The sequence below is a fragment of the Neolamprologus brichardi genome, chromosome 15 (genome assembly GCF_056152115.1).
Source record: "Neolamprologus brichardi isolate AB-2024 chromosome 15, ASM5615211v1, whole genome shotgun sequence".
NCBI lineage: Eukaryota > Metazoa > Chordata > Actinopteri > Cichliformes > Cichlidae > Neolamprologus > Neolamprologus brichardi.
The window spans coordinates 13,899,251-13,950,213 of NC_142118.1; the positions used below are offsets into that span (position 1 = coordinate 13,899,251).

General features: G+C 40.0%; 3 protein-coding genes and 1 long non-coding RNA gene across 5 annotated transcripts; 3 read left to right on the plus strand and 1 right to left on the minus strand.

Moving 5' to 3' along the window:
* Positions 1–502: 502 nt before the first annotated feature.
* Positions 503–6,248, plus strand: rsph3 (radial spoke head 3). The gene is made up of 8 exons (XM_006792569.2): positions 503–704; positions 2,212–2,293; positions 2,370–2,511; positions 2,609–2,754; positions 3,555–3,758; positions 5,012–5,174; positions 5,315–5,401; positions 6,119–6,248. Exons 1-8 carry the CDS (start codon positions 595–597, stop codon positions 6,196–6,198), a joined length of 1,014 nt encoding a protein of 337 aa, XP_006792632.2. The 5' UTR covers positions 503–594; the 3' UTR covers positions 6,199–6,248.
* Positions 6,249–8,347: 2,099 nt separating this feature from the next.
* ezrb (ezrin b) lies at positions 8,348–38,834 on the plus strand. Of its 2 annotated transcripts, XM_035908462.2 has the most exons (14): positions 8,348–8,425; positions 9,941–10,045; positions 15,336–15,419; positions 21,225–21,320; positions 23,204–23,478; positions 24,354–24,437; positions 24,545–24,691; positions 29,614–29,710; positions 30,177–30,340; positions 32,426–32,556; positions 33,253–33,413; positions 34,980–35,072; positions 35,232–35,468; positions 37,358–38,834. In XM_035908462.2, the coding sequence occupies exons 2-14, from the start codon at positions 10,034–10,036 to the stop codon at positions 37,520–37,522; spliced, it is 1,746 nt and encodes a 581-aa protein (XP_035764355.1). In that variant the 5' UTR covers positions 8,348–8,425; positions 9,941–10,033; the 3' UTR covers positions 37,523–38,834. The 2 variants fall into 2 exon arrangements, with proteins under 2 accessions (XP_035764355.1, XP_006792634.1); XM_006792571.3 differs by lacking the exon at positions 8,348–8,425 and having other exon boundaries at positions 9,848–10,045.
* A 701-nt stretch (positions 38,835–39,535) lies between these two features.
* Positions 39,536–48,210, minus strand: sytl3 (synaptotagmin-like 3). Its single transcript, XM_006792570.3, has 13 exons — positions 48,077–48,210; positions 47,252–47,461; positions 45,862–45,929; positions 44,854–44,905; positions 44,687–44,753; positions 44,521–44,593; positions 43,953–44,080; positions 43,505–43,627; positions 43,141–43,307; positions 42,931–43,027; positions 42,041–42,211; positions 41,875–41,931; positions 39,536–40,872 (listed from the first exon to the last, which is right to left on the minus strand). The coding sequence occupies exons 1-12, from the start codon at positions 48,172–48,174 to the stop codon at positions 41,899–41,901; spliced, it is 1,287 nt and encodes a 428-aa protein (XP_006792633.2). The 5' UTR covers positions 48,175–48,210; the 3' UTR covers positions 39,536–40,872; positions 41,875–41,898.
* LOC148098426 (uncharacterized) lies at positions 39,800–43,813 on the plus strand. The gene is made up of 3 exons (XR_015720684.1): positions 39,800–39,863; positions 43,174–43,326; positions 43,519–43,813. It is a non-coding gene; the product is annotated as an uncharacterized LOC148098426 (long non-coding RNA).
* Positions 48,211–50,963: the final 2,753 nt, after the last annotated feature.

The following is a 50,963-nucleotide window of genomic DNA, read 5'->3' on the forward strand; positions in this document are numbered from 1 at the left end:
ACCACATGACCATGTGACATGAAACTGAGCTTGAAGCTGGCAAAAAAGGTTAAAGTTCAAACACATCCCATCACATGTCTTGAAGACATGAAAAAAAAAAAACTTACATCATGGCTACAGTTTAATCCAAAAAAAGCTTTTGGGGGTTGACCTCTATGACTATATTAATTTATAAATTCAGCTGGGGTTGGTGAATGATAACAATAATAATACGTCATTTTCTTTTTCATCTAAATTATTCTTTTAGAGCAATAAAATAAATACATTAATAAATAAATAAATCATGCACGTGCACATAGAATAAGTAAATATTTCAAATTTATTTTATGTCTAATTCTGAACAGAATTTGTCGTTTATGTCAGAGGGCTAATTTTAAAAGCCGACTCTTTGGTTTTATTACATTTACGTCTGTATTATTAGAAAGCGAAAATCCAAAAAAAGAAAAGAAGTGAGTCAATGGGCCTTATATGGTACACTTCCTGGAGACGGTTGCTACAACAGTTTGTATCCTCTTGGTTACCGTTTGTTGTCAGGCCTAAACACTGACATTAACAAGCTAACTGTTAGCTGGAGTATCTGGGGGTTTCTGAAAGATGGCTTTTGCTTCACACAGTCACAGAGATCCAAGCGGAACATACACCTTCTCCAGCCGCCCCAGAGCTGTCGAGAACCGCTCAAAGTACAGCGAGACGTCGACTGAAGAGTACGGTGCCGTTGTTCATGGTGTCTTAAATGCGAGCTTATAAGTGGTTAACTGTACCTGTAATATAGCATATTGACTGTGGAAATAAAATCCACTACAGCGGCTTTACTGACTGTAAGAAAAAGTAGCTGAAGTTTATATTTCATTTACAAGTAATAAAAATCCGAGAGCTAAAGCAGCCTGTTACTTGAAAAATTGAGTAAATCAGATAGTTGTGGTCAGAAGTTTAAATACACTCGTCATGGGCACGAATGGCACTGTAATTTTGGGATTTTAATGATTTCTTTGAACTGTTCTTTTTTCTGTGTTGAAATGATTATATAGCATACTTCTTTACGCCAATAATTAGGTGCAAAAGTATAAACACAGGCTCAAATCATACATGTATCTTTTGAGATTTAAATGTAGGTGCTGAAGGTACTACATTTTTAATAGGCCAAGACCTAATGAACAGTCATGATTATGCACAACTGGTAGTTTCTTTTAACCAGCATAAAAATGATTGGAGCCATTTCTATACAACTCCAGATTTCTGGATCATCAGTTCAGACAACTGTATATAAGTAAAATCTATTAGAATGTGTTACTTTTCCAGACCTAAACGGTTACCCTCAGATGAGAAGAAATTGGTTAGGATGTTCACGAACAATCCAGGAACCACCAAGGTTCAAACCTAAAAACGCTGTGCCAGCTGTCTAGTATGGTGGTGGTCACATCAAGCTCTGGGGGTGTTTTGCTGCCAGTTGCACACTTTGTGCAGCGTACAAGTAAAAATAATGAAGAAGGATTACCTCCAAATTTTTCAACTTCACTTCAAATCAAAAGCCACATGGTTGAAACTTGGTCATAGTGGGGTGTTCCAACAGGACAATAATGCTGAACACAAATCAAACTGGTTTTGGATTAATGAAGCAGGCTAACATTGAGCTTCTCAAATGACCTTTCCAAAGCCCCGAACTCAACCCTATTGAAAATATGGCGACTGGAAATCAAGGGATTTAAATGAATTCTACCAATTCTGACAAGAACTGGTTGAAGGACATTTAACCAATTATAAAGGGAGGTATGTGCAAATATTTCAGCCTGTATGTATAATTTAGACTCTATGTGGATTAGACAAAATCCAAAAATAAATTTAAATGTATGCAGCCAGTTCTTGTTTTTTAAAGTGATTAAAGATGTATACTGAACATTCATTTAATGAAATCTTTTGAATTCTGAAACTACCATGACATTCGTACTCACGATGAGTGGATGCAAACTTCAGACCACAACTGTATCTCAAATGTCGCATGCTTCAGCTGTCAAACTCCAGAACAACATGGATCAGCATTTTCCCTTTGAGGTTAAAAAATGCAAGCGGGAAAAAAAAAGATTTTCAGCCTTTGAATTCCCGCAGACCTAATAGATTCAAAGCAGTTGATGGCTGTTTACAGGTGGTGAACATTTATAGGAAATAGTTGGAAACTTATCGCATGCATTAAAATGAATTGTCGTCTTCCTGCAGGACAAAGCGTCATTATGGAAACATTATGTATGATCGTCGTGTTGTCAGAGGAAATACGTACGCCAAGCATATCCTACCAACTGTAAGTGTGAAACATTCATTTTCTGTTTTTTGTGCAGCGTAGGTTGTAGTTCTTTCCTTCTTTTCCCCACTGATAGACAGCTCAGCCAGACCCTGCAGAGATACGAAGACAACAGGCCAACAGGAGACGAGCCATCGCTCGAAAGCAGGCCAGGGAGCAATTTAGACCCAACACTCCTGAAGCGCTGGAGGGGAGAAAACACACTGATGTACAAACTGGTAAAATAATTCCCTAGACAACTTCGTAAACAGGTAAAATAATTATTTCTGACTCCAAAAACATGGAGTTTTTATAATGAGCTTGCTTAATTTTCAGAGCTCTACCTTGAAGAACTGAGCAATATTATTGCAACTACGGACATTGAGTGTCAGACTGACCCCTTCCTGGACAGACCAGCAACTCCACTCTTCATACCTGCCAAATCTGGCAAAGATGTCGAAACACAGATAGAAGAGGGAGAGGTAAGTAGTCCCAGTGGAAGGTTTGTTTAATAGCATTAACAAAAAAAGGTTAGACCTGTTTGTTGCCTTCTATTGTTCTGGAGGAGCCAATAACCCAGACTGAGACTTCTCTTTATAAGGTTGCCAATCACTTTGGCTCGGAGGCTAAAGTACAGAATTTACTATGCATTCAGGCATGTTTTGAGGCAAAACCTTTTTTCAAATTTAGTTGGCAGGGGACAAACATGCAGAAATGAGCTTGATTTATAGGCGTTACTTCTTTTGGTTATTTTCGCTTTCTGTGTTTTAACAACTCTCTAGTTATTCTATATATTGTTTTGGCTTTTTAACCATTTTAACCATATTAATTTGTAATTTGGGTTTCATTATTTTATTTTATTTACTGGTTGGAGGTCATTTAATATTATTTTTTTCTATTATATGAGTATTTATATTTGGCGTATTTGATTTATTTTTTTAATTTATATTTTTTTAGTTTATTTTTTCATTTTTTGAGTAATTTGCTATTTGATTATTCTTGCAATACTTAGACTATTTAAATACATTTTGATTTCTCAGATTTTCTGGTTTATTTATTTTGAAGTTAATTTTTCTTTCTTATTCCATGTTGCTCTGTTTTATTATCAGCTTGTCAGTCGTCAAGACTCAAGTGTTGGTCTTTGCCTTTAATTCTGTTGCCTGTGAATTGCCCAACTTTGTGGAACTGAAAAAGAAAAGTGCTGCTAATTTATTTTGACTTTGTAAGATAGTAATGAAAACAAGTTTTTAAAACACCACTTTTTTATACTTGCCCTATGCAGCTGTTTGACTTTGACATTGAGGTGCAGCCAGTATTGGAGGTCTTGGTGGGTAAGACAATCGAACAGTCTCTGCTGGAGGTGATGGAGGAGGAGGAGCTTGCCTGTCTGAAGGCCCAGCAGAGAGCCTTCGAGGAGCTTCGAAATAATGACCTGGCAGAGGTGCAGCGGCTCCAGGAGATGGAGAGACGACACAACGAGGAGAAAGTATTCAAGTTCTAGAAACTGTCTTTTTATCCAAACATGTCTGTCTGCAGCCAGCCTGTGAGCCCTAAACATGCAACTGGACAGGTTTTAAGTTTTGAACACTTAAAGTACCATTTTGCTATCTATTATAATTACACTCACTGTAATAGGTACCCCTGTTGCACTTCCCATTAATGCAAATATTAGCCAGTCACAGGCCAGCAACTCAATCCATCATCAGCCTGGGTTCTCTTTAAGTGCTCCAGCTTCCTTTCCACAGCCCAAAGACAAGCATTTAGTAGGGTTGGGTTAATTGGTGATTCTAAATTGACAATGAGTGTGAATGGTTGTCTGTCTCTTTGTGTTAGCCCTGTGACAAACTGGCAACCTGTCCAGGGTCTGCTTTCGCTACGACTACTGGACAGACCCCAGCTCCCTCATAACCCTGAATTAGATAAGCTGAAGGAAATGCATCGTTGTTGGCAAAATTAACTGTCGGAACTGCCAGACTGCTCTGAGGTGATATGAAGGCAATCAAAAGAATCACTTGTTATGAATCTTAAAGCAGATGGACTACAGCAGCAGAAGAAAAGCACACCAGGTGCCACTCCTGTCAGCTAAGACCTACAATTGCTTGATCTGATCAATCTTGATTTCTGCTGTGAAATTTGGATGGTAGGGTCCAAATTTGGTGCAACATAGAAATTTCAATAGGGTCCATGTCAAGCTGGACCCAAATCTCTGAGGAGTGTTTCCATCGCCTTGCTTAATCCATACAATGAAGAATCAAAACAGTTCTCAAGGCAAAAGTGGGTCCTGCCCCTTATTAGCGTGGTGTACCAATAAAGTGTGAACAGTTTAGACATGTATTTCCTGCCAAGATTAGCTGTTGTAGATATGTGTGGTGATTCATCATCTTTTTTTAAAAAAGAAGTCACACATGGGGCACAAATAATTTCTGTTGGCTAATGTTGCCAGAGAAACAGTGTCATCAAACCAAGTCTGATATGGTAGTAATGTCACAGTGCTGATGAAGCAGATTAACTGTGTTTGAGTTCTAAAATGCATATTTATGAGTCACTATGCATACTCCTGTAGTGAAGCTACATGAGTATGATCTCACTGACAATTTTTAGAAATAATAGAGGTCATAGTGTTTGTGCGCTGCTTACACCTGCTAGGTATGGTGGAGAATTTCAGGATTTCAGACATCATGAGTGTGAGTTTTTTGGTGCCAGATTAAACAGATTAATCTGGGTTCCTTCCTCCCTCAGGAGCGTAGAATTGCACAGCAGAGGGAGGTGCTGAGGAAAGAAAAGGAGATTGCAGAGAAGATCGCCGCCCGGGCGTACACCCAGCAGTACTTGGCCGGTCTTCTACCTGCTGTCTTTACCTCGCTGAGAAGGCACGGCTACTTTTACAACCCCGTGGAGAAAGGTCGGCCTACTTGACACACGAGGGTGTCGCTGCCCTCTGTTGCTAAAGCGTAATTTCCTTACATCTGTGTCTATTAATAGATGAAAAGGTAATTTTCTCAAACTTTGCGGATGAATCATATTTGTGGTTTTGATTTACAGATATCGAGACTAATTTCTTCCCATGGCTGATGGACAAGGTGAACAACAGGGTGGAAAGGAGATACACGGCAAGAGAAATTCTTGACAGTAAGAGACATTGGTTATTTTATTTAATGACATCCCTTTTTTGAGATTTTTTGGGTTGATGTATGCAAACCTAAATTTGCTATATTTAACAAAAACTTTTGCATAGCTATGTTTAAGGTTTTTTTTTTCAGCTTATCATTTTCTGTAGTCCACTCATCATTGCTGTAGATTTTCTATAATTATGCTTTTATTTAGCATTAGTTTTTTTTTTTATCACTTCAAAGTGCTTTATAAGTTCAAACCGACTCAAATAGAAAGCAGAGAAATGAAAAGAATGGGACGTGCCACTCAAATTGAAATCTATTTGAGGATTCTGTAACAGCACTGAGGGTGGAGGAAGTACACCTTGCAGGTGAAAAAAGGCTTTTTAAAAACTTTATTTTAGACCCAGGTTTTAAAGCCTTTAAACATTAGATTTGATTGATGACAATGTGTGCAGTTTTTAATGTTCTGGTGACTGATGAAATTAGTCATTTATAATAATTGGACAAATAATTGCCCGGAGGAAATAGAAGTTGAACAAAAAAATTCTAAAAAACTTGGTTCAGGAGGGTAGAGGTCTGCATTTACTTCTTGTAAACTTTTCCCCAGCATGCATTGTGTGACTACCATCTAGTGGTGCGTGATAAACATTACAGCTGTCACTGAAGTCAAACAGGACAGGGATGGGGATGCACCTGTGTGACTGAAACATTTCCATGTTTTTGTCTGTTTCAGCTATGATCTACGATGTAACCCAGAAGAGACTTGAGCGCTTCAACGAGGAAGAGACACAGCCAGAAAAGTCTGATTCATAGGGAGATTTATACACAAGTATTTACCACAAATAAAAGTTTCTTTTCATCAACTGGTTTTTGTTTACGGCTCCAAACCTAGGTTACCAACAGGGAAGGTAATAACTGCCCTCAGGTGGACAAACTATGCCATGTCAACATTCATACTTTGGTTGAAGGGTGGCTCTTCTTAACTTTTTAAGTTAAGTGTCTTTCATTGGCTGTTCACAAATGACTGATATGATAGATTGGTAAATAGCTAATATCAAATGATATTAGACAGGAGGCCAAGGTGAAGGTGGCAGAGCTGGAATTGAAGATGTTAAGATTTACATGAATAAGAGTTACATGAATGGGCAAGATTAGAAATCAGCATATCAAAGAGACAACTCATGTTGAGTGGTTTGGAGTCAAAGTAGAAAAGTGAGGCTGAGATGTTTTGGCCATATAGTAGTGGAGGAGGAACAGAGAAAGACCTCAGAGAAGATTCATGGATGTAGTGAAGGAGTACATGCAGAGGGTTGGTGTGACAGGATATGAGGAATAGGATGAGATAAAGGCAGATGAGCCTCTGTGGAGACCTCTAAAGGGAGCAGCACAAAAAAGCAAAGATGATGACATTGGCCTGTTTGATATATCAGTTGGGCTCCAATGATTAATAGTTCTGTGGGTCTTTTTTGCACTTATGAATTCGATGCAATAGTTGTCAATTATAGACCTATAAATAGAAACAACATGTTAAAACCTCAAGATAATAAAATTATTTAAAAAATGAAGTTCAGGTTTCCTCATTTTTCCCCCTTGAAGGCAAGCTTTTTCTTTCAGTTCTGCGGTACAATTGTTCATTTACTGCTTATCTGAAGAAAGTTCCTGTGTGCTACTGAGCTGTCAACATACCAATGAAAGAAAATCAGCCAAAATCTAATGTTCAAAGAGCAATCTTAAAAAGATTATCATCGGCAGAGCAGGCAGTGAAACAGGTTTTAAGGAACTCCAGATATTCAAGAGGAGCATTCAAAGTGCCTCCCTGTGTATTTATCCATTTGCATCTGGCATCCGACTGCAAACAGTTTATTCAGGTGCACTAACAGGCAAATTCAAGAATGCTTTGCATTACTGTGACTGTTCGGCTCCATTATCCCAGCACCCAGAAAATGTATTTAAAGCAGCTGATAATTTCTCCTGCTTTAAAAACCAGCAAGGATTAACATGTTGGTACCAGCTTTGTTTCATGAGTTTCAGGCTAACCTCCAGGTGTTAGAGACACACCCATTTTCAGTAGACTTTGCTTAGAAAGCGGTTGTGATGATGATGATGGTGCTGGTGAAGCTAGGTAACCGCAGATGCAGGGGCAGGCGGGACTGTCACCTCGCTCTTTGGTTTCGTATTATGGCGAGAAGTAGGTCTAACCTCCTATATATACGGTCTATTTTAATCCCGTCCTCTCATTGGCCGATTCACCTCTGACGCCAGCTCTCGATACAGCACGCGCAGGGCGGATGACACGCGCTATTTCCCGTGTTAAAGTTTCAGCAGTGATGCAACTCCGCGCTCAGGACAGGTGACACCTGAGTCTTTGCGCACTAAATTGAGGAAGTATTAAAAAAAACCAATATTAAATGACAGTTGCCAAAGTGACAGCGCTCTTAACACGACAACTTACTGGAAAAATAAAAGTTTATGTTGCTTGTTGTGGTTATTGAATGTTATCACACGATTTTCGTATAATGCACTGAAAATTTGGGCTAGGAAATAACTAACTATCTTAAAAGTAGAAATACCTTAACATGTCTAACCGGGGGCTGTTATTTTAAGGTCATAAAAGAGAAGCACAGTTTAAAAATAAACCTTCAAATTACATAATAATTAAATAACAAAAAGATTAAATAGCATAATTTCATCACACTAACTTTAAATAAGAGTCATTGCACACCATACTTAAATTTATTTATTGTTATTATCACACTTAAAGTTGCAGCTGAGGGCCCTGTGACAAACCACCAAGATTCCCCACTATAGCAGGGAAAACACCCAAAATGCTCATCAAACATCAATGAAACTATTAATGGTTTTGTTGGGAAGTCCCTCAGAGTTCCCTTAGGGTCCCAGTGGCCCCGAGTGGTGACCCTGCTGCCCTGCAGCCTGCAAGGGCGGCACACAGGGATGTATGAGCGCCATATTGCGCCTGGCTGGAGCAGCAGCGGGAGAGGGAGTGTGCGGACCCGCCGTGCAAACCACCGTCTCATCTCCGGTAAGACTTTATTCTTATTTCAACACCTTCGTCCTGCTGACCGACCCCAGCAGCAAAGCGAGATGGAAGAGCTGCAAAATAAGACTTTGTTTGGTTTTATTTATTTATTTTTGCGCTCTTTTTTGTGCTGCACAGCAGGCAAATCTCACAACAGGTGTCTTTGGGATTATAATGGGAATGTGGCTGAGGGCGGCGCAGATGAAGATCTGCACAAAGGGGAGCATTAAGACAGCGTGGGTTTAGGAGCCCACGGTTTAGTCTTCTAAATCTTTTACCGTGTATTTTTATTAGGAAATCTTTTTAGTGGAAAAAGTGGAACGTGTCATAAACTAGGCTTGAGTCGTTTCCCCGTCGGTGTGGGTGTGTACCCAGAGCAGACATTACAGTCCCGGTGAAATATTCCCTGTCTGCCGTCACTTTGTCCCGTTTAGTCACACTGTAGCTGAGCACTCCTTGCGCTAAATGCACTGTAAAACAGCATTGTTTCTGTTGTCTACTTCTTTCTTTTTAATCGACTTTGTGACGCGATGCAGGCAAATATTGAGCATGAAAAGCTTCCATTAATATAAAGTGGGGTGTGGATTTTTGAGATAATGACGTCTTCAAAATAAAAGACCAAAACCACAGACGGGTGGGGACCATTACGTTTATTAAAGGTAGTAGTTGAGGTGTGTTTCTGTACTAAAGCTAAGCTGCATGGTGTCTGTGTGACTCAGTGTTAAGGTAAAGCAAGATTTCAGTATATCCGGTGTTACATTTCAAAATAAAGTCTTTCAAGCGCGACATTTTTGGTATTCGTTGTTAAAAGACAAGAAATGGCTGTAAGAGAATTTAAAAAGCCAAACAACCAACATCACCATTTTACCTTGTTAATGTGTATAGGTGTATAGGTCAATGTGTATCAGTCTGTTGCTGGCTAACACAGATGGATAACCATCCAGATACACATTCACACTACCAGTTTAGAGTCACCACTTAACCTAACCCCAGGTACGTGACAGCGCGTCAGTGATCCACTGATAAGCAGTATGGTAGTGCCCATCAATTGATCACTGTACATTAAATAAATACATCCATTTGAAGATGCAAACATGGGTTTTTATTTTGTTATTCCAAATGAAAATATTTAGGTTTAGAAGTTCCTCATAGACTGAAGATTTCTCTATTTTGTTTTGTGGAAGGATATTGATAATTCGTATTATTATAGTACTAAGAAGGGTAATAATAATTATAATAATTGTAATAAATATGAAAAATAATCGACGGATTAATGTTTTTTTAATCAGTGTCTCAGGGGATTACTAGAAAACAATGACCAGTAAGACCAACTGCTCTTAATTTGAAGGTTAAAAAGCCCACTTCCTATGTTATTGTATCCGGCTGCCGTTGGCTTGTTGGTTTCCAGGGTGATTCATCCTGATGACTGTAGTCCGCAGGAGTGTCGCGCTATCCTCAGTCGGGTTTAAGTAGCACAGAAGTGGCCGAAACTCGTTTCTCTTCTTTCTCTCTTTTCAGGAAGGCGCAGTGAAAGCCGCAGTCGCTCGGAGTACAGGTCTCTCCTTTTTTATTTGACAGTTCCTCGCTCGAAGCCGGGAAAAGGACAGAAAAATGCCCAAAGCGGTAAGCAGCACCTTTGATTTTTCTGTATAATTTCACTCTTTAGTTCTGTGACAGGTAGATTGTATTAACTGAATCACAGCAGGTAACGATTACCACACTCTCAAATCTGTCTAATCCTATTCGGAAAAAAATATAAAGAAATGGTTTTATTATTTTTGTATTATGCGAATCTCATAAAAATGTGGTTATAGCGACACTATTATTATGACAGTAGAGCTTTATGAGATTATTAGCTCATGTAAAAATACGGTAATCATGTTAAAGGAGAATGCCACTGAAAAATTCAATGTCTTACATCTTTATTATTGTTCTTCATTTATTTTTACTTGAAAGATAAGTGTGAACAGTGTTTAATTTTAAATGTGGTTGCTGTTTAAATAGGTAGATCTATATTTTTAATAGCTATATGCTTTTACTGGATAAGGGTGGAAAGTCTTTGAATGCAGATGTTGGGTGGAAAACTGGCAAAAAAAGTGACTTGCTGTCTATATAAACTGTATTTTATGTAGTTACCATGTATATGTGAACAGGTTTTTAGCCTTCAATTACTCCTGACTCACTTTGCCCCACCCGAGCTCTTACATACTGTACAGTGGCACATGGCTCGTCCTGTATCTATCCCTCTTTGTTATGGAAATGTGTTAGATTAAAGCCTATGTCAATATTTTTCACCGTATAGAAAGTGTCAGAAAGATAAATTAAGCCAAGTTGTTTGCATGAGTAACTCATGCAAGTCAAACTCACAGTTTTAAAGTATCTCAATGGGAAAAAGGCAAACAGTATCAGAAATAGGTGCAGTTGTGCATTTTGTGTTATTATGGTGACAGGTTGCTGTTAAACAGATTCATATAGGCATGACAATGGGAGCCCAGATGAGCATCACTAAACATTTGTCGGTTTGTTTAGAAATGCCTCAGGGTTGTCATGAGCGTCACTGTGGAAATGACATCATTGCTGTCTTGTTAGCAGCAGCACACGGAGTCCAGTTGACACAAAACAGCCTTTTTAGAAAATCACGTCAGAGTATTTTTTTCCACGATACCAAGAAAAAGTCACAAGGCCTTTTTTTTCTTCCTAAAAAGTTTATCCTAAAGACTAATTCAGTGTGTGGCCTCATGATTGGCCCAGTCTTTCAGACATGGCATGAGTAAATGTCAGCAGGACACTGTTTTTTTTAGTAAATCTAAAATTCTTTCGATGCTGTGGGTGGGGAAAGCTGGGAAACAAAACCCACAGCGAGAGTCAGATGAGCCTTATGTTACATTCAGCCTGTTTAATTTCATCATCTATTAGTCAGTTGAAGATTTTCTTACTTAATCATCAGTCTGTGCAGTTTCAAAAATCCCTTTTTCTTCCCCTAGACACACATTTTTGTTTGAGAAATGACAGTTAAAGCTGGTAGTTTTCGTCTCTTCTGCGTAAAAATGCACCTTTTGTGTCAATTTAACACATTTTTTTATTTCAAAGACACAAAATTAAGTCTAAAAACATTTAGGAAAGCCCTAATGAACAAATGCGAAGGTATATTTCATTTTAGCTAATGATCCTGAGAAACCAGAAAGGGACACAAACCAAGCCTCAGGGGTGTCATAAGCTCCTACTAATGGTCCCAACCCCATGATAAATGGGTGTAAAAAAATCTGTGTCAAAACCATAGACATAGATCCATAGATTCAGCTCTTATGTGTAATAATTCACAAAAACTCACCAAAATCATCTAACCATCCATCTGCTGTGATACAGTCAGGAAATGTAAATGTGAAGTCACAGTCAAGCAGCAAAGGATCAAAAATGCAGACTTGCCTTAAATGTGAATTAAACTGAGAGAGAAACCTACAGGCACTCTGCAACTGTTAGAGTTCCGTTAATGGGTGTGATACCAATAATTCCTGCATTGTGTTTTATCACTGTGGGGCAGGACTTCATAGCAGATTTGCGCGAGCAGCGAGGTCTCCCGTTCACCCCTCTGAATTGCACATTATCCAAAGTAAACCACAGTTCTCCCAGAATTTCCTCAGGATCACAGCCCTGTGACACAATCAACACAAGGCGTGGCTGGCATCACCGTGGATGGGTGTTTTCTTCTCATGTCCAGTCCCATTGTTGCTATTTGTTCCTTTTAAATAATTGATTACTCAATCATATGAGGAACACCCTCCAGGCGTGATTCACCAATCCCAAAGTGGTTACAAGTCCTTGAAGTCTCATTCTTCAGTTACTTGTGTTTAATGTTGACAGAACGAGCTGGCCTGTTCTCTCTCTCTCTCTCTGTCTGTGCTGCAGTCATTTATTGGTATATTGCCATGGTGACTCCCTTTGTACCAGACTCTTGTAAAGCCATGCAAATTATGCAGAGGTTAAATATTGAATGGTCATCACTGAAGAATGCACCGTAGCCTATTCACAGTTTAACTACTGAGGTGATGCCCACTTTATTTTTTAACTTAACCTAGAGAAACATCTTAAACTTGCCACTGAAACATCCAAAGGAGCGTTAATCAAATCTCGTGGTTATACAGAGCTGGGAGGGGTTATGTACGCATAGACTTTGGAAACTGGAATAACCAAGTCAGTCAGGCCTCTAAATTTAAAGGGTCTCAATTTCATGTTAGATTTGGAAATGGCACTCTAGGAAGAAAAACAATAGTGAAAGCAAATTGCTGTTACAGTAACCTTTCTTGCAATGAGCGTCTAACCTGATTAGAAAAAGATAATTTAATCTATCTTTTTCTAAAGATTACCTCCAGCCTGTTCCTTAAAACACACACACACACAGTGTAACCATACAACATCTTGTGCAGATGGAGTTAATAAAGAAGATCTAGGAGACTGCTTTAACATAAAGACTGGAAACTGGAAGGAACAGGCAGCCTGGCTCTGTGCAAAGATTCCACTTGTGAGCCTTAATCCAGGCTGGTCATTTATTTTCACTTCCAGATTTAATGCCTTCTACATTTGCTTGTAGAGACCTTTTCACTCCCAACAGTTGAAACAGTGGTTTCTTGGTCCATTGAGTACCATGAGTGAATTAACACAGTGATAAAACTGTATTCTCTGACATCACAATGTTTTTTTTTTTTTTACTTCATTCTTAACCCTTGCTAAACTAGTATTTTGGTATGGATGTCAGCATAAAACATCTTTAGATTCAGGCAGATATGTTGTTTTCAGTGATTGGGTAGAAATAACCCGGTAGCAAGGAGACAATAGGGGACTGAAACTTGAAAGGGAGTGGAATGAGTTGATTTCAGGTACTTTGTGCACCACATTGCGGTCTGATCGCCTCATCTAATTCTGACCATGAGATCATGTGCACTTGTTACCATGTTTTGGCTCTCACTGCTTAATAATCTGTGTTGCCATAGAGCTCGGATTGCTTGTTAATGTTTCATAGCTACCACTGTGGTGCATCTTCCTCTAGGAGTGATTTGCATAACCTGTGCTGTTACAGCGGGTTTAGGAAATAGAGCTTCTGTTACTAAAATCTTGAAGTCAGTTATTAATATGAGGCTGGGGTATAAATGGTTAATATGAACTGCTGGACTTTCCTCTGACTAAAGTTGCTCTTTGTGGAACTCTGGGTCCTTGCCTGGTGTATTTTTAGCATATGTGTCATGTTTTCTTTACCGCTGTGAATGGCCTCAGTTTATTGTGAGTTACCGTTGGAGAACTCAGTTTGAGATCAGATATCACTCACTCACTGGTTTCCACTGGCTTGTCTCCTACACATATTCATATATTCCATTCTCTTCTGGTTAGGGTGTGTGTGTGTGTTTTTTTTCCTTCTAGATGCTCCATCTGTAACTGTTACATCTGTAACTGTATTTGTAACACCTCAAACTGAAAGCGCTAGAGAACAGTAATTTAAACAGAAGAAACCTGAAAAATAATACTTAATAGAGCCGTTTCTGAGCGATTCTGGTGAAGTTTTTGTGGTAGGTCATCTGGCTCCTCTGGGATGTAGATGGTGATATTGGAGGCTACTGGGGCACTGCAACTCAAAGGAGAGTTTTGTTTTGCTGTGTAAAGTAAATGCAGTGCTTCCCCTCCTTCTCCAACCTCCAAGCTGTGACTTGGAGCGGGTAGGGGTCGCTTAATTGGGCGAATGACTCAAAACCTTTCAAATTGTACGCACATGTGCCATTAGAGGGTTGAGCTCAGCGCTTCATTGTTTTTATTTTGTTGGCAAAGCAGAGTTTGCTTTGCTGCTGCTGGGTTTTAATGTCATGTGAGTTGACTGGCTAACCTGACTTGACAGCAGCAGCAGACTGGGGCAGTAAATGGGGCATTTTGAATATCCACTGACTTGACTGCTGTGCTCTTACAATATCCTGAAGGGCACAGCGGTGAGGTGCTTTTCCATGCACTGCTGTGATTGGATTTGCCTTCCCTGGAGGATTTGCGTGTAACAGTTAGTTGATCAGTCCGTAAAGCTTCATGGGAATCAGCGGCCCTCTGAGTCACCAGATTTGTTGCTGCTCCGGCCCAGATATCCCTTTTCCAGTGGGCGTCATTCAGTTTGTTCACCGCTGAAGCTCAGTGTAGTTCACAATGGACTGGAGATGAAAGATGTCACTGGAGGCCTTTCTCTGTCCTCACTCTGTGTCCACTAACCTCTTTGTATCATTTTCACTGGGCATTAATAAGCTCAGTCAATACCCTGAGTATCTGTGCCTTTTCATAACGACGTCAGTTTTCATTATTCAGCGAAGCACGGCAGTGATATTGTTTGAAATGATTCTGCATGTTAATCACCGGGGTGGATGGCTGTGAGTGGACATTAACTTCTGGGCCTGTAGAGCAGGTTTCAGTACGATGGACCTCCTCTTTTTGTAAGCACAGGTCACTGTGATCAGTCATTAACCAGAGAACTGAAAGACTCTGAAGTTTTGAATAGGACTGAGTGAATGGAGTTACTTCAGTTGAACCATCCAGAATAACATACATTGTGCCATTATTAGCTTGGGAAACTGGTGTAAGCTGTGCTTATGATATATAATCTTACTTTCATGAGTTGGACTCGTCACTGCATATTTTAATCAATAACACCTCCAGTTTTGCAGCACAGTTCCCTTCAATCAGCTGGTCTGTCTCTGAGAAAGCAGAGCCCCTTCTGTTTACTCTGCAAATACACCCCCCTTACCAAACTCACACTGACACACACACATTGCAGCTATGCTCTGCAGCAGTTTAGTATGATTTACCGTGTTTTTTTTTAACCTATAAGCACCCCTCTGTGTCTCTGGGTCAGCATTTGAACTCATGCTTTTTTTCTCATGTTTTTCTGCAGGTCAATGTTCGCGTCACCACCATGGACGCTGAGCTGGAATTTGCCATCCAGCCCAGCACCACCGGCAAGCAGCTGTTTGACCAGGTAAAGTGCATATCACCTCTGTACTTAACTGTGGCATCAGTGTTGGCCTTTTAAAACTCTATTTTAAAGACTTTGGAAACATTATTATGTGGAAAAGTTAACAATTTGGGATTTATTTTGATATAAAGTCTTTGAATCTTTTAGCCAAGGTGGTGAATATAGTTTGGCACAAAATTAGGAATCATGCTGAGAAAAGATAGTGGATATACTGGACAAAGATGCTAAGTAAGGAGCTGCTAGGCAGGAAGAAAGAGGAGGACTGCAGAGGAGGTTTATGTATGTATTGAAGGAGGACACGCAGAGTTGTGACAGAAGAGGATATAAGGGTTAGAGTGGGATGGAGGAAAATTATCTTACACAAATTATGACACAGGTAAGTACAGGTGACCGTGGCAATCTGTTAGTGACCACTTTTTTACCCCCAGTGATTGAAGGTTGCCAGGGGTCACTGACTGGTCTCTAAGACTGTGTGACTGAAGACTAAGTGCTTGCATACTGAGTGTCAAAATCTCACTGTTCCCATTCTTCCTCCTGAGGCCTCATGTCCCTTACCCAAATAAATAAAAGAATTAAAATATGTGTTTTTGGGAGATTTTGTTGAGTTTTGCTAGCTGCTTCCTGTTGCTTACAGTGTTTATGCAGCAGTTCCTGGCTTCAGCTAACATTTAATGTTCATACTGTAATGATCGTCTCTGCTGGCAATAAAACAACTAATTACCAACATGTTAAACCTTTTCAGTGCATGCACTTACTCAATTCACAATGTTTCAATCTTTACTTAAGTTAATGCACATTTTAAATCAAAATATTTGTCAAATCAAGAATTTTTTTTAAGTTTCCTTTCCAGAAAGAATTGCATTTAGATTAATTTTCAAACTGCTGTGACCTGTATTATTGCACCAGTAAACTGGGCTGTTGTGACTTTCCAGTCATTACTTCTGGGCTTGAAAAGCTGTCCAGCACAGACCAGATTACAGGATCTTTTTCCTTCAAGTCTCCTTTTCAGCATCAGGGACTGTTATTAAAAGTTTCCGGTGATGAAGAACAACAGCTAAATATAACGCTTAAGATGAAGCGAACATGGAACTTGATGAATATGTCAATCAACTTGATGGTTTATGGCTTAACGTGGTGAATGAAGTCTGTGTGGCTGGTTACACAGTGTCAGTGCAGAGTGAAAGGTGTGGTCGCAGTGAAGTAAACATTTACCTGTTGTGACTGTAGCTGTCTAGTGAACGGTGGTCTTCACTGACTGTAAATTATTACTGGTTGCTTCATTCTTCTGCAAAGCCTTACAGCTTAATTGTGCTGGCATTTAAGCTCAGATTTATGTTTCTGTAGTCTTCCATCAGGGGCGAGTTGAGTGTTGATGTAAGTCAGTTTGATATTATTACCCACTACGGTGAATGACATTACGTAATCATAGCATGTGGCTTTGTTTCTTGTTGCTATTACTGGTCACCTGCCTTACTAAAGAAGACCATTTTAATTTTCCCTTTCCTGTTGCTTTTGAGGCCATTGTGAAACTCTGTAGCAAAGATCCAAATGTAGATGACGAGTCATTAGTATGAGCTCCTCTGTGGCTTTTACGACAGCCCCGGGGGAGGGAAGGCATTGTTTTAGCCACTTCCTGTTTAACTTGTTTTTCAATAGCAAAGTAAAGCCGACTGTGGATTGATTTTTTTTTTTTTTTTTTTAGTCAAAGACATTTGAATGCAGTCATGTTAAGTGTAGTATTGACCTAAAAAATCACAACAAAAACATCCAGATTCAAAAATGGTCATGTTTGATGTCTCGTGCAAAGTGGTGTATGAATTACTTGCATGTAACTGATCAGTTCATAACAAATTTTCAAATAGCAGAGGCATCGTCACTAGTTTTGTTGAAGTAAAGATGAACTAAAGACCCTGATGTTGACCTCTCTTTATTCGCCTACTTGTTACAATGGCTGTAAGTAGGGTGTGCCACATATAATCATTCTCTCTCTGTGAGTGCCAGAGACAGTTCACAATGCTCTATTTTTATACATCAATACAATTTGCTACTCCAAGCATGGCAAATTATCTCCAAAGCTTTGAGCAACCGTTCACTGTGCCTCCAGGTTTAAATGTGTGACAGTAACTTTGGAAATTCCTTGGCCCTGAAGTCTGTTTGTGCCTGATTTAAAAAATATATATATATATTTTTTGAAAGCCTTGAAAGCAGTCGGCAACAGAAAACAGAAGTACCCTCATAGAGTTCAGCAGCTTCTGTGGAAATGCTGAGTAACAACAGTGAGCTCATTCCCAGTGCGAATGTGAGGCCTGGCGTGGCCCGTGTGGTCAGCGCTGATCATAGCCTTCGTCCTTGTCATGCTGCTGTTAAGGAGAAACGCCTGCCACTCCCCTACACACCCTCATACGGTTTCACTTCCATGTGACTTCTGCTTCTTTTCGTTTTGCCTTAAGCCACAGTTAGGAAAATCACTGCCACTGCATTTTACAGTAGTAGCAGTGGTTAGTTAAATCTGGCCACGTTCGGCCTCCAGATACTTTCTCCTGCGTCGGTGTGGTTTCGACAGATTTTCAGCTTCAGCTCTGTAGAACTGGTTTGGATCAGTTAAAAGCTGGAGGGACAATTGCTGTGAAGAAGCTGAAATCATGGCAACGTTTTTAAACAGTTCAGCAATGTGTTGAACCGAATCCAAGTCCAAGAAATATGTCTGACAGGTGGCAGCAGAACAATGTGGCACCCAACCCCATATGTCAAAGATTCATACAAAAACATTGCTGAGTTCCTTGTCAAGAGAGGTAACATGTTCCAATGTGGGATGTTTGTGGTTGTGTTATGGTAGAGCTATTCTTAGTTATTAAAATGAGCAACTCTGGCTTCTCAACACTCGCTTGGTCATGGTCATTGTCATTTGCCTCGAACCGGCACTCCCACCTCAGGGCACACTCCATCTTTATCGTGGTCGGTCCTTGTTTGGGGGGAAACCTCTCCCTTCCCCGCCTCAGTCACTGGAACACTCTGGGTTAGTCTGCCTGGGGGATCCAGTGAGTAATGCTTTTTCAGGCCAGTGGCATTCCTGTCTTTTACCACAAGGCCTGAGCTCCCATAAACCAGTAGGAGAGACTTTCACTCAATGTCTGATTGCTTTTAGCGTTAACCTGACTGCTAAATATTTCTCAGGTGTTTTCCCCCTCTTTTCTTAATCATTGCCAGAAAAATGCAGAGCTGTCCTGGTTGCCTCTTTGGCCTCTTTGGTTTTATGTATGAAAATTAACTTATTCATGCTGGTTAATGTCATCAAGAATTTTTTAGTAAAACCATCCACAAGTTAGCCAAAAGGCATTCGATTCAGCACTGAAAAAAGGCTCATATGTAAGGTAATAGTCATTAATTTAAAAGTCTGAAACGTTTTTTCATTTTTGCTACGGACAGAAACATTAGGAGACATTACAGCCTCGTAACTAAAGCTGGGATTCTGGGATTCAGTGTTAGCCCCATACTGCGGATCATCTGCTTTACGATGCTTCATTTCAGTGTAACTTAAAGATATAAACTTGACAAAGTGCTAACAGAGAGCTTCCTGGGTAGAAATTCAGTTATGTGAATATCCTGTCTGGCAGGTAGGACGTAACACATTCTCTGAAAGAAAATGAGAAATTCTCATTCTGGATGAGAATCAGGCTGATCATTAGCAAAATAAAGAGTTTTCAGTTAGTGCTGCCTAACTAGTAGCAAATATATAAGCAGATTTCATTAGACTTTAGTGCTAGCAAGGTGAGGGCAGACAATTCCTTAAACCACACAGAGTATTTGCAGTAGTGAGAACTAGGGAAAGTGTCTTGTTTTCTGCAGTGCACTACACGTGAGGAAGAGTAATGGCCTCTTGTTTCGGTGTGCCTGCCTTAAACCTGCATTCTCTCTAGTGGCCCACAGGGGGCGACTCCACTGGTTGCAAAAAGTAGTCCAGCTACATTAAAGTCTATAAAAAGCTACCCTTTAACTCAGTTGATGATTAACTTCAGTAAACACTTTTCTTGTGAGTTTGTGGTCTCAGTTGTTAGTTTCAGTAAATATAATCCAATGTTTGTTTTTGTGAATGATGAGCCCATTGGAGTCAAAGTGCAGTAAAGCAGGGTGTGCTTTAGGGTGGGCCACTGTTGTGATAAGCATGTGGTGTCTTTGGTTTGTTTGTCAGATTGACTCCACCAATACCAAGACAGTGATAGTTAAAACACTGAGAGACTTCAATACAGGACTTCAGTAATGTAATGTTACAGTGATGATGAAGCTCATTATCTCATAATGAACTAGTCTAAGCCATTGCTAAAACTTAAACAAATAGTCAAAGGATTCAGTCTATTAATTCATTTTCTACCACTTTAGCCCTATATCTGTCTTACTGGTTTTACTTTATAGTTTTAACAGTAAGGTATTGTGACCATATAGGATTTTGTTTAATGTTAAAAATGTAATCAAAAGGCTTAAATTGAATTTCCAAAAACCTTGAAGCTAAGTTTCTAACTGGAATGTTTTACTCGGAGGGAATATGTGCTACACTCGGGTTTCAGAGCTCTTGACGGATATTGAGGTAAACTAGCAGCAACCCATTAAAGTCGAGGCAACCTGCCAAATCACCCTGCTGCGAAGTCAGCCCACTAAACCGTGTCCCCAGGTTCAGATTTAATCCACCTCTAATGAACTGTATTATTTTCAAAATCCTTTGTCAGCAGGTGTCCGTAACTTGTACAGCATATTTTGGAAGCTAGTTTATTTTTTTAGGCGAACCAAAATGTTGTTGGTAAGCTTATACGGATTACTTCAACGACAAAGTGGTATCAGGGATTTCTTCAGCTGAATGTGAAACAGAAGCTCATTTAGGTATATGTGTCGCTGTTCCTTCTGGTATCTCTCCCTCTCAGTCTGTGGACCCCAGATCTAAAAGCACCATGAAAGGACCGATTGTTTTCTCAAGCTTTATGAGTTTCACTACAGGTGAGATGCAGGCTGAAGTGCTCTTGCTCTCTTATTCCAGGCTCTCGTCTTGTTCCTGCTGCACTAAATACAATCCATCTAAAGGTCTAAAACAAAGTCAGTCTTCTTTCATTCAGGGACTTGTTGATATCTATCAAGAAGAGAAAAACATTGTGGATTTAGCTAAGTGTTGCATTTAATCAAAAGAGTCTTGTTTTGCTGCATGATTACTTATTAATATTGAATGATCCTTAAAAATGATATTTTCCAGTTATTGTTGTGGCGATTTACTTATTGTCTTAACTGTGTTTTTTGTGATTTAAAAGAAAATGTCCCTCAGGGATCCTCAGAGACCAGTGAGAATACAGTGAATGGTTTTACAGTGGTTCATGCCCAGGATCTTATGTGGCCTGAGGGATCAAACATGTAGCATTTAAGAGCGTACCTTTGTTTGTCCTGGCAGTGTCTAACTGCATTAACTAAAGCCTGAGAATGTGTAATACTATGAGGGCTGTCCACCAGATTACTGTGGTACCTGAGTATGTCATCTTAAGGTTAGACTGTATAGACTTTGCCGAAGGTTGAAAGTCCTTCAAAGGCCTTTTCACAACTTGTCATTGTGAGAGGAAAAAAATTACAAGTTAGTGTGATTATGTGGAAAATTACAAGGCATGAAGGCCACAATCTTTGTATTTTTCTGAAAATGAAAAACTTTGTGTCACAATCCAGTTAATAAAAATGTTATTAAGCTACAAAAAGATTTCTGTGGTAGTGCGTTAGGCGATAAAAGGAATAGCTGTTGTAGCTCTGCTAAATCTGAGTGCTTTCTGTTTCTCTGTGCAGGTGGTAAAAACCATTGGCTTGCGTGAAATTTGGTACTTCGGGCTTCAGTATGTGGACGGCAAAGGTTACAGCACTTGGCTAAAACTGGACAAAAAGGTAAAACCCAGCTTTAAAATATGTTTGTGTGTGTGTGTGTATTGATACTTATTTGTGAATGATTATTATTATTGATAATGCCAAACCTGTGTCTTATTTATACTTTGATGGGCACTTTCCTTTTCATTACATGGTACCTGATTCCTGCATACTGTGTATGTCATGTCTGCTTGGCTCCTTTCACACCCTTCCCTTTTGATTAGTATGGAGTAATAGAGAAAGAATGCATTGTTCTGAGGGGGCGATGCATTCAAAGGTCTCTTGTTTGCCTTTCATTCAGTCAGTAGCTGCTATATTGCTATATGCGTAATATGACATGGCAGCTGATTTTTGAAGCCCCGCCTGGTTTCTGTGTGCTGCGGTGGCTAAGGAGGGTGGAAGGGGTGGAGGGGGTCAGGGCTACATGTTATCAGCTGGAGGGGGATTATTTGACAAAGAGTATGAACTCTTTGTGAACCATAGCTGCCTCTGTTATGTTCCTCTCTTTCCCGGAGTAAACACACTTTACCTGGCCTCGGCTCAGTGTTGATCTGCATTATCAAACGGACAAAAACTGTCTTGTGAAAAGCACACATTTGCCTGACAAACAAAAGATCCCTGGTTCGATTCCGTGAGGGGACCCAGATCCTTTTTGGGGTTGCGTCAAGAGGGCATTAGGTTTTTAAAATAAAAATAAATCTGCCAAATCAAACGTAAAGCTTGTGAATGAGGGAGCAGCCTAAAGAAAATCAGCCTGGTGATAAAGTCATATGTCCATAGTCCACATGTTCAACTCTGCAGCTGATCCTGTCCTAATAATCTGATCTGACGATAATTGATGGATTCCAAATTTGAACCACTAGTTGGGTGCTACTTCTGAATCTCAAACTGAAGCAAGGAGGGAGGCACCACGTTTTTACATGAAAGAAAAATGTGTGGGATAATTTTTGAAATGTACACCAGCCTCTTTTGGCTCCCATGAGGAGGGTTAAGCTCAGAGTTTAAAAAGTAATGTTGAGTACACCGATCTTGTTTATCTCTAATAGATTTGAAAAGAAAGGTTATGAGTAATACCTTTCTGAATGAAACAAATGCCAGAAACGATGCTAATCTGTCCTGTCAATTTATAAAATTTTTTTCGAAGAGAGAGTGACAGAGAGAGAGAGAAAGAGAGAGTTATACTTGCCTCAGTCAGCAGCAGCAAACTGTACACTGTCTGCTGACAGTGCAGCTCATCAGCACAATGCAATGATCAAACTGGAATATTCCTGGTCCCATTCTCTTCACCAAGACTGCCTGGTTCCTGTTTTGAAATGAGAGGAAGAGGTGTATTGTGTAAACACACACTGTAGCTGGGAGTTAATAAAGTTTATTTCGACTAAATGAAAGGGCAGATCCCCCTTTTAAGGTCATTACAGTGCAATGGGTTTCATACGGTTTAAAGTGTGGATCAAATCCATTATTTATACCACTGATTGTGATTGTTTTGTAGCCAATAATAGTAAATTTGTTAGACAAACTGTTTTTAATACCCAATACCCAAGGGCATTGTAAAGCGCTTTGGGTGCCTTGAAAAGCGCTATATAAATCCAATCCATTATTATTATTATTATTATTATTAAAACATGCTTTTATAGCGTCATGATTCACAGGATGATTCTTGCAACAGAAAGTCTTGATTTACACTCTGACAGTTCTGGCATTTATATAGTCCAGTTTTACAATTTGAAACTGAAGTCACAGCTTGACAATCATTTTGAAAAGTTGAATGAAAATGAAAACCTGTCCATAAAATTACTTGGAATACTTTGAGATAGCAATTGCTTAGATAAGATAACAGCCTCTTATTTAACCAACTTATCAAGGCAGTAAGTGAGTATGTTTATTGTATAATTTCTCCCCAGGTGTCATCTCAGGATGTGAAGAAGGAGAACCCCCTGCAGTTCAAGTTTCGTGGCAAGTTCTTCCCTGAGGACGTTTCTGAGGAGCTGATCCAGGAGATCACCCAGAAGCTCTTCTTTCTGCAGGTGAAGGAGAGCATCCTGAGCGACGAGGTCTACTGCCCACCAGAGACAGCCGTGCTGCTGGCCTCCTACTCTGTTCAGGCCAAGTTTGGAGACTACGATAAGGATCTCCACCGGCCTGGGTACCTGGTGTCTGAGCGCCTACTGCCACACAGGTGAGATGTGAGCTCAGAGCCACTAATTGAGACTTGCAGACTTATTAATCTAAATCACTTGTTTGTCCTTTTTTGCTTTTAATGGGGAAAATTTCTTTGAAAAAAGGAAGTAGCATGCTTAAAATCAGCAGCACTGGTTGAACCAGCTCCAAAGAAATTCATAGTGTCTCCACCCAAAGAAACAAAAGAGGAGATGGATTTTATTGAGGAAACATTGTTTCTAATTAACAATGAGTCAAGAGCAAATTATGCATGTAATCTGTTTAGATTGGCTCTTGTTCCACCCTCACCTAGATATATGCAGTTACTCTTCATATATATATATATATATATATATATATATATAAATTTATTAATTTTTTCCGTGCCAGTTATCATCAAACACTCCTACAGGTTAAAAGTAGGAGTCCATTTTTACCACGCTTAGTAACCAGGAGCAGGATTTTAAATGTGAGTGGGTATGTCAGGGATTGGCACTTTAAATGTCTGGGCGTAATGCTTTATGTGTCTGTCCCAAAGGTGTAGAGAGTGTTGCAAAACTAAACAACAACGTGCTGCCTTGTACTGAACCTAAGCAAGAAATTTGAAATTCTTCTAGAAATCTACAACAACAAAAAAACCACGACTGCAGCTCTAAGTCCCTCCAACCACACAGACATGAACATATATGCATTAGGATGGAGCGTGAAGTCCAAAGTAACTCAACAGCATTTTGTGCTTTTTACTATAACTTTGATGCAGGATAAGAGAACAAAATTCCCAGATCAGCCAGAGGGTTGCCATGTTATGCTATCCCATAGCATATAGTTCCACTTTATACCACAGAAACTGCATGAAAATAGTATATTTCTACATTTCTCTGTTTCTGTCTACAGAGTCATGGAACAGCACAAGTTATCCAAAGATCAGTGGGAGGAGAGGATCCAGGTGTGGCACGAGGAGCACCATGGGATGCTGAAGTGAGTTACTGCTTTTCTGCAGTTCTGTTAAGAATTATTTTTGTGTAATCCTGCATTACTAAAAGGAATTGTGGTTTTCATGTCCTGATCTTTGCCTGTTCTTGCAGGGAGGATGCTATGCTGGAGTACCTGAAGATCGCCCAGGACCTTGAAATGTACGGAGTCAACTACTTCGACATCAAGAATAAGAAGGGAACAGAGCTGCGTCTGGGAGTGGACGCCTTGGGACTCAATATTTATGAGAAGGATGACAAGTAAGTGCAGCTCCTTCAAGTACATGGCCTCGGTGTTGGTGTCTCTTCTTGTTGTTGGAGTAGCTCTGGCCCTGCGGTGGCTGTGGCTCAGGAGGTAGACCAGGCCATCTACTAATCAGATTGAACCATCACCATCAATCTGTGGTGTGAGTGTTAAGTGTAGAAAAAGGGCTTAAGACATGCTGTATAAAGCGCTTTAAGCGCTCAAGTAGAGTTGAAAAGTGGTGCATAAGAACCAGTCCATTTACCATTTGCACAACTAAACTGGCTGAGCCAGGTTCATGTCTGTGCTTAATCACTGTTCCTGTTCTACCGCAGGCAGTATGACAAGAATAACAATGAAGACACGGGAGATACAGACAGTTATAAATTTAAAATCAGCAGTTTACTTTGAGTCAAAAGTCTGCTGTGCAGGTCAAATAATAGGTTCTTATTTGGAGTTCTTCGGGGTTTTGGACCACAAGTTGGCACATAATGTGGTTTCATGACTTTAGTACTTATTTTTTGACTGCCTCAGGTGACTGTGACCTAATCTCTTTTAGAGATAAAGGTTATCAGTTGGTTGTAGAGGTTCACTTCATGCTCTACATAATTCTAAATGGTAAAAAAATCTCCTGACACATTTTTAGGCCATTTAAACATGCAGATGATGTACAAAAGCTGCAGACATTTTGCCTCGCCTTTCATTCCATCTGATTCAGTTCTCGTTCTCACCTTTGGTAACACTGAGATAAACTTGCTTAACCAGGCTAAAGTGCACAGTTAATCTCTAACCATTTTTTCTGTTAAAAACAAACAAATAAAACAAAGTAAATGTTTTTGATCAGTTTGTGGTGCTGTGCTTGAAGGCAGACCTACTTTTTGAGAGATCCAACACACACTGGTGATTGGGTGTTTCCACATTGCTTTCTGGCATTGCTTGTGATTTTCCACTTTGTTTGTAGGCCAAGACACTTTGGGAGATAATCACCGTCTGGTTTGGTGAAATGACTTCTGAGATCCCCTGTGGCCTCTTGTGTGTGGTTACTGGAGTGAAATACACTGTGTTAAAGGGGCACTCCATCCCAGATGACTTGCACTTCAGTCACTGACCCCGTGCTTGGAAAAGCTGCCAGCTTTGGCTTCGATTGTCGTTCTTCACGTATTAAGTTTGTCTACTTTCCTGCCATGCAGTGGGGTCTGCTATGTCTGTGGAACAAATGAGCACAGCACAATGGTGATGTTTTAAAGAGAAAGCTTGGCATCTCAGCTCCCTCATCAGGCCTCTAACTGAACATTTACAAGCTTGGTTTATTGTCTTCTCAAATCTAAATGATTTAATTACCCTTACTGCCATTGTGTTTGAGTCATTCCTGTGCTTCATTTCACTTTAAGTCTAATTTAACAGCTTGAGGTATGAAACCTCCAAGAAGAGAGCAAATATATTGTTAGGAATCAGACCAGGTCTTGTGTGAGTGTCTCTTTGTGCGCTCGCTGGGATCAGCATAAAAATGCCTCTCCTCCATGGTGCCCTCTGCTGTAACCATGGCTACGCCGACTGGTTTTTCAAGCTGTGCAGCACTTAAGAATGCGAAGCAAACCTACAACACTGTCTCTCCAATGAGGGCAGCCGGCCCACAATGCAACAGTGCAGCCAAGGTTTCACCCAGGCTGGAGCTGGATTAACTCCTTCTGCTCCTGCTGCTGTAGCTCATTTTTAAAGGGCAGTTTTTGCTTTTTTTCAGCCAAAGCTTTGTCTTTAGCAGGCAAGTGCAGCCTCACACACTAAATTCACTTTTTAGCATTTAGGAGTTAAACGGGTGTAATAAATAGATTCTTAATTGGCCTTAACTGTGTAGCACTGAATAGTCCAAGCTTGAATGACACACTGGACCTGAAACAGTTATTTATATATATTTTTTATATCAATACAAGTTACTTTAATACATTTTTTTGTTGTAGAGCCTGACCAATATTGGGATTTTTGGTAGATTACTGATGCATATTTTAAAAGAGTAAAGATGCTGGCTGATAATTTTTGCCTTTTTGTTCGTTGAGTAGCTGTTAATGCCACATATTACCACACGGTTGTTTCTTAATTAGTCACTCATTTAAGCTTTAGTTTAGACTTCTTTGTCAGTCGGTGAAAGTGATGATTTGTGACCCCTGTCCATCATTGTTGCAATCCCCAGGCCTAAAAACTGGTTACCAGTTGGGCCTAAACATAATGAGACGGTTCTTAAATTAATTGGTGGCACATTCAGATGTAAGTTAGTTCTGCTAGCTACTAAAGTCAGCAAATAATAAATGATATTATCAGCAGAATGAGTCTGGTGTCTCAAGGAGAATTGTCTCTGTTTGTGGAGGCATTTTACTACATAGAGTGAATGATTTTGGGTATGCAACCTGTACAGATGCACTTGTGTGCAGGGGATTTTGATGTAGGTTGGAATTTTAAATTTGCATAAGCGGACAGGGGAACCATAAAGAGGAAATATTGTTAATCTGAAAAAAAAAAAAAAGCTCCAAAAAGCAGCATGAAAGACATAAACAGCAGCTGCAGTGGACAGTTTTCATTGTTTTTAATAGCCATCATCTGTTTTCTGCTACTTGGCCGGCTCGTGGGGACAGCAGTCCACTCAGAGACGCCCAGTCATCTCTTTTCTTGGCCACCTCCTTCAGCTCTTCCATGGGGACACCAAGGTGTTTCCAAGCCAACTTATAGACACAAACTCTTGATTGTGTCCTGGGTCTGCCACAGTGACTCCTTCCAGTAGGACATGCCTGAAACATTGCACCCAGGAGAGGTCTTTGTCAAATGCCTGAACCACTTCTTTTAGTGGCTCTACTCAGAGTCCCTATTGAATGACTGATCTCCTCTCCTTATCTCTGACACTGAGTCCAGACTCCTTTTGAAGGAAGGTCCTTTTTGCCTGTTCTATCTCCAATATCATTCTTTTGGTCACTGCGTCCAGCTTGTAAATCTATAGCTTTGCCTTCTCTCCGATACAGTATCCCTATCACCAAGATGCCACACCAGTCTGCCTTTCAGTTCCATTCTGATCCGGAGTGGGCATGCACCCTTTTCCAGCTGAGAATCAGTCTCGGAGGTGCAAAGTCTTTCGCAATGAGAGCTCAGCAAAAGGACACATAACAGCAGAAACTCAAACAAGAGTAGCCCACAGACCAGTTATTCCACACATTTTCTTGACACTGCCCCCTGGTGCCAGTAAACAGCTACAACATAGCTTTTTGTAGGACCAGCGTACAGCTTGAAGCAAAGACGGCTGCACCCATGCAGCTCAGAGTATCCCGAGTATATAATCTATTCAGCTTTGTGCAGCTTTCATTATCTGACCTTTTACTGTCACTTTACAACAAATTTTCATGTACAGACTGCAGCAGTACCTGAAGCTGGAGCACACCTTTTATTACTCATGCATTTGGTTTTTGCAGCCATTGCAATCAAATGCTAATATTTCTTACACCTGAATTCTTATACATTAGAGAATTAGTTAAAAGAGAGACTTGGTAGTAAAATCCATTTATTCATGGTTTCTCCTTTTAAAAGCAAAAATCAAAACAAGTTTTGAGCAAAGAGTTCCGTGTTACCAAAATGAATTGATAAAGCACACCTCCATAGACCACAGAAGTGTGATAGAAATACTCAGCAGATAACTTCCACATTGTTTTCTCAATTCCACAGGCATGTGTCAGGGTCAGCTGGAGCGAAATTCCAGTTCAGGGAGTATAGTTTCATAGTTTCATAGTTTCATAGTTTCGTTGGCAGGTGTGCGGCTGCTTTTTTTTAGATTACCACATTATCGGCCTCTTCATGTTTAAAGTGCGACTTTTCATTGTGTCGAAAGACAGGCATTCGTTCAGGTTTTTTTTTCTGGCACTACAAGTAGCCTGCCACACCCCAGATTCATTCCTCCTACTTCGTTACTGAAATCCATGCTAAGAGGATTATTCTGACTCAGAATGAATGAAATGTGGTCCAAATGAGATTGTTCAGTGTATTTCTATAGCTTTATGATATGTAAACTGTCTGTATTCTTATAATAAATGGGGCTAGAATTGAGAGTCACAAATTTACTCCAAGCTGCCTTCAGTTTGGTTGTTTCCAAAATAAAATAATGTGACATAAAAAGTGAGTTTTTTACATTTGAAAAACTATAACTAGAGATTTTAGCATAAATTTGAGAAAAGTGAAACGATGACTTGCTTCTCAGTTGCTGATTACTTGTCTATTAATCTACTAACTGCTGGAGCTGAAGTATTAATAACAACTGATAAGAATGCACATTATTCCAAGGAAAGTGCTGGAAACATTACTTAAATTGTAATAAAATAAATTTTATGAGCAAGCACTCAAGCTACTTAAAAAGTCTATTGAGATCTTTGTCATTGTAGGTCAGTATTTTGAGCTTGGAACATAATGAAAGAGACACTTGTCTAAGGAGGAAGGTGCTAAACCTTTCAGTGCTGTGTAAACCAGCAATAAAACCTCAGGACGAGACCTGAAACCAGTATGAAGACAATAAAAACTGGGTGTGATGTAGTATTTTATTTCGTCACCATGCTCCGTGCAAGTCCATTTTTTTAAAGAGGCGGAGGTGTAAATACTGATGTTTTTTTAGGCCATCTAGATAACAAAACAGTTCATACAAAAGAAGACCAAGAGCAATCAGTTTTTACATTGTGAAAAAAGAAAGCTGTGGTTAATTATGTACAATACATTTTTGGTGGAAAAATGAACTCGTACTTAGCAGACAATTCAGGTTTTTATGTTTAAAACACTGTATTGGCACCGTTATCGATCTCAGTGGAAACATGCAGGAAGGTCACACTATATCAGAAAATGATTATTATTGTGTCCCAGTGGACACCCACATTATCCCATATATTTCACATTTATTTTCTTGTGCTTTCTCCTTCAGACTGACCCCTAAGATTGGCTTCCCCTGGAGTGAAATCAGAAACATTTCTTTCAATGATAAGAAATTCATCATCAAGCCTATTGACAAGAAATCTCCGGTGAGAAATCTCATCTAAGCAATCACACACACACACACCTCTTCTTTCAAAGGTCCTATTTTTCTATGTAATTTCCCTTACTTAAAGCATTCTTTGTCTTTAATATCAGGCTTTTCAGGGCGTATTGGGTTACAGTGTGTTTCTGTATTTAAGCTCGCTGCTTCCATTTTGCCTGTGGCATCATGTTTCTCTGCAGCGGAGGGGGAAACCATTAGGCATATCTCCCATTACAATCGAGCATAAAGAATAGCCAGAGCTGCTTTCTAGGCAGCGCTGTTAGTGATTGACTGCAGACACACACAAAAAAGCAAGTGGTATAAACCTTATCTGTGCACTTCAGGCTGCTCTGCCTTTTACTACGAGCGGAGGTTGGGTTTTTTTTAGCACCAGTATTCATTATTCAGCCCAGTGTCTGTTCTGTTTTCTCCTTATCGTTCTTATTGTTTAATTCTTTTCCCAAATTCAGGACTTTGTGTTTTACGCCCCGAGATTGCGCATAAACAAGCGCATCCTGCACCTGTGCATGGGCAACCACGAGCTGTACATGCGTCGCCGTAAACCCGACACAATTGAGGTGCAGCAGATGAAGGCCCAGGCCAAAGAGGAGAAACACCAGAAGCAGATGGAGAGGTACGCAGATTGTGGAAATGAGTGTCATTTAAGAAGTAGTTTCACTCTTAAAAATTATTGTGTGACTGTTGTCTTAAGTAAGAACATAAACCTTTTAGACTATTATGGTTTTACCCTCGTGCCATTCACTGAGATTTTGATAAGAGCTGATGTGTTTTCACTGAGTCAGCTGTGAATAAAATGAGCAATGAGCAATCAATTACAACATTAGAACACGTCATTGCTGCAGCTGCTACTAAAACCCCTTATCAGTTATTATTTTCATAGTAACTTGATTGATTTTTATTTAGAGGTCAGGGAGGAAAGAAAAGGGTGCACAGAAAATATTAGAGGTTTGATATAATAACTACAAAAAAGGTGAAGTGTAGGAAATGTACTTCCTGTGTTGACTGAGCTGAAACTGAATGGATGTTGACCCTGATCTCAACAGCAGCTGTCAGCTCACTGTCTGTCCCACACAGCTGTTCAAACACAGACAACCATGAACAGACAACAACAGTGAATACCAGAGAGAGAGCCATCAGATCACCAGTTCAGGCTCGCGCATAGTAGCCCGTAGTCTGTCCAGTAATCAGGTTGACTGGTGTTCAAACATAATTACAAGATGGTTTGCGATGAGTCCCTCAAGAAACTTTATTTAAAAGGGACGTGAAACGCTACACAAAGGCTAACTTAATTCAGTTATCCCTGCTCTCAAAAACTGACATAGATGTAACACTGTCTGTGAAACTGAATTTAAGAAATAAATGCTTAAAGTTTTAAAACCATGTTTAGCGCCATCTGTCTGTGCGGAGCGTGATGTCATGTGGTGGGTTGGTTGCGGTAATAGCTAACATAAACTAATGTAAGTCTATTTAGTGACAGAATCAATAACTCAGTTGAAAATAATGACACTAAAACTAACTACCTTACTAAGTACTCATTTATAAAGTGCTTTACAAACCCAAATATTATAGCTAACAGCTGTTTGAGTGCAGCTAGTCAAACAGCGAGCAGCCAATTACTGCTAAAGAGACATACAGTGGAAATTGACACTATTGGCTCAGTTTCTTAACATAGAACTTATTGTTCTATTTAGGGCAACACAACTGCGATCCCCTAGTTTTAGTGTTGTTATTTTCCTCGGAATTATTGATTCTATCGCTAGTTAGCTAACAATAACTAATGTAAGTCTATTGCAACCAGCCAACCACACGATGTCACGCTAAAAGAAAATGGCGTTAAACTTTAAGCACTTATTTCTTAAATCCAGCTTCACAGACAGTGTTACATCTATGCCAGTTTTTGAGAGCAGTGATCAATTATGTATATTAGCTTTGATGTGTGAAGCATTTCATGTCCCGTTTAAACATTAACAAACCCAGAGAGATATCAGGTTTTTTTCTGCAGCAAGAGGAGACATGATCAGGATGTGAAGAGAGTCAAATGAAGTTTAACTAAGAATAGGGAAGCGAGAGATGAATAACTCATCCCAAATTTGAGAAAATGAACTGTTCAGTTTTTTAGATTAAGGCAGATTGACATAAAGTTTTCTGAGAGACAAACAAAGTCCGGCTGTGGAGTATTTTAAAATTATAGTGGATTCCAAGAGTTTGTAAGAGACTAAAATGGTGTTTAAGAATGAATCATAATTAATTAATCATAACCTAGTATATAAAAGTTAATTGCTAAGTTACTAATGAATTATTTGGACATTTAGTGGACAAACAATTAGTTAAAAAATTAACTGAAGCCAATAATTTCATTTCTGTGAGTAAAATTCTTGGTTACTGAGGGCTCTGCTCACATCCTCCTATCAGCTGATTTCATGCCAGCTTTTTATAGCTCTCATAAACCCTGAAGTCATTCAGTTTGCCAAGTCTTTGTGAGTGTCATGCAACTTAAAATCACAAGACTTCACCTGTATAATATGACTGCGTGAAAAAAATTATATTTAAATGTCTTGTTGTTTTCACCAGCTCTTATAGAGCAGTTTTTGCAAACATGCACCAAATGCCACGTTTGTGTGTGTGCCTTTTGCAGTAACCATGTATCAACTATATCAGTTCTGTTTGTGTCCTCACGGCTCCTTTCTGTTATCTGCAGAGCCCAGCTGGAGAATGAGAAGAAGAAGAGAGAGGCCATTGAGAAAGAGAAGGAGCAGATGGAGCAAGAGAAGCAGGACCTGATGATGAGGCTCTACCAGTTTGAGGAGAAGACCAAGAAGGCAGAGAAAGGTGAGGCGAGGGGAAAGATGTGTCTGAGTGTGTACGTGAAAATATTTGGAATATGTGTGTACGTGTTGTTATGCAGGTAGGTAACAATAGGTTATTAGGATATGCATTCAGTTTACTTGTTGTGTAAATTAAATGATTAATCAAAGGCAAAATAACACTAAAAGCAGCACGGAATGAAGCACAGTTATTAGTAGTCATTGTCTTTTTGATTACATATGGCTCTGTATTCAAAACAGAGGAACAAAAACTACATCTTGGAATGGACTCTCTGCAGTTTTGTCATAAACAAAAGACAAAACAATTTGATTGACTTACGGAAGCAGTCTGGTTGTAAATTAGCTCTGATTTCCAGTGTTTGTTATTAAATGATTTAAATTCCAGCTGATCAAACATCCCGAGCATTATAAATAAGAAAGCGTTCACACAGTCATGGTGCAGAGCTTTGTTGGTATTCAGGAAACATGTTTGACATCTTACAGGTTTACTTTTTATTGAACTTCCTTCTTCCTTCCTTATTAAGAGACTGCTGTGAGGTGGTGGTCTCAGTTAATAGTAACAAATATACAGATATATACTGCTGCTCTGTTATCTTATAAGATAATGAAAAAAAAAAACATATGAACATAAATATCTACACGTTTAAATAAAGTATTTGTGTCATATTATATTTTCTTTCCCCCTCTTTTTGCATGTTAGATTTGCAAGACCAGCTGCAGAGAGCCATGATGCTGGAGCAGGAGCGCAGGAGAGCAGAGGAGGAGGCAGCTCGTCTGGAGGCAGAGCGTCAGGCTGCCCTGCTGGCTAAAGAGGAGCTGGCCCGCCACTCTGAGCAACAGAAGAAGAGTCAGGAGCAGCTGGTCAGTGTTTTAAATCAGTCTTTTGTGATTTTTCCTTTATTTTCCTCTCATTTCAATACTGTTACATAGGTGGATGCTCATGATAAGCATGTGCACCATTTTTAATATTGAGGCTATGTGTGACATCAAAGAAAAGGGATCTTTCTTATATGGTCATCTCAGAGACACAGGTCTGACACCAGGAAAAGCAACCAATCGGAAAAAAGCTGCCTGAACAGGAGAAGGAAGGAGGCTAAAATTGCTTATTTCATTGTAAGATTATGGTGACAGTGAAAAAAATGATTTATCACACACACTTTTATTGCCGAGATCTCAGCTGTTTGTCCAGGTTATTATCAGGCATGTACTGATGACTGGCTACTGTTGCTCCAGACAAAAGCATTTTGTAGTGTCTAGCTGGTCCACACCGCTGCCCCTCAGACTAACAGCCCCTCAGAACCACCTGCAAGACTGTGCTTCAGTTCAACTGTCCTGACACGAAAAGCTGTGGTTCCTACTCCACATTCAGGCACCAGACACAGTTTTATTAGACACCTGCTGTGACGCCCTCTTTACTTAAACCCCATTAAGACATTTGTAATGGATTAAGTCCATGTGCAGCTTCCGCTCACAGAAGACGTGTGAGAGCATTGATACGAACTTGTTTGAACCCACGTATCTCATTAATGATAGTGTTTTCACTAACTTCATTTTCCAGTTGAGTACCTTTCACATAATTTCATGGCTTGCTGGAGGCAGCCTACACCCACTGAACAGCTAGAGAAGGTGTGGCGTTTAATGCTGAGCAGGGTATACTTCAGTGTGGTGAAAGACAAGCCGTTGGCATTGTTGTAGTTGTGAGAAGGAATGTACCACAACACCCAGAGAGGCTACACGGTTGGGTTAGGTTTAATTAAGATGCCTCCTGACAGCTGCTTCCTGTTTCTTCATTTCTTTTTTTTTTTAAATGATGCCGGCAGTTTGCAATAGAATAATCCAAAAATGAACTATTACAGTTTTTACACTGGTTTCCAATGATATTTTCTGAATTAGTAATCAAATGTAGTTTTAAATCTACCTGTTTTCTTTGTGACTCTTTAGAATTTTTAAATATATATATATATTATATTTTTAATGCATACTGAGGCTTTAAGCTAAAAATATCAAACAAGTGAAAGATCAAAGGAAGGTTTAAACTAACATTAAAACTAAATTCTTACAGAAAATTTAAAATCTGATTAACAAAGTTTCTTTATTTTTGGGAGGAGAAGTAAAAACATAACAGGGAAAAAAGGTCATTTAATATGACACTTATAATAAATCAAGCTGCCTATATTTATTTCTGGAAACTCTTTGAAATGCTTTGAAACAATTGTGGTCTGTTAGGTTAGTTTCTCATTAGAAGGAGAAGGTTCTAGTCTCTTGAAGTGTAGACATAGAAGTAGTATAGTGGTAGTATAAGACAACAGACATGAACAAAATGAGATGTATTTTTTCCTGGATGCTACAAGAGTCTTTATTTGCCCTTTTGTATAAAATAATATGTTTCTCTTATTTCTTGTTTTCTTTTGTGTGTGTGTGTGTCAGGCTGCTGAGCTGGCAGAGCACACAGCAAAGATCAGCCTACTCGAGGAGGCTAAGAAACGCAAAGAGGAGGAGGCCAACTCATGGCAGCTCAGGGTGAGAGCTTTAATGTGACCACAGTGCCGTTTACTCAGGCTCACTCAGCTGTTTCTGTCTGAAACAAGGACTGAATTAAATTATTGCAGACCTTCTATTTGCAGTTAGAAATTCTACAGCGTTGATTTTGAGCTGACTGACCTTCTCTGTCATCACCAGGCCCGTGAGGCCCAGGACGATCTGATTAAAACCAAGGAGGAGCTGCACAATGTGATGACGACGCCTCTGCCGCCACCACCTCCTCCCATGTACGACCACCTCATGGACGACAACAGTGACGACAATGCCAGCATGCACAGCGCTGACCTGCACGTGGAAGGCATCAACGACCACCGCAAAGAGGAGGACCGCCTGACTGAGGCCGAGAAGAACGAGCGCGTCCAGAAACAGCTGAAGGTGAAAACTAGCACCTCACACAGTCAGTCATTGGCGAGAGTGATGGCACACTAACACCTTTATCTGAGGTTATCAGCTGTGTTAAGAATAGAAGAGAAAAACAGTGCTGCGTGTGTGGTTCCTGCAATTCAGTTAAATAATCAGGAAGAATTACCTGCTTTCATGCTTATCTGTTACTGTGTTACCCAACATTAGGGTAGAAGATCTGTACAGACAGATTTAGAAATAGAACTTCCTCCTCAGGTAATCTTAGTCCGAATTAGCTGACAGCTTGAAACAAGTCTAGACAGAGAAGAGTTTAACTGGAACAAACAGTTTGGCTGTGAAAGCAGAGAAGGGCCTGGTGTTATTGAATGCATCAGAGTTCTCATTGAAGCCTTGATCTAACTTAAACACTATTAACACCATTAATTCTTCATTCTGTAAAAGCCAGTTCACAGCTGTAGTTTCAGTTAAACTTGAAAGATTACAAGTTTCTGCACCGCATTCATCCTGTTCTTACTTCTCTTTTGACCTTCACGTAGAACCGAAGCTGTTGAGCTCTGGCTTGATTATCTATACTAGACTATAACATCAGGAAGTTGAAATCAGCGGTACCTTTGAATGTTTGAACTTGATGTTGGAGACCAGCTCAGTCACCTGATCGTCCTGTATCCTATCTCAAAGCTGCGTTGAGAAATGAGGGGCGTTTATGCAGGAAGCGAACTGCTCATCACGCATCGCTTTGACAGTTGGTCGCTAGCAGACGATTTGGGCTCTGGTTGTCAAGGCATTTACCACGCCATACTATATGACAGTTAACAGCATCTTTTGCTTCACTCACATCAATATTAACTAATATTAACTAAGTGCTCATCTAGAAGTTGCAAAAACTTCACATGGCCAGAGGTTATTTCACTCGTCATTGCTTCAAGTTGCTAGATGTGTCATTGACTTTCTGTTATTGCCGATTGCCCAGTTGATTGTCGCTTCCTGTGTGGAGAGCAAAAACTTTACTGCTCACTACTTTATATAAAGTCAGCTCTCAGGTTCCTGCCACAGAAACTGCCGCAGACCGATATATATTTTCTGTTTCTAATAGTCATATTGTTTTTAATGGGAAAACTACAAAAGTTTGGATGAAAATGATGAATCTGCTGAGAAAGTTTTCCAAATCTCTTGGAGATGCATGGAAATGTATTTGATTTTTGAGCCAAGTTTAACTTAATAATTACAGGAGATAATGGTGTAAAATTCTCAGGGCTGAAGAATATATTCAAGCCCTTTTTTCATTTTTTTTAATGGACCAATCTAGAAGTGATCAAGCAAACTGTAGTGATTTTACAGGAACGTCGTCACAGCCTGTTTTCAGCCATGAACTTCAGAAAGTGTCAGGAGAATCAGATCAGGACAAGTCGTCCTTTCTAACATGTGTCAAACAGCAGGAGACAGCTTGGACAAATGATCACTGCTGGAAACGCTGTATTCAATCTAGGCTACATCGTCACATACACTGGTGTTTTTATAAAGAAAAGAAAAAAAACAGAAAATGTTTATCGCTAAAGCAACACACATTGATAGAACTCTCGATAGAACTCTAATCATACAGAGATGTTGATGTCTCACGGCAAAAAAATAAGAGGGAAAAATGTTTGTCATCCTCATCCACGTGTAAATGCAGAATCTGAGTTTCCAAACTACTGTTTTGTGTAGGAGGTGCCAAACATGATGTGCATTTGCTAGACGGAAGGTTAAAGACTGATTAGCACATATGTCTTTGGGGGGGTATAAAGTTCGAGGCTATAGTGAGCTAAAATGGACACGGTGACTCATTCATGGAACTGTATAAGAGGGGGCATTGTTGGTTTTTGCCCTCAGATCTCATTCTTCTTCCTTTCCTCCACCCTCAGGCCCTGACCTCAGAGCTGGCTCAGGCACGTGATGAATCCAAGAATACCGCCAACGACCTCCTCCACAGTGAGAACGTGCGGGCTGGCCGAGACAAATACAAGACTCTGCGACAGATCAGGCAGGGCAACACCAAGCAGAGGATCGATGAGTTCGAAGCCTTATAAGGAGCCCTCGGAAAACGTACCCTTTCTGAATGGTCACTACATATCTCACTCTTCGACTGCCAGATCAACACACAACCAAACCCGGACATGTTTAACACATTGCTGCAGACTGAATTGAAGCAGTATAAGCAGAGCAGAAGCATCACTACAGAGAGAAAGAAACTCCTGCTGTCATGAGTGCCCTGCTGGATGCAGGGCTTTGCAAACCCTCTGAAGAAATATTAGTGCCAAAAACTTTCCCTTTTGTCTCTACTTAGTGTTTCATTTCCCGTTTGTGTATTTAATTGTGTAATTTGAGCAATTCAGACCAAAAATAGTCATCTGTTTTTAGAGGTGGGATGAAGTGGGGGATTAGCCAAATTATTTTAGTATTTTATGATGCGTACAGAGAGAATATAGTGCAAGCTTTGCTTATTTTTGATGGAGGACCGTTTGTTGTTCATGGCGACCACTCAGAAAGGGGGAACGAGCAGAAAAATAGTTTTTATTTTCCATCATATTTGAACACTTCCATTTATGTTTAATATTGCTATTCTGTAGGTTAAAAAAATTAATGCCTAGTTGGATATTTATACTGTATATGGGACATTTAAAAAGGGTATTTCATTTTGGTTTGTATATTTTTGCTATCTTCTGATAACAAAACATTCAATATGTTTTAAAGATTTTATATATTGACCAAACAATAATGGTCTTATGTTCCATATGTTTTCCTTTAGATCAATAAATTAAAGAAATATTGATTGTAAATTATTATTTTTTACCGTAGGAAATATATTCAGCTGCATGCTATTAAAATCACGTCAGAAGATCTCTAGCTATCTAGGTACTTTTATCATTATCATTATTATTATTAATAACATTATTATTATAGTTTTATTGCCATGCAGTTCACAGAACAGCGATGCATCTTTTTCTTGAGAGCAGGTTTAATATTTCTGTTTCTGTCTGTTCTGTGTCATGTCGCTGCAGAGTGAGAAATGAACATTTTTACACTCTAAAGTGGCCTATGGTCGCCCTTCTGCAGGGGTCAGTCCCAGACAGCCGCTCGACACTTCTCAGCCAAGGTGCTTAGTCACCCAAAAAACAACAACAATAAGATGCAATTCGGAAAACCTTTGGGGTTTTTTTTTGTTTGTGTTACATCTCCAGAGTTTCATGGACTGACCCAGATTGAATAAAACCAAGTCTCATGTTCTCCTCTCTGGACATTTATTAGTATTTACTGACTCAGAGCTCTGCTGGACTTTGTATATGAACAGGATTTTATATTGAGGTGTTTAAGAATTTGGCAATTAAAAAAAAATGATTACATGTCTGTGTGTACTTTGTAAAATATATATTTCAAAGTAAGTAGACACTTCTGTCCTCATGCTTTCTAGACCGGGATGTTTTAATGGGTTTGCCTTATGCCTCTGAGTCTTAGCCTTGCTAGCCCATGTGGGTTTAACCATGTAAAACCAAGTGTATCATATCTGATACAAATTAAAACTCATATATGCAAATTAATATAAATATATATATTTGTCAGGAGGTTCAATAAATCAATTTTCAAAAAAATATTATAATTTTCTGGTCATTCTGTCATTGTTCTGGGTTTACAGTGTTAAAGACAGACCAGGATGACAGGATGGATTACGTTGGAGGTTGTACCAACTTTCATGTTCTCCCAAACAACGACTGCTGGGTGCTGATGATCATAGCTTTGTCAGGCTTTGGCATTACAAAGCCACACTGTATGAAAAGGTAGTCCATGGACATGGGACTGGTTCTGGCTTAGGATGTTGTGAGATTGATGTTTGTGTTTTTGAATAAAAGAATTCACCAGATGTTCAATGAATTGAAAATGAAACTTGATGCAGAAATTTCCTTTCAAGATGAGCTCTAAAATGAAGTCAGACACACTGGTTACAGCTAAATGCTTTCCAAAAAGTAGAGTTTTATATTTATAATATCAGCATGTCAGGACTCTCTCACGTTGTTTTGATTCATATTCAGATACTTTTATTTTTACAAAAGCAATTCAGTGTGACAGAAAAATAAATAAAATGACAAAAAACGAAAACACACATGCACGTGGAAGCTGATTGACTTATTATCTGACAGCTGTACTACACATACACTGTAAATAGTTGAATGCTAAATGAGCGTCTTAAAGTGCTGGATGTAAACAAAAATAAATAAATAAATAAATAAATACAATGAGTCTGTATGCGGCCTGTGTCGCTGCTGGCGTCAATTTCTCCACCTGTTGACGCAGGCGAGCTGACGTCACGCTTAACCTGGTGAGCCTCCAGTTCCCATGGTGAGCCGGGAGAACGCGGAGTCAACAGAATTCCAGGTCAGTGACATCACTGCTCCCAGCACAGAAACCGCCTTATTCCTTCTCTTCTTCTGCTGCTGCTTTCACACGCCGCGTCCACAGAGACAAGAAACGTGTCTTTGTACTCGAAGAGCCGCTGTGTGGTGTGTCTGTGCGTGTGTGTCTGAAGCGACGCAAACCGCTTCCGCTCCACCGCCGGGTGTGGCTTCAGATTTCATTTGTCAGTAACGTTAGCTTAGCGTCTCTTCCACTAATTTTATTTGCATGGACGTTTTGTTGCTGCTCTCCTCTGACAGAAGAACATCGCATTTAGGAGGAAAATGGGTCTGAACGGATCCACGAATGTCAGCAGAGAGGCCTTGAACGGAAGTGGCATCACTTTAACTGTTTAACATTTATAAAGCAGTAAAATTGTACGTGCTAGCCGTCTGCAACTATGAAGCATCCACAAGCAGTTAATAAACAAATATATCGGTATGTTAGGTACAACCTCCATCAGGAAGCTGGCTTATCTAATCTTTCTTTAGCTTAAAACTGCAGCACAGGATATTATGAAGTAATTATTAAACAGACTTGGAGCCGATGGTTATAGACTGTAACTTGATTTTTAAAAGGAGCTTAGCAGATGGAAAAAAAAGAAACAGAAAGGTAAATAAATATGACAAGCATAAATAATGTTTCTATAAAGCAATAGATTTTTTTATAGTCTGTTCTATAATGCAAAAAATCTATTTATTAATCACAACTGCTTTGCTTGAGGTGGTGTATACATTCATAACGATTGTAGATGCTTCACAGGCGGCATTAAAGTGTTTCCACAGAGGACGTTCAGAAGTGAATCTCTGCTGTTATTGGTTCATTCAAGTCCCCATTATGGTGCCTCAGAGAGGCAGGAGGTGCTTTGATCCCACAGGCCCAAGTTCAGAGTGACGTCCTGGACGAGCAGCAATGGAGGACCTCGGTCTCCCTCCTTTTTTAGAAATGGGCGTCTTGTGGACGAGCTCTCTGCTGGCTCTCAGTCAGACGCCTAAATGAGACACGTACATACACAAACACACGAGTTATGTAAACACTCCCTCATGCTCGTTGAACAATGTTGAACAATTACACTTGCGTTCAAAAAGTCACACACCAAAACACACATAGCACACCTGAGGCCTGCGGACACAAGGAGACACACAGCCACAATGAGGTGTATTTACACTCTGAGTCATGTTTACACTAATGGGAAGGTGTGAAGGACGGTTAGTGGATCATTGCTATGTGGCCCAGTTTGCCATAAACGACAACGCAAGGTATCCAAAACAGATCCTCTCCTGACCCCTAGTGCCGAAATGAATGCACCTAAAAGGTTAAGGCTCTTGAAATGTGCCTTTAAAAATTATATTAAACACAATTTCAGCTCACTTGAATAAAAAATATTATTTTTTTTACTTATTTTATTTCGTTTTTATTAGTAGACCCTGACCAGCCTTTTCTGAAAAGTGTTGATGACATTCTCTTAAAATAGTGGTTTTCATAGCTCGCACCTCAGCCCACTTGATAACCACACCAGAAAAAAAAAAAGAAAGCCACCTGGAGGATTTCGAACAACATGATATTACTAGCAAATAAAGTAACCTTTAGTCAGAAGAAAACTTTTATTTCTATATTGAATTATTTATATTTGACATATATTAAAATATTTGTTCTGGGGACACTGGCAGAGATGAGTGTAGGTGTGAGTGGGTTGCAAAGTGGTTTGCAGGCCAAAGCAGCTCTAATATCGCCCCATATGATTTGATTTGCCAATTTAAATGAATAAAAAGGTATCAGGTGACACAGATCAGCTGATCTGGTAGGTTTACGCTTGTGCTCGACTATGTGACCTCAAACTCACGTACATACACCTTGTAAAGTACAGCTTTCAGAATCACTGTCCCACTTGTACTACACCACCTACTACGTATGAACTACAAAACACATGAACTACACAAGCCTGACGAAAAAAAAAGCGCTAGACAGACATTTAAGCAAGCTACAAACTCACCTTGACTCCGGCCAGCAGTTCTCCTCACTCCGCAGCACCTCCGTTTTGTCTTTCAGGCTGAAGGACACAGGAAGGAGATTTTATAGAAAACCACTTCCATATCAGCCATACAGGCAAAAGTCTTCAGCAATAATAAACTAATCTTTTCTGCCGTGCTCCATTTTACCTTCGGACACAGTGGATACCAGTTAAAGCACTGGAATGCCTTGTCTTCAAATCTCCAGCCGTCCAGAGGGATGAGGACTTCACCAAGAAAAACTTTCCTTTTCAGGGTACCTGAATGCCACACAGTTGCCTGTAGCCTCTTTCCAATGAGCATGTTGCGCTGTATGCCATACTGTGAAAAACATTTAAATTTTAGTGAATGCTGTTTACGTTCACAACATTTATTAAAATGTTTTCTTTAAACACTGATTAAGCACATGAGTGCAGGTAAAAGTCCTTGTCCTGGCCTTCTGGTAGTGTTGTGTAGACTATATAAAAGACACATTTCTATATAAAAACCCAATCGCAAAACAAACAAACTGTATATAAAAGATGGATGCTTGTTTGGTTTAAAAAACAAATAAACATTCTGCCCTGTAGAAATTCCTCTGATGGCTTTATGGTCTCAGGGCCTAGTTTTGAGTGTTATAGAGCAGCGGATGATATTATTTTTGTAAAATTGAATCAGAGTCAGAAAGGGAGATAGCCGGGGTACTGTGGAGTGTCCCCCAGTTTTAAGTTCTTGCTCTTTATTTCTGGCTTTAAAACACCCAGATGACTGTAGTGAAAAGGTTCAGCTCAAGTCTTCACAGCAGGACTTTACATCAATTACTGAGCGACATCACAGTGGCTATGTCCATCTTTTATATACAGACTATGATGGCATCTCAGAGTAGATCATATTTTTGATGCACCAGATAAAAAACTTTCAAAGGAAGAATTTACTGCCCATGAAATCAATAATTTTGTTTCCATAAGTCATGAGCATGCATATGTGCATGTTGCAAGTTTTATTAAACTGATGACACATAGAGACATCCAAAAATAGCTGAAGAGGTTCTTTGCTTTTACCTTCAAAACTTCATTGTAAACCGGATCAGTCGTGTTCTTCTTTACTGACGTCTTCAGTTTGCAGCTCTTGTCCGGCAGCACGTAGATTTTCACGTATCTGTGCAGCAGAATACAAAATAAAAAAAATGCTGTTGAAGCTTTGATGGAAAATCACAGGAAATGTGCTCTGCCTCTTTGTGTTGCACAGAGTGACATCAAACGTGTCCTTACGGATGACACTTCCTCTTCTTGCTGTCTCCGTAGGACAGGTTTCTGCAGGTGCCGACTGTGATCTCCAGACGGGAGGTGTTGGTGTTGAAGGCCAGAGCCAGCTCCAGTTCACCGGTCACAGAAACGCTCTCAAAGCCCAAGTCTGTGCTGGTGCTGCTGCAGCTGCCCTGAGGGAGCCAAATACAGGTTATAGCATCAATTTTACACTTCAGAGGAAAAGGATGAGAGAGGTGTGAGAGAGGGTAATTATAAGAGGGGATTTTGTGATCAGGGCTGTTATTTCTGAATATTTCAACCACCGGATGTTGTTTGGGGATTTTATTAAAAAAAAAATTTTTTTTAATAAAAATCAGCTGTGACTTACTCTCTTCCCTTCAGAGTACTCAGAACCGAATGAAGTCTCGTCCTCTGCCCCGGTGGAGGAGCCCTCCTGGTCGCTGTCTTTGCTTTTCCTGAACAGGTTTGGAAGACTTGGGACTTTGAAGAGCTGCACAAAGAAAGAAAGTCATTTTCTTTACTCTGCTTTTGAACAGTTTTATATGATATAAAACTAGAAAACATCAAGGAGCAGTTTAGGCACAAAAAGCAAAAAGTCGCACTCTCTCTCAGATGTGAGGTTGCTGATGTTATTCCCTGTCATCACCAGCAGGTGCTGCTAAAGGCCCTGAATCAGTCCCCCGTTTTATCTGTGATTTTCCGCTTAGACTCTCAGGCCCAAATATGTGCTCTGCAAAAACACTTTCACTTGCAGCAGAAGCAGCGCTACCACTACAAACTCGACTTGAGTTCAGTGACTGATGCGTTCGACCTACCTTGCTCGATTTGTTTATGTCTGTGTCAGACAGGCTCTTTTGGGTGGAGTAGGTGAAGCTCGAGCCTCTCCATCTGTTGTCGACCTTCAGCAGATCTTCACGGACGTCGTTTTGAGAATTGGAAATCTCTGCAAAGGGAAATGTAAGAAAAGCACAACCCAGTAAATGCCGGTTTACTGGAAAACAAATTTAACGAAGAGGTGCATCCTGTGCTCGGACAAACAACGCTGCTCAAAGAGCTGTGCGTGCGTGGCGGTGTTATCTCCTGTATCATCTAAAGCCTCTTTTGCTGATGCAGTAGGTGTCATGAGCTCACAAGGATTTTTTTTCTTCTAAATTATCTCTGGTGAATTTCCTTTGTGGTTATTACTGTGCGTATATTGAGCTCATGATCAGAGTGAGTTTGATAACATCCACAGGAAGTGATGCTACTAATTTCGAAGCAACAATTTCTCACAACTGCACACTGAGAGTACCTGTTGTGTGTTGCACTTTCTGTTATTAAGAAGTAAAGAATTACTGATCCTGGCAATGCTGACCGCTGGGCTGAGGTTGAACAACGACTTACTTTTAATGTGACTCGTGAAGGAAACCATTAGATTTTCCACAGATTTGGTGAAAGGCTTTGAGTTTTTCCAATCCTGCAGATCAAAAACAGTAATAATGATTAATCACTTTATACATGTTTCATTTTAACTTGTAAAAAAAAATGGGAAAAGAAAATAATACTTTACCCCAGATCTGCTCAGGGAGTGATAATCCAAGTGAGGTGGAGGAGTTGGAGGCACAATGGATATATGACTGCAAAGATACACGAGTCAAAAAATTTAATTTTACAACTACATCGGGACAGAGACTTAACCTGATGTAGAAAAATAAACACTTAGAAGGTAAATAATACCTCAGCACATTGTAGGTCTTCAATAGATTCTCCCCAACCGTCTCATATTTGTCTGAAAGGACATCAGGAAGGAACAGAAAACCATTTAAATATCCTTAATAGTTAAGTGTTATGATGCCGAGCCACACTATGAACTGAACACATAAAGCCAGCAACATAAAACAACTGCGTTCGTTCATATTTTATGAGTCAGTGTAGCTGAACAAGCGTGCATTAATATTGAATAATGATTTATATTTAAAAAAGGAAAAGCAGCTGTGTATGCAGCATGCAAGCGATCCTGTATACTTATTTACAGCTGCTGGCAGTTTAATGTCTACAAGTTCAGAACATATGATAACCATGAGAATATTTTAATCTCTCCCTTTTTATATTAACGTTCTCAGGATTGTAACTCAAGGAGGCGACCTGTGCTGTTTACTGAACATCAGAGCCGTGAGCTCTAACTTGTGATTGACGGTCATGTTAAACCCTATCTGGAGGGTTGCTGTCGGACGAGCAGACTCTATCTCTATCAGTTGCAAAGGCAGCAAGTGTACTCATAACTTCCTTAGTCTCTTAGGGATGTGAGACAGCAGTCCCAGTTCATAATTGCAAGCCAACAAGTTGGGGTAAGAAGCTGCAGGTTGGGTCAATGATCATTCCTGTGTTTGATACTCAATAATAATGTTATTAGGAGTTTTGGTGACTCCTCTGGGCCCTTTTTTTAAATTTCTCTTTCATTTGGTTAGCTTTAGTTTTATGTTGAAACGACAGTGTTCTGGAGTGTAATGAAATAATGCAGAACAGGATCGTGGCATCTCTGCTGCTCTGACACTCAAACTGAATTTTGGATTTGATTGTTGTTTGCCCTGCACACTGTCTGAAGATGTAGCGCTAAAAATCAGAGCCGGGGATAAAAAAATAATTTAGCAGAGGATGTGCAGACCAGAGATGGGGGAAGTTACCCCTACGCCCTGCAAATCACACCCTATGTGTATGCATGCAGTTTGGGTTTTGCATACAAACCTGTGGTGACTGGAAATTTCTTTGACTTTTCTTCTAGAAACCATTCTCCGGACTTGATTTTTACATCCCTGTGAAGAGGAAGAGCGCCGTGATGAGCAGGTAGAAATGACAAGACAGCCACAATCAATAAAAGTACAACTGCAACATCTTCATTTCTCTTTTGAATTTAGCTTTAGTTTGACAAATGTATCTTCGTTCTTTCACAGATAATTAAAGTAGTAAAAGAACACGTTACATCCTTTGCTGAAAGACAAGGCGTAGGTTTCGGAGGAAAACATGCCCCCTCAGTATTCTGAACAAATCATCTATAAACGTGGACACATTTTTACACATGTAAAATACACACACTGAAAATGAAGAGCCCATAAATACGTGTAGGAAATACACCTAATCTAAATTTCACTTTTCAGAGATGCTATCTGCATATTTCAAATGTTTATGACAGAGTTCATATTGGGGAAGGGAAGGGGAAGTTTTAAAGAAGCGACAGGATGTGTTAAAATATCTCGTCCCATCTTAACAAGCTAATAGTGTCACAGCTATTTTAAATAAGACTCAGGACACTTTAAACATTATTAGAATAGTTTGTGGTTGATTACCAAACAGCTGGAATGTTGATGATTACTTAAAACAGCGACACTTGACCTGAAACTCATGTTAAAGTTGTAGATTTAATGTAGGTATCAATCAGTCTGAGCGCAGACCTTGTTATTATCGGTTTTTACTCATTATCCATTTCCTTCATAAATCTACTCAACAGAATAATTACCCACATTTTTTATGGAGTTGGAGTTCTTCTACTCTTGCTTTGGTTAGTGGCTCTTGAGTGATTTGTTTCAATCATGTTGCTTTAGTGTCCTTGACACAATTTCCTCTTTTTTTGTAGCAATCGGTGCCTTTTAAACTGCAAGTCAGTCTTTACATCATGTTCCTGCAACTGAGGAAGGGGGGGGGTTTCAGTCTTTACGTGAAGCTGCTAGGGGGCTCTTAGTGGTTTGGTCCACTGTCCCCTATTCCCTAATGCCTTTACTTTGAAGGGGAATCTTATACTGTTACGTGGAACGTTTTATGGAGGCGGGAAGTCCGTCCACAATTAAATTAGTGTTCTAAATCATTGAATTATCAAATAATTGGTCAGGTTTTTATTTCTAATGTCATTTTCTGATCTCCCACGGACTGTTTAACCATTTCATTGGATAGTTCAGCACAACAACGAGCTCTCTCAACAGTACACAAACAGAGTAAAAGTGAAAGTGTGAGATTTGAGCCTCAGTTACAGTAACCTTCAGTCAGTCACTGCCCACGCACAGTCATTCAGTACTTGATTTGAGCCTCGCTGAGTCACACATTTCAACCCTCTGTGCAGAAGGCTCGCTGGTGGCCTCCTTACCTGTACGCATGGCAGACCGTGCACTTCCAGATCGCTGCTCCCACACGACACTTGTTGCAGATGCGGTGGCTGCAGCCGCGGCAGACTGCGCCAGAGTTCCAGAACTTTCCCAGCGGCCTCTGGCAGCGGGCGCAGGTCCGCTCGCCGTACTGCCGGGCATAGCTCTTTGCACCCTTCCTTCGGAGCTCCTGCAGGTCGTATTTCATCCTCCTGAGGAGAGGGAGAACCACAGAGAGCTTTAACTGCGAGATTCACAGACATTTCTCTTCTGACAATAATGAACAGTTTTTTAGTACATTTTAATATTTTAAACATCCTTCAGAAATGCATCACTCTGTTATAGATGCTCAACATAAAGCCAGCAGATAAAAGTTAATTTCTTCTGGATATAAAAACTGAAGAACAGTATGGTTTTTTAAAAAGTATGCCCTTATATGGGGACAATGGGGACATATGGGGTTTCTTTGAGAGCGTAACACAAAGTTACCATAGTTAAACGAGGTTTAAAACACTTTATTGAGCAGAATTAAGTGTCAGCTGCAAAAAACAAGATTTAAAATCCCCGTGTGAGAAGAAGGTTCTTTCTTTATTTTATGGCACAGTATGAACTTCTGATATCACTCTCATGTCTGTATGTTAAGTATGAAACTACTAACAGTTCAGATTTGTAACAGGTAACATCTCTGAAACCGGTTTTGTTTTCAGAAGAATCATATTTTCGCTTTCACATAATCAATATAAGAGCAGTCGGCCATGCCTCCTTCCAGCATCCCTAAAAATCTAATTTCATCCCAGCACCTATTAACACTGTTTGAAATGACCCACCTGATCCTGTCTTCTTCGATTGCTCGCATCTGTTTGTCTCTCCGAAGAACCTCCAGGATGCTCTCTCTCTCCATAACTTGAAGCAAACTTAAATCCATGTTTTTGAATTAAAAAAAGAAAAGAAAGAAATACTGGTTCAGGTCTTCTGTCACTGTCACAGGTCCTCCTCTCTCTGTCTCTCCTCTCTGCTTCACCGTTTTCTTTTTTCACTCCTGTCTCCTCCTCCTCTCCTCTTTAGTCCTCCCCCTTACTGGGCCCAACCCTCAGATCGTCTCTTTCGTCTTCTGGAACTGAAAGATTAAAATAAGGGAGATAGCAAAGGTTATTTTGCGAGCAGCGGAGATTCCCCTTTCCACATCATAAAGCTACTTGTAGTATTTCTACTTGAATGATTTAAAATAACCTTCTTATCTCCAAGAATACCCGGGAGCTACGCGTCAGAAACACCTGATGACGTAAATAGTTGCTCGGCGGCACAGGATGTCATGAAAAAATGACATGTCCAGATCTGTGATGATCAGTTACCCCTCATTTCCCCTCATGCTGCTCATGTCCTCACAGACCTCCGCTGTGTTTAACCACCGCTGCTTCCTCAGCTGCAGGAAGAGCAGCGATGCTTCACTGATGGCAGGGCAACAGCAAAACAAACCAAATGCCAACCCTGTGCATTATTGATGGCTGACGTGCACCCGTGGCCCAGTTTCTTTTTCTTTTTTGTTTTTATTATTAGATCAATAGCTCTGTTTCATGTTTTACTTCAAAAGAAGTCACTTGACAGTCCTTGGAAATAAGCTCACCCACTGGTTTGAGGTTTACAACAGAAGATCAGCTGTGTGTGTTTGTGAAGAAGCTAGAATATCTTGAACACATCTCATGTCTTGTATTTTCTTGGCTTACTGAAAATGTTCAGTTTGCATAACATTGCATGTAGAGTTGCGACTGTGTTACTTACCACAAACAGTCATCATACAATTTAACAGGTGTAGCTGTGAACTGGCTTGAAAGTGACACATGGACCTTATTTTTTGTTTTTTAATCCTTAGTTATTTTTAATCCCTGCCTCTCTTCCACAGCTTGTCTCTTCTCCCTCCCCTCACCCCAACTAGTCAAATGGTTGCCCCTCCTTGAACCTAGCTCTGCTTGAAGTGGAGTTTTTCCTTTCCACTGTCGCCAAGGGGTCAGAGGTGGTTGTTATTGTACATTCTTTACCACTACAATTTAAAGCACATTGAGACGACTGCTGTTGTGATTCGGCGCTGTGTAAACAAAACTGAGCTGAATTGCTTGCATGCCTGACCCCACAGCTGGGTGTGTGGTCAGTTTATAAGGAGAGTCAATCAGCTGCGTGGGAGGAAGTAAAGGAGAAAGCTGATTCTTTAATATCTCATTCATTTGGAAGACGTCATTCCCGAGCGCTTAACATCTTAATCTGGACTGAGACCATTTTCCTTCCCGGCAGCGCACAGGCGTGGGGAGCAGAGGGGAAATGACCTGTCGAAGAGCTGGATGTCAACCTGTGTTAGCAGATAAGGCTCGTTGTTGTCACTAAACAGAGCTGCCAGGAGGCTGAAGAAAACAGTCGGTGCCAGTAATAATTAGGCCTCACGGCTCAGAGAGGGGCACGGCTGTTATCTGTCCTCTGCTTACGTGCTCTGTGCCGCTCTTGAGCTCTAAATACCAGGCGAGGCAACAAGTTGCACACTTAAAAACTACTAGTAGCAGATTCCTCATTCGAAGAGTAGCTCAGTTTACAGATGATCGTCTTCGTTATCACAATAATGCAACCACACTCATCTCAGCCTCGCCTCTACGATGCAAAGGGGCCATAATGATTCAGGCTTTGCGTGGTTTAGTGGTTAGCGCTTTAACATCCGAGAAGAGAGGGAGGAGGATTGTATCAGGCCACCGCAGCAATGACAGTAAAAAGGGCACTTGACTAATTTCATTGAGACCTACATATAGCATATCGTGAGAAACCCCAAGGCGGTCGGTCACGTGGTCTCTAACACACTTCCCACCCAGATGAGGGGCTTCCAGGAAGGCTTCAGTGACAGCATGCAAACCAGGGTTTTAATAGTTTTGCAATTTTCATTAGTTTTTATTTTTATTTAGTTTTGACTTCAGATTTTCAATTTTATATAAGTTTTAATTAGTTTTTACCAATTGTTTGCTAGTTTAGTTTAGTTTTTATTTTTTTTGAAAATCCTTAGTTTCAGTTTAGTTTTGATTCGTTTCAGTTATAGTTTTAGTTGTGTTTGCAATAATTAAGTGTAACAAAATCCCAGTTTCATCATATCAGTCATTCTCTTCTGCTTATCCTTGGATATGTTGCTATTCCAGCTACCATACCCTGCACCCTGGACAGGTCGCCTGTCTGTCGCAGGGCTAACATGCAGAGACAGACAACTCACATTCCCACCTATGGGTTCTTTAAATAAATAAATAAAGGCAGATGAACAACCATTGATACCAGGCAACTATAAAATGTATATCTTGGCCCCAATGAGACTATTAACTCTTGCAGCACCGGGTGTTCGTAATTTTGGTTCAAGTGAATTGATAAACTTTTTGAAGGTAATTGACTCACACAGTTGTGTAGATATCCCAGTCCTGTTGTCTCGGGATGCATCACGCTGCCTTGCCTGGGGTTAGCTTCTGTTTTCTGGGGATCAGGGTTGAGTGTGCTCCCTTACCTTCTCAAGGTAAGCTAGGTTAGCCTTCTTGTGTGAGCTTTTCAAGTGCACTTTAAGGTTTGTGGGATTTTTTTCCCTTTAGAAATGTCCCTCATAATTTGTCTGTTTCCACTACAAGACACTTGCTTTATCCAAAACACAGTCATATTCAAAGTAATCCCAAATTGGACTCTGGCTCCCGACTTTTCCTGACA

What these genes read in the sequence shown, in the direction of transcription:
- rsph3 (XM_006792569.2), top strand. Translation starts at nt 595, where the DNA reads ATGGCTTTTGCTTCACACAGTCACAGAGATCCAAGCGGAACATACACC. An exon ending in CACAGATAGAAGAGGGAGAG is followed by an intron (nt 2,755 to 3,554) that starts GTAAGTAGTCCC and finishes TGCCCTATGCAG; the next exon opens with CTGTTTGACTTTGACATTGA. An exon ending in TTACAACCCCGTGGAGAAAG is followed by an intron (nt 5,175 to 5,314) that starts GTCGGCCTACTT and finishes TTTGATTTACAG; the next exon opens with ATATCGAGACTAATTTCTTC.
- ezrb (XM_035908462.2), top strand. An exon ending in CACCAGAAGCAGATGGAGAG is followed by an intron (nt 30,341 to 32,425) that starts GTACGCAGATTG and finishes TGTTATCTGCAG; the next exon opens with AGCCCAGCTGGAGAATGAGA. An exon ending in AGAAGAGTCAGGAGCAGCTG is followed by an intron (nt 33,414 to 34,979) that starts GTCAGTGTTTTA and finishes TGTGTGTGTCAG; the next exon opens with GCTGCTGAGCTGGCAGAGCA.
- sytl3 (XM_006792570.3), bottom strand. Translation starts at nt 48,174, where the DNA reads ATGGATTTAAGTTTGCTTCAAGTTATGGAGAGAGAGAGCATCCTGGAG. An exon ending in ACGGTCTGCCATGCGTACAG is followed by an intron (nt 45,930 to 47,251) that starts GTAAGGAGGCCA and finishes TCCTCTTCACAG; the next exon opens with GGATGTAAAAATCAAGTCCG. An exon ending in ACTCCCTGAGCAGATCTGGG is followed by an intron (nt 44,594 to 44,686) that starts GTAAAGTATTAT and finishes TTTGATCTGCAG; the next exon opens with GATTGGAAAAACTCAAAGCC.